A 69,460-nucleotide genomic window follows, 5' to 3' on the forward strand; every position below is an offset into this window, starting at 1 on the left:
CATATATATTGAATAGTGCGTATATATGTGTATATATCTTCTATAGAAGTATATCTTTAACGTATACAAGTGTATATGTTCTATAAATCAGTATGTAACTATATATATATATACATATTGTTGTATATATATATGTATATTGTAGTAGATATTTTATTTAAAGTAGTACATATATATTGAATGGTGCATATATATGTGTATATATCTTCTAAAGTAGTATTTATTTAACGCATACAAGTGTATATGTTTTATAAATTAGTATGTAAGTATATATATATATATATATATATATTGTAGTATATACTTTATTTAAAGTAGTATATATATATTGAATGGTGAGTATATATGTGTATATATCTTCTATCGACGTATATCTTTAACGTATACAAGTGTATATGTTCTATAAATTAGTATGTAACTATATATATATATACATATTGTTGTATATATATATATATATGTATATTGTAGTATATATTTTATTTAAAGTAGTACATATATATTGAAAGGATGCATATATATGTGTATATATCTTCTAAAGTAGTATATATTTAACGTATACATGTGTATGTATTTTATAAATTAGTATATAACTATGTATATATATACATATTGTTGTATATATATATATATATATATGTATGTATGTATGTATATTGTAGTATATATTTAACGTATACATGTGTATGTGTTTTATAAATTAGTATATAACTATATATATATATATATATATATATACATACATATTGTTGTATATATATATATGTATATTGTAGTATATATTTTATTTAAAGTAGTACATATATATTGAATCGTGCATAAATATGTGTATATATCTTCTAAAGTAGTATATATTTAATGTATACATGTGTATGTGTTTTATAAATCAGTATATAACTATGTATGTATATATATATATATATTGTAGTATATGTTTTATTTAAAGTAGACAAGTAGTACATAAATATTGAATGGTGCGTATATATGTGTATGTATCTTCTATAAGCGTATACATTTAACGTATAAATATGTATATGTTTTAGAAATTAGTATATAAATATAAATATATATATATATATATATTGTAGTGTATATATTTATTATACTATTATAGTATATGTTTTATTTAAAGTAGCACTTATAGTCATATATAATTATATATTGCATGATACGTATATATGTGTGATTGTTTATATATTTTTTTAAAAATATATATTGTATATTGGAGTGTATATAGTGTATATAATTATAGTGTATATAGTGTATATAATTGTAGTGTATATAGTCTATATTGGATTTTTTATTTTTTTTTTAAACGGGTTTGATCGATTTTTGACTGGATTTTGATGGGTTTGACTGGGTTGGGTTAAGTGGGCCGGTTTAGGGTAGGTTTTAATTTTTTCACTGTTGGGCCCGGCCCGTCTAGTGCCAAAATCGACCCTCAATTCGGTTAAAATAGAAGGGCCGGATCAAGAGTGGCCCGGCCCGGCCCGGCCCGTTTGACACTCCTAGTTTGAACGATAAAGAGAAAAAGGGGTAGATCTTTTAATAGATGATAGCGCAGATTGATGATCTCAATTTGGTGTTGCTCCCCAAAGTAAAAAAGGAAAATAAAAATTCAAGTTTTAGTAGTGCTACAGAATCAATGAATGAGGGATTTTGCCAAGTTACATCTATTTGTTCTTTTGTCGAAACCATTTTCTTTCCCTTTGTAAGGGAGTCCCACTTAGATTCTTCACGTACTCTTCTGCAGACGGGATATTGAAGAGAATTCAGGTTTTGGTTCGTAATATTTTCTTGTTCTAATTCGTAACACAGATCAGTAAGTTACTGGGGTAGGTAGCTATAAGCTTATTCCCGTTTGAGAAACGAAGATGGTTTGAAATTATGAGTTAAATAGCTTGAGCTATTGTCTTACTTTTGGGATTATGTAACGAGACATTCAAACATGAGCGTACTCTTCAATGATTCTTTCAAGCCATTTCATATTTCCAGTTGAGATCAAGATATATATATTATGGATAATCCGATACATAGTCCGGTTATAAGAGCTGCTTTCCTAAAATCATTCAGAAATTCAGAGTTGCTTTCTTCATCAAGCGCAGATCCGGCCTAAGTTTTTTCTGATGTTGAATTATCACAACCTCTTGAAAGTGAGAATCCACGTAATCCATCATTACTTTCATATGAATTGTTCTCAAAGGTATGAAATTGATTTCCTTGAGGAATGCACCCTTCGAGATGATTGTAGGAGAGATTTAAGATTTCAAGAGATGTAAGAGAAGCAAATTGTGGTGGTATCTCTCCTACAAGATGGTTACCTGACAGGTCCAGTGAAGATAAACATCCAAGTGATTGCGGAATAGGACCTTGCAATCCATTATGAGATAAATTTAGAACACGAAGTGCAATGAGTTCACCTATCATACTTGGAATATGTCCTTCAAATTTATTGTTTGAAAGATCAATAGTGGTGTACAAAAACAAGATTCTCACAACTTCAAGCTCCAATCCCTTTGTTACGACAGCTATGGAGTTCTCAAAATACCCATATCTTTCATCACTCGGTGCCTTCTTTGATGGATCAATTTTCTTCATGGCTTTGAAATGTTGAAACAAACTCATCGGTAAGTTTCCCGTGAAGGCATTGAAAGAGAGATCTAAAAATCGAAGCTCAGGATAAATGTTTTCATTTCCTAAAGTTCTAATGGGTCCATGCAACTTGTTCGACTTCAAGCTTAAAACTCGCAACTCAGGAAGAGTTCCCAACCACATTGGGAATGTATCATTGAGGAGATTGTCTCCTAAATCAAGAACTTCCAGTTGTTGGCAATTTTCCAAGGATCGTGGAATTTTTCCCTCTAGCTTATTTCCATGCAAATTGAAGCTTTGGAGTGCACTTCCAATGCTAAAAGTTGTTGGAAGAGTACCGGTAAGATCGTTGTGCTGAATATCAAGAACCTCAAGATGACGACTCATGTTGCCAAAACATTGCGGAATTGCTCTTTTAGATTGTTTCTAGCCAAATCTAGAATTTCTAGTGATGTTAAATTGCAAATAGCTGACGGGAGTTCTCCACAGAGATTATTATGTGACTTCGTCACATAATAGAGGCCACTGATATTCCCCAAATATTGCAGAATTTTTCCCTTCAAGTTGTTTCTCGACAAATGCAGGAATTTCAGTGATGTCAAATTACAAAAAGATGAAGGAATTTCCTCTGCCATATTGTTGTCACCGAGAAACAGGTATTGGAAGTTTCTCAAATTGCCAAAGGAAGACGGAATTGAACCAGAGAGTTGATTATAGGATAATTCCAGAAAATTGAGGCTTTTCAGATTTCCCAACACACTAGGAATTGGGCTAGAGAGTTGATTAGCATACAGGTTTAGAAGTTTGAGCTCAGTTAAGTCACCTATTGTTTTTGGAATTGGGCCAGAAAGATTGTTTGAATATAAGCTTAAATTCTGAAGTGACCGCATCTTCCCTAATTCTGCTGGAATGGGACCAAACAATTCGTTCGAGAAAGCATAGAACACTTTTGCATTGGTCAAGTTGCCCATTTCTGGTGGGATGTGACCTGTTAATTGGTTTGTTTCAAGATAAGCTTCAACAAGATTGACAAGTTTTCCTCTTTCTTTGGGAATAGAGCCAGAAGGGTGATTCTCATAAAGATACAAATGGGACAAGTTGTTCAAATTCCCCAATGAAGCAGGAATCGAACCACTAAGGAAGTTCATGCCCAAAGATAGCTCAGTAAGAGATCTTAGCTGACCTATTTCTCCTGGAATGGGACCATTTAAATGGTTGTCAAATATGCGGGGGATCTGAAGCTTGGCTAGTGAGCTGATTTGTGATGGGATTATGCCCGAAATTTGATTGGTATGCAAGTCAAGATAGATAAGATTAGTGAGATTACCGATCTCAGGTGGGATGGTGCCAGAGAGACTGTTCATGCTAAGATCAACATTTTCAAGAAAAGGGAGGGATGAAAACGGAAAATCATAGAGGGTACTAAAGACGCTAGCATTCGTGATATTCAACGTGTTTACCCTGCCATTAATGCATGCAACTCCGTACCGGTCGTTGCATGCATCTGAACTTGGTTTCCATGAAGCCAATAAGAAATTATTCTGGTTCTTGAGGTTAGAACAATAATGATAATTGTACAAGAAATTCAAAATAGAACTTGCTTGGCTTAGAGGCACGATAATACGCTTCTTGAAGATAGTTGGAGTCTCTCCCACGAGCAAACGGAAGAACTAGTGACAACTCTATCTTCAGGATTCAACTAAGCCACAAAACAAGTAGCATTCAAGAATGTTGTTCTTCTATTCTTGAATTGGTGATTTCACCATTTGATCAATGTCTCTCAAGTGTTTTTCAAGGAAAAAGTAGTTTTGAGTGCTTGTCTTTTCCAAACAAAAGAAACACTATTTATAGGGTAAAATTTTCATGCAAGTAAAAAGTATTAATTAAGAAATAGTTAATAGGTTCATGAACAAAAATTGTCTTTCTTTCAAGTTTCAAGAACCTAAGACGTAAATGAATTGATAATTGTTAATGCATTTGTAACTCAAGATGCATTTGTTTCAATTGTAATTTCCATTCATTTTCTTTGTAACTCAAAATGCATTTGTTTCAATATTAATTGAAACATAAAAAACTTTTAACCGATGCACTTGTTCCAAAAAATTGATTGAAACATAAACTTCAGTAATAACAATCCCCCACTTGTTTCAAGAAATTTTATCTTTAAGAAATAAAATTCTTTTGAGACATTAATCTAGCAACATGCATCAATAATGGTGTCTTTTGGACTTGAACCATTAGCTAGTGAAGACTTTCTAAATCATTGCCTACTTAGTGAATAAATCTTGAACTAAGTGGTTCATTGAATGAAGTAGAAAAATACTCCACACATATTGCTATGTTCCAGTGAAAATCAAAATCCTTTGACACCTTATGGTCATGTGTCCCTAATCCTTTTAGTTAAGTGCTTTAAGATTTTCCTGTTAAAATCTTATTGAAGTGGCGTCCACTTCGCACTTAGTGCGGTGAATTCATCAAGAGTAACTTTGCATACTCCGACTAAGTAGTCTATGAATTTCATTAAGAGAAATTAATCTCATCCTCCTTTACAACAAAGTATCAGTAAATCTATCAAGAGTGTTCCTACACACTCCAACCGAAATCAGTGTATAGACTTAATAAGAGAATATAATCTCATCCTTTTTTTTTGTAGGAATATTGTCAAATCTATCAAGAGTGTTATTATTTACTCCAACCGATATCAGTCTTATAGATTTATCAAGAGAAAAAATCTCAAATTATACACATCTACTCACTTTCTAGGGAATTTTTTTTTTTATTGATGTGCTTCACAATTGTAACTTTACTTGTTTTTCCCTTTGAACCTAAGATTACATCATTAGGTAGGGTTACCATAAAGTACAATCAACCTACAATAGGCTTTATTCCCATCCCATTACATGTTTGTACCACCAATTCCTTACCTAATCCATTAGACAAAGGATCTGCTAAATTGAGTTTGGACTTCACATATTGAAGCGATATTATGCCATCCTCCAATAATATTCTCACATGATTATGTTTGAGACGAACTTGTATTGACTTGCCATTGTAACAATCACTTGAAGCCCGAAATATAGCAGCTTTATTATCACAATATATAGTCAAAAGTGGTATTGGCTTACCCCATAATGGAATATCTATCAGCATACTCCGCAACCAATTAGTTTCTTCTCCAGCAGAAGACATAGAGATAAATTCTAACTCAATGGTTAAGTGAGTAATACGTGTCTGCTTCTTTGATCTCCAAGATATTGTTTCTCCAGCCAAAGTGAAAATCCAAGCAGTAATAGATTTAGAGTCATTCGGATCAGAATTCCAAGTAACATCACTATATCTTTCAAGAACTGCTGGAAAGGTAGAATAATGCAGGACAACATTAATTATACCCTTCAGATACCTTGAAACACAAATTAAGGCATTCCAATGCTCAACTCCGGGGTTATCAGTAAACTTGCTCAAAGTTCCTACTGTATAACCAATATCTGGCCTGGTACAATGCATGGCATACATAAGACTCCTAACAATCTGAGAATATGTCAATTGATCAAGAATATCACCAGAGTTTCGTACTAGTTTGATGCTACGATCAAATGGTGTAGGAGCAGGCTTGTCGTCAAAATGACCAAACCTCTTTAGAACCTTCTCAATATAGCTTGATTGAGTAAGAGTCAAACCATTTGCCGATCTTACAATTTTGATGCCTAAAACTACATCAGCTTCTCCAAGATCTTTCCTTTCAAACTGAGAAGCAAGAAAATATTTTGTTTCTTTGACTCTTTCGATATCAGTTCCACAAATCAACATGTCATCTACATAAAGACATATTATAACACCAGAATTTTCTTGAAATTTACTAAATATGCAGATATCTCCATCATTGATTAAGTAGCCATTAGAAATCATAACTTTTCTAAATTTATCATGCCATTATCTTGGAGCTTGTTTTAATTCATAAAGAGATTTAAGAAGTTTATAAACTTTACGTTCTTGACCAGGATTGACAAATCCTTCTGGTTGTTTCATGTAGACTTCTTCGTCTAGATCTCCATTCAGGAATGCAGTATCCATCTGATGAATCACAAGACCATGAATTGCTGCTAAAGCAATCAAGAGACAAATAGAAGTCATCCGAGCTACAGGTGCAAAAGTATCAAAATAATCAATATCTTTCAATTGAGTAAAGCCTTTATCTACCAAACGGGCTTTGTACTTATCTGAAGTATCATTGGATTTTATTTTCTTCCTAAAAATCCATCGGCAACTAATTGGTTTACATCCAGTAGAAAGATCTGACAATATCCATGTATTATTAGATAATATAGAATGTATTGCATCATTAGTGGCTTCACGCCAAAATGGAGTATCATGTGAAGACATAGCTTCAGCATAACTTTCAAGATCCTTTGCAACCAAATAAGCTTAAAAATCAGGTCCAAAGTCTTTTGATTTGGCTGATCTTGAACTACGTCTTGGTTGACTTTCTCCCAATGGCTCAACTATTTTCCTTTTAAGAGGAGAAATAGAAGAACTTGAATCTTGTTCAAAAGAATCTTTTTTCTTGGGATATATATGCTAAAAATAGTTAGCATGTAAAGATTCAATAATTGTGTGAGGACTTGGGGTCTCAAGATTTAAAAATCTATAAGCCTTACTGGTTTGTGAATAACCAATAACCACACAATCTACTCCTCTATAGCCAATCTTGGTTAAATGTTGATTTGATAATCGAACATGAGCCAAACAACCCCATACTTTAAAATAATTTATATTTGGTCTTCAATTATTCCAAAGTTCATATGGAGATGCATAATGATTTCTGGAAGTAATTCTATTCAAAATATGACATGCTGAAAGCAAGGCTTCAGTCCACAAATTTTCAGATATACCAGATCCATAAAGCATAGAATTAACCATTTCTATGAAAGTCCTATTTTTTCTTTCTGCTACACCATTTTGTTTTGGTGTATAGGACATGGTCAATTATTTTCCAATGCCTTATCTCTCACCAAAATCAATCAAATCTAACTTTAAGTACTCTTCACCTCTATCAGACCTAATCGACTTAATTTTCACACTCAATTTATTTTAAACTTCTGCTTTATATGTTTTGAAAGTCTCAAATGTTTCATCTTTTGTTTTCAATGGAAAGACATAAGTATATCTTGAGTAGTCATCAATAAAAGTGATAAAATACCTCTTTCCATGACATGACAAATAATCCATCTCACAAATATCAGTGTGGATTAATTACAAAAGTGTGGAAGTCCTTTCAACTTCTTAAAGGGCTTCTTCCTAATCTTGCATTTACTACAAGTAAGACACTTAGTAGTATGATTATTTCCACAATCTTTGATTAATCCATTATTCACCATAAGTTGAATGAATCTAAAATTCACATGTCCCAGACGTTTATGTCATAAGTCCAGAGACTCCACAAGATAAGCAGAAATATTTTCATTTTTGATATTGAATTTAAACATTTCATTTGCAACATAACATTTTCCAACAAACATGTCATTTTTAGATAAAATAAACTTACCTGCCTCAAAAGCTATTTTAAAACTATGCTTCGAAAGAAGTGTACCTGACACCAAGTTCTTTCGAATATCAGGAACATGCAATACGTCCATCCATGTAACTATCTTTCCAGAAGTAAACTCAGTTCAACAATTCCTTTTCCCACAACTTTAGTAGAGGAGGAGTTTCCCATATATACAATTTTACCGTCCCGCACTGATTCATAAGTCTTGAAAGAATTTTGATTACCTGATATGTGATGAGTTGCGCCGGTATCTATCCACCATTTCACTTGATCTTCTGCTACAAATGCTTCTGTGAGCTTTGCCACAAGATCGTTTTTTTTATTTTTATTTGTTTTTTCTTTCTTCTTTTCGACTTTGAGAATTCTACAATCACGCGCATAGTGACCAACTTTATGACAATGATAGCATTCACCAGATTTAAAATTAGCACCATTACGCTTGAAATTTGTAGTCTTCTTTGCCTTTGAAAAATTCTTATTTTCTGGTTCCTTCTTGTTTGATTTTTCTTCAATCATATGAGCTTTCATGACAGGTTCCTTCAAACTATTATTATCGCGCCATCGTGTCTCTTGTTCAATTTGCAAGTGTTGCAATAATTATTCAAGAGTCAAATCTTCCTTTTTGTGTAAGAGTTTGCTTCAGTACTCTTTCCAAGATGGAGGAAGTTTTGATACAATAGCACCAACATGAAAGTTTTTATCAAGAGCAATTTCAGATATAACAATTTTATTAGCTATAAGTTGGAATTCTTGTACTTGTTCAGTGATTGATTTGTCATCAACCATTTTGAACTCCATATAATTTGAAACGAGAAATTTCTTAGAACTCCCCTCTTCTGCTAAATAAATAGCTTGAAGAGTGTCCCAGATCTCTTTAGCATATTTGCATTTAACATAATATTGATCAGAATATTTGTTGAACATTCCTCCAAGAATATAATTCTTGCACAAATAATCATCATATTGCCATTTGACAATTTGTTCTTTAATCAAAGTAGCCTCGTCAGATGCTACCTCAGAACCAGGAGCATTAGGACAAGGTTCTTCAAGAACATATGCCAACTTTAATCATCTTAAAAAGAATTCCATCTTTCCACGTCATCTAGGAAAGTATTTGCCATCAAATATTTCAAAATTAGGATTAAGCAAAGATGGAATACTATTTGATATTGATGTAGAAGCCATAGAGACAACTATCTTCATATTGTTAGAACAATAATGATAATTGTACAAGAAATTCAAAATAAAACTTGCTTGACTTAGAGGCACGATAATACACTTCTTGAAGATAGTTGGAGTCTCTCCCACGAGCAAACGGAAGAACTAGTGACAACTCTATCTTCAGGATTCAACTAAGCCACAAAACAAGTAGTTTTCAAGAATGTTGTTCTTCTATTCTTGAATTGGTGATTTCACCATTTGATCAATGTCTCTCAAGTATTTTTCAAGGGGAAAGTAGTTTTGAGTGCTTGTCTTTTCCAAACAAAAGAAACACTGTTTATAGGGTAAAATTTTCATGCAAGTGAAAAGTATTAATTAAGCAATAGTTAATAGGTTCATGAACAAAAATTGTCTTTCTTTCAAGTTTCAAGAACCTTAAACGTAAATGAATTTACAATTGTTAATGCATTTGTAACTCAAAGATGCATTTGTTTCAATTGCAATTTCACATTCATTTTCTTTGTAACTCAAAATACATTTGTTTCAATATTAATTGAAACATAAAAAACTTTTAACCGATGCCCTTGTTCCAAAAAATTGATTGAAACATAAACTTCAGTAATAATAATTGAAAGATGATTTCCATTTTAGGAGAGTAGTTGCTTCCTTAGTGGAAGAAAAAAGTAATTGTAAAGAGAGTGAAAAACTGAAGTAAAGAGAAAATTTTTGAAACCTTCATGTTAAACGATTTTGAGTTGATAATTTTTGTTGTTGATGAAATTGGTGTTGGGTACACTATTTATATTGTAATAAACCAATACAAGCCTTGCGTGTAAACTAAGGCGTAGAATCAGAATGACTTTCAAGTCAATGAGTCTTTATTGTGGTGCTAATGATGTCATTATGTTTATTCATATAAGCAAATCTATCTCAAGTACTAATAAAAATATCCTGAACATGGATAATTAAACATTGAATAACTTAGTTTGAAAGTTCTGTTAACCCATTTTAAATTATTTAATCAAATTAAACTCCGAATAATTAAACACATTTCATCGGTCCTAAAAGAAAAGGAAAAAAGAGCAGAGAAAAATAAAGTCAAGAAAGATTTTGTAAGTATTGCGGTGGAAATTTCATATGAAAACTACAACACACAAATCCATGTCTCTTTGAATTTTGGTTTGATGTTACTACTCATTAACAGAACGTATTCTTTAGTCTAATCATCAACTATCATGTGTAGTTAGTATGAACTATAAAAAATACCCTTTTTTCTTATTCTCCTTAAAGAGAAAAAGGGGTAAATCTTTTAATAGATGATAGCACAGATGATGATCTCAATTTATTTTATTGAAATAAAAACTATTCACAGGCTAATTATGAGTCTTGTGGGTGCCAAACCCATGGTGGTGACTGAGTTATTTGATATACATTTGCTGGTGAAAGGTAACACGTATTCAATACACAAGTTAGCCAGAAAACACCACTGTTACTTAAAAAAGTGATCAAAGTGGAGAGATTAGGGAAGGAATTATCTCCATATGCTTGTTTGTATGTGTTTGAACTTTCTTCATATTAATCAATTCCACTGTTACTGAAATAATGCGATGTTAATGGGTTGTACCTCCCTTAAATTTTTATTTTTTTAAAAAGAGCGGAGGAAATTAAGTCAAGAAAGATAATGAATTGTAAGTGCTAGATGTGTTGTATTTTTTAAGTCTTGCTGTTGAAATTTCAAAGTAGCTGCATCACACAAATTCATTCATGTGATGTAAAATTTCAAAGCTTGCATAAGAAAGTCCTTATACTTGATTAGACATCTATTTATGTGGACCTATTTTATTGAAAAAAATACTTTGTTGGACCAATAATTGATCTAGTCAAGTACATTTAAGTAGCCAAAAGAGTAGTAGAATATCATTCTCAAACATTAGATACGACTAATTCATATAATCTGCATCTTTTACTCTCGACAGAAATAAAGAGTCCACTGCAAATACTTAAATTTTATCATTCTCAAGTCAATGTACAAGTCTCTTCCATGAAAATTTCATATGATGGGTTTCATTTGCTTTGAGAAAATAATTTCTTTACTATATTTTCAATGACAGACATCCTTTTAATTTGAATTGTCAATTCAAGTGAAAGTATTTTTCACTCTAATAGCTATGAATCATTCAATTTCTATTCTCTTCACTTTAGTTTTGATTTTCATTTTGATGTGACAACTTATATATACTCGAGACTTAGTTTACATTTAAATCTTCCTCTACCTATTTAACATTTTAAAAAAACTTTGTAAAGAGGTACAAGAGAGTGAAAACCTGAAGTAATGAGAATATTTTTGAAACCATCATCATATACTACTAATATTGGTGTAGGGTACAAGCCTTGCGTGTCGTATAAGGTGTATGTAACGCCCCAAATTTGGTACCCAAAAAGCTACACGGTGCTAGCAATCTCGAAGGACCACCAGATAACCCATGACTGATATTTGTAACTAAGCAATGCAATATATATATATATATATATATATATATATATATATATATATATTACATACACTGTAAAAAAATACGGAATATAAATTGTAAGGCCGTAAGGTTCAAAACTGAATAACTTCTGAATAAAATAATATCTGAACGGAGTATAGAAATACCCAAAACTAAAAGAAACTGTTTGAAAACATCTAGTCTGAAAACCTTTAACTAACTGAACTGTCTGAATAAGGAGTTGATGGGATATGTTCCCAACTAACTCCATCTACTGAAATGTCTAAGCACTGAATGAATGAAATAATAAAATAATAACATCCTCGAATGATGAGGACTCACTGCTAAATTTGACTGCCGAAATCTGAAATGTCACAGACGCTCTAGATCTCGTGCTTCTGAACCTATGGTATAAAACACCATAGCGCAAATGCGTCAGCACGATTGAATCTACTGGTATGCAAGTGAGGTAGGCTGAATGCAAAGGGCTCATATGCATGAACAATACTAACTGACTGAATAACATGAATGTGAGAATACATGCATAAATACGTAACTGTAACTAAAGTCATGATAGGAATGGATACTGAGTTTTGATTTCTGAGTCTACTGATAACATGGATTTACTGATATCTGAGTTTACTAATACGGGGATACTGAATAACTGAGTCTACTATTATTGATGTTTGAGTTTACTGATAATTGATAACTGAAAGACTGTTTCTGACAGTTCTGATTATGAATAACTGATCTAAATTCTATGCTGATTTAGATAACTGTATCTGATAGTCCTAAAATTTGTAGAACTATCAAAGTTCTTTATTGAGGTGTATGACTATATCTGACAGTCCTAATCATGATGGAACTAGATGAGTTTTGAATTGAGCTGAGTGATTGTATCTGACAGTCCTGAATTCTGTAAAACTATATGATTTCTATTACTGAGACTGAGTGACTGTATCTGACTATCCTGATTCTGTAACTGAAACTGTGGGAGAATTCATCTAACTGGCATGCCCCTTTTCTGAATAAATTTAGGGTCCAACCTGTAGCCCCAATTAGAAAGGTGTTAATACCGCCCCACTGGTAAGGACAAGCTGTGAGTGACCCTCCTCTAGCAGTGTCCCCAAAAGGGAATGGTGGGACCCTTATCTGACAGTGTTAATCCACCTCATCAACCCTCATTTGTCAGTGTTGATGTATCAACCTATGATGACTACATAGTTTTGGAATGTAAGGATTGCTTCTAAGGATCACACCCTCAACTATCAGTGTGTGCCCTCATCCTTGGGTTCACTCAGTGCTGAATCCTACTCCTATCTGAATAGACATTGAACATAATTAACTAAACTGAACTGGACTAAGTTCATTGACTTCTGTTGACTGACGAAATACTACTGAGATCTGATGATTGACTGAGAGTACTAAGATTACTGAAATTACTGAGAATACTGAGATTACCGAGTACTGAGATTACTGAGTTTACTAAGTTTACTGATTACTAAGATTACTGAGTTTTCCTGAGTCATGTGACTGACTGAATTCTACTAATCATGGCTTGACTGAGAGTATCGTGAAAACTGACACTGGCTCTAGGCACACAGCTAGATTGTCGGGTACAAGTACCTCCAGGACTCGATAGAATGAAACTGACAGGACATGACACTTCTTGAACTCATGATCAACATCAACAATTCATAATACAATAATTCGGGGATTTTATAAAGCACATGGTTATCATAGTCTTGTACATGAATGGCAATGCATATAAACATGTCATACTTTCATAAACCTAATCTCATGGACATTCCATCAAACATTCATAATGCACACAATATCATGGAAGTCATTCTTGGTCATAAGTGTAAAGCATGCATTTATCACTTGGGTCATAATTGAGCTATAATGCATAATTTCTATTCTCTTAGGTATTTTATCAAACACCTATGATGCATGACTTAGGGCTTAGGCGTGACCATCAAATTAATACAACAAAACTTCATATTTCAACTCAATATCACATGTTTCAAACCACATACTAGCATAGATTCATGAACAATACATAAAGATTCCAACTTGGAAATCATACAACCAAAATCACATGGACATAATCAACCCACAACATAAACATCACAATTTATAATTTAAAATTGAATTCTTGAGCTTCATGGATGAAAGGAATCCATGAATGAACACTTGGCATACCTTAATTCTTGATTTCACGAAGATTGACGGTGGAATTTTCTTGAATTTGGGTCCCCAATTGAAAATCCTAACTTGTTCTTGAGAGGATTTTGAGAGAAGTGACTATATTTTGATTGAATTGGGGCTAAATCCCGTGTTTTAGAGCTGTAGGGTGAAGGGAATTGACCCTTTTGCCCTTTAAAATACGGAGCTGGAATGTTGAAAAATTCAGGAGCGCGCTATGGAGCGAGTGTCGCATGCTCCAATGCCCCAGAATGGAGTGTGTGTCGCATGCTCTACTGCACTCCATCAGGGGTGGACTGGAGCGTGCGTCGCACGCTAATCGCACGATGCGACTATTTTGAAATTCAAACATGCCCTAAACGAATTTCGAAAATTTTAAAACTCACCCGAGATGTACTATTAACTTGCTCCATCATGAATCAACTTAAAAATTGATAAACGAAGGTCAGGAAGGTCACCAAATAAATTCTCAAAGTTCAGAGGCTTAAAAATGAGACTAAGTCCCTAAACACTTAGCTAATTTCGAAGTGTTGAATCCTTTATGAAGCTTTAAGGGGCCGAATTTGACATAGGATTTTGCTGGGTCGTACAGTGTAGCATCAGAAAGACTTCCAAGTCAAGAGTCTTTGTCTTAAATTAATACTCCCTCCGTTTAAAAAAGAATGACCCACTTTCCTTTTTAGTCCGTTTAAAAAGGAATGATTCCTTTCCTTTTTTAACAACTTTTTAATTTTAACTTTCCACATGACATGTTTAAGACCACAAGATTGAATGATATTTTGCTACATTTGACATCTCTTTTATTTAAGACCACAAAATTCAAAAGTCTTTTTTCTTTTCTTAAACTTCGTGTCAAATCAAACTAGGTCATTCTTTTTAAACGGAGGGAGTAAGTAGAATAACCTAATAAATCATGAAAAGGGCTTTGTTGCAAACCATCCTAGTTTGGCTAATCATGTCATTATGTTTATTCATACGAGCAAATCTATCTCAAAAGCTAAATAATAATGCCCTGAACATGGATAATTAAACATCAAATAACTTATTTTGAATCCAATAGACCATTTTAAATTATAGAATCAAATTAAACTTCAAATAATTAAACACATTTCTTTGGTCCCAAAATAAAAGGAAAAAAGAGCAGAGAAAAATGAAGTCAAGAAAGATTTTGTAAGTCTTGTTGTAGAAATATCATATTTAAGTGGCCAAAAGAGTAGGAGAACGTCATTTTCAAACATTAGATATGACTAAGTCATATAATCTGCATCTTTTACTCTCGAAAGAAAGAATTCAACAACAAATACTTAAACTTTGTCATTCTCAAGTTAATGTACAAGTTTCTTCCACAGAAATTTCATAAGACAATATTTTTTATGTCTTGATGAGAAATTTCAAACAAATCCTTTTCACTTTCAAATAAATAAAAAAATATAGTTCATTACCAATATAGTCTTGACACTTTAACATTATCACAAAATAAAGTTCACTGGTATTTAAATTTAATAAAAAAATGAAAAAGGACATGGAATAATTGAATTTAATTCAGACAAAAATGATATGGTATATATGTGATGCAAATATGTTTGGTTATCATTTCACATCTTTAAACTAGTGGAGCATATCCAGTCTCAGACTAACATTATCTCTAATATATTTTGAACTAGACTTACTTTTCATAACATTAAAGTCACAAAATTCTTGTTATAGAAATTTGAAAGAAAGCTACATCACAAAAATTCATTCAATTTGATGTTAAATTTCAAAGCTTGCAAAAAAAAAAAAAAAGACAAATGACAAATTCTTATACTTGATTAGATATTAATTTATGTGGACCGATTTTATTAAAAGAGAATACTTTACTGTGATCTAATCAAGCATATTTAAGTAGCTAAAAGAATAGAAAAATAAAGTCAAGAAAGACTTTGTAAGTCTTGCTGTGAAAATTTCATTTGAAAACTACAACATACAAAAATAAAGTCAAGAAAGACTTTGTAATTCTTACTGTGGAAATTTCATATAAAAACTACAACAAACAAAATCCATATCTCTTTGAATTTTCGTTTGATGTTATCGCTCATTAACAGAACGTATTTTTTTACTCTAATCATCAAGCATCATGTGTAGTTAGTTTGAACTATAAAAAATATCCTTTTCTCTTATTCGTTCATAGATAGTAGCACAAATGTTGATCTCAATTTATTTTATTGAAACAGAAATTATTCATAGACCAATAATAAGTATTATGAGTGTTGAGAAGTGTGTGTGGTTTAATTATCAATAAGTGGCCTAATTGTCAAAGAAATGGGCGAAAAACACAGGAGTATAAGGCTTAAAATTGCTCCTTGGACCAAAAAACATCAGGTGATTTTTCAATCTGCCAAAGTCATGGTGGTGACTGAGCTATCCAATATGCATTTGCTAGTGAAAGGTAGCACGTATTCAAAACACAAGTTAGCCCGATCAATACTGTTATTGTTATTGAATCAAACAGGAATAAGCAATAGAAGCAACAAGATGAACACACACAGATTTACGTGAAAATTCTTGATGAAAAAAAATACGGGTAGAGGAGGAGGAATTAACTATAATGGAGAGGAGTACAATGGAGGAGACAAAAGTCTCAATAACGTAATTTTTCACAACCAAAAACAACTCACTAAATACACTTATATAATATATGCATACAAATAAATCCTAAGCCAAAAATATACAGCTCCATATTGCGAGGCGAACATGGGTTGCACCGCAAATTTTTCAGAGTCGGATCAACAAAATTCGGGTCACAAACTCTAACAGTTAATGAAAAAAAAGGCGATCAAAGCGGAGAAATTAGGTCAGGAATTATCTCCATATGCTTGTTTGTATGTGTTTGAACTTTCTTCATATTAATCAATTCCAGGTCATTCTCTAAGTCAATGCTTTAGTCCTTAGTCTTGTCAAGGAAAATGCCAGTTGGGTCTATTTTGTCTAAGAAAGTAAATTATTTTAATTTTTCTTTATTTTTTCTTGTCCAAGTACATCTACATTTATTTTTTAAATAAAATAAAATTTTCAAAATAAAAGTAAATTTCATGTATCAAAACTAGATTCGGGTATTTGGCGAAAAAAGAACAGGCAAAACAATAACAAATAAAAAACAATACATTTGTGCCTCAGTCCCATAAAAGATGGAGTCACCTATATGAAAAAACATAAAATAATTTTTTTTTCATGTTTTACCTTTCACATTAATTACTTTTTTTTAAAATTAAAATGTAAACATAATTTAATAGGGGTATTATGATAAACTAACCATGTTATTAATTATTTTTCTTAATCAATATACCAAGTAAATTGAGACAAGTAAAATAGGACGGAAGGAGTATTAATTACTCCTTAATTACACACATTCACACAAAAAACATTGTAAATCACTTCGTTGTTTACTTTTACTTATCACTATTTTTTACTTATTTTTTTATTTTTACTTGTCACTTTTCACTTCAATAAAAAAAAATATTTTTTTCTTTTTAGTTCTTAATATTAATTGTTTATTCTTCAAATAATTTTCAATTAATCAAAGCATCAATTAATAGAAATAACATAATAAAATAGTCATATCAATAATTATTTTTTCAATACGTGTGTCATATAAAAAAATAACTAAGTAAAATTGAATGAAGGAATTACTGTTTTTCCCCTTAAATTAAGCCTATCATTCGCCGTTAATCCACTCTTCCGGTTGCATACGAAATCGTTTTTTATGTTTGATTGTTTGGATTAAGGGGGAAGGAAATAAAATAAGATAAGACGAATAACACATTTTCTACAACTAAGTATAGTTGACAAATAATAAGTCGACGTTATATATTTTCCTAAATTCATTTTAAAAAAAATAATTTAACATTTTCGTGTCTCCTAATAACAAGCACGACAGTTCTACATCAATTTTTTTCGTAAATTATATTATTAAAAAAAGAGATATTTTTTCATATTTGGAAGAGAATATGTAACAATATCTCTTTTTTATTATTAATTACATATCGCATACTACGCGTAGTAATTAATTAATGATGTAACCTAAATAGACATTAATTTAAGCTAAGTTAGTGCTCCTTGGTTTCGTTTTAGTTTGCCCTCTTATTAAAATTATTCGTTTCAATTTAGTTATCACATTTATAAAGTCAAAATAATATTATTATGTTCGGCCAATATTATTCTTATCATTTAAAGATTAAATAAAGCGTAATTTTAGATTTTCAAAGCATAATTAATAAAACTAATTTAGTAAAATCAATTTCTAATAAATATTTTCTTAGGGCGAGTGTCAAGTCAAAAAATGTCAACCATTTTAAAACAAAAGAGAGTACATTGATGGTGGACGAGGGACTATTATTGTATAAATATGAATAGCTAATTACTCCCTCCGTTTTAAAACAAGTAATATTCATTTTGTTCCTAAGTATGAATGCATATTATATTTTTTTTAAAAATCTCGCTCATGCGATTACACTGAGCATGTTGTCGTGTTTAGAGTTCCACATAAAATAAAGGACGAATAATTTTTTTTTATATGAATTTGTGTAATTCTCTCCTCATGAGATAATTTTTGAATTGAGTTGAGCTCGAGATCAATTATTTACGTGTTATTGTTGGATTTTTAGACTATGACCTAAAAGTCTTTATCAAGAAAATTAATTTTTTTTTATGAAAAAACGTTCGTTCATTATCTTTTTTATGAAAAAACGTTCGTTCAAAATTAGTCTTATATCATGTTTTTTTGTTTGGAGTCCACTAGTCATATTAGAGTTCGACTAATTTAAATCCGCACTACGTAAATCATTCAGGGGAAACACTTCTTACCAAGAATTTTTCATGCGCAAAACTCAAATTCGAGACCTTTGATTAAGGAAGGATCAACCCCATTCATTACAACACATTTTTTTATGGTACTCTTGTATCATTTCAGTTGTGTGAGTTGACGAACATAATAGACAATTTCTAATAGACTTGATGGATTGTGGGCCTGTAGTACTTGCTAGTGCGGCTTCTTTTATGCTCGGTTATTAGCCGCAACCTCGTAGTCATTCAATAGTTTTACCTTTCTTCATTCTTAATATAAATAGGGCTCACGAACAAAACACGATAAACCAGGATTACTTATAAAAACAAAAAATGGACAATCTTATAATACGGTTTCTAATTAAAGTTTAGTGATAATTCCGTGGTCGTGTGTTTCTAATTTCTATATCGAATTTAATATCCATTTTATGAGGTTTGACTTTTTAACTATAATTATTTTTCACATGTTTTTATATATTTATTAATTCCATGATCCCAATTCCCAACAACATAGATTCCACCATCCTCATTTTCTTTCTTCTTTTTTTTTCAGAATATAAAATGCCAAGGTTGATAATTGGAATTTGGACAGGTATTGAGATACCAAAATGAATTACTAAAAAATCACTGCATATAGTTGTCTGAAATTTACAGGCTGAATAATTTGAATTCACGTTGAAATATAAAATAGGGTTACAATCATCACATTGTAAATGTGTTGCATATATATACATCATAGGTTGAATTTCATCTTGAGTAGTCGATGGTAACATATGAATATAACATTTAGAGTTAGATTTGAAGATGATCAATTTATATATGTTCTTAATTATAAGATTTACCTAAATTTGACATCATTTTAATGAAGAAAGCAAGTGGAAGTTAGTTTGGAGGCGAAATTAATGGTATGAAATTATGCTAAGAGCTTAATTAAAATAAATTACCTTTCAAACTAATAAAATGCTATTTAAAAAACAATTGAATAAAAAAACTTATAAAAGAAGAAAGTAATTACAAACTTCTGAAATATGCTAAACATAAATTAGAAGAAATATTGCTATCTTAATTTGAAAATTTCAAGTCTTATGCACATTCATCAACTTCCTCTTCGCCAAGAATTCAATAAGGCACACTTTATGCAATTGTATATAAAGTTATTACTAATTATGACAAAACAAGTAATTAAGATCGGTTTTGTTTCTTTTTGTTTACTATTTCTTAGCGGAGTAGTTAAGATTCTTGTGAGTATTTTCATGTAAATGTTTTTTTAGGAAAATAAGTGATTTTTTTTAAAATTTAATTTATGTGTTTGATATATAAGAAAAAATATCTTCTTCAAAATATTTGTATATAATCTAGACAAATACTATAAGATGTGGGATGGGGTAGGGGTGTGAGATAGGGGTAAAGGATGGACGACGATGAGGTATGTTGAAAGGTGGGAAGTTACAATCAATCTGAAATCACTTCTTATTTTTCCAACATCTACTTGTCGCACCCCTTTTTTGCTCGAAGGGATCGGAGTCGAAGGTTTTTCAATTAAAGTGACAATATTAAATAGGAATTAATTGATTTACAGAGTCGCCACTTGAAATCGAGTTATGGTGTTCCAAGTCACCTTTTTGAATTCCTAATCAAAAGGAAATGACTCTTATTTGGTCTGCGAAAATAAAAAATTGGGTAAGTAATTCTGTTGACCGAGGGAAAGGTGTAAGGCACCCCTCGAGTCCTGTGGTTCTAGCACGATCGCTTTATCAACTTATACTAACTTAACTATTTTGATTTATATGTTAAGGCCTAATTTCGCTCATATTTTAATGTCTAATAGTTGTTTATAACTCGTGTATTAAATCGATGAAAATTAATTTTTGAAAAATATTTGCCAAGGTGCACTATTGCATCCTTGGAATTTTAAATATCTCAGAAAGATGTGTACGCCGCATTATTAATTGAAACGAATATATTTAAACGTGCCTAAAATTTTCCTAGCGTTAAAAGGCATTGATTTGTTTCTTATAAATTCGGAATACTTAACCTTAACAACAAATTAAAGCAAAAAATCATTTAAAGTAATTAATTAATTTTAATTAATAATTATTAAATCCTATTAATAATTATAAAATAAAAATAAAAATAATAAATAACAAAAATAGCAAAAATATACAGAAAAGAAAAAAAAAACTACTATTATGTTAAAATTTATTATGAATCCAATTCATTCTCTTTAAATTATTAAAAATCCAAAAAATCATTGTTATATCATCTTTATTTTTTTCATTTAATGGAAGATGATAATAATAAATTAAAAAAAATTAAATAAATAATATAATATAATAATAATAATAATAAATATAATAATAACTAATTAATTTATATATTTAATAAAAATACAATAAAACCTACAAATAGCCAAAATAAATATAATAAAATAGTATTAAACTACTGATTTATTTATTAAATTTTATAATAAGGGAAAATATTTTTAATTTTTTGTATTATTTATTTTTTATTATTATACTTTTTTTAAAATTAGAATAAAAATAAAATAAAATATCTCAAAATTAAATTTATTTACTTATTTATCTTGTAACGGAAAATTTATTAAAATTAAATAAGAATTTAAATAATATTTAATTAAATATAAATATTTAATATCGAAAAATATATATATTAAACTCGGGAGGATCAAAATCACCTGTCTAGACTACTAAGGAAGTTATTTTTCTCAATTTTGTAAAAAACTTATTTTCCTAGAGGACATTTTCTTCAAAAAATTTAAGCAACCAAATTAAACATGAGGAAATCGCAAAACTCCATTCCAAACATACACCCTAGTATCTTTATATATTGATTCAAGATTTTCTTTTTTCTTGCTTGTGAGCAGGGAAGGGTGTGTGTAACTGTAACAAGCCAGCCCAACTATTGATGTTGTCCACTTTGGACCTAACCCTACACGACTTTAAAATATGTCACTATTAGGTGTAAGACTTGCTTCTTTAAATACCTAATATTTTTCTTGTGTTTTGTCAATATGAGATTTGCCTAAGTTGTTACATATATACCCCGTTCCCCACACTAGATACTTAGAGTGAGGACTATGGTTTGTCCCACCATCATTCAAGGACATTGCACGTGAAGTGCCTCGATCTGATATCATATGTTACAGCTCAACTCACTAATGATATTATCTGCTTTGGACCTAGACATGCACGATTTAAAATGTGTCGCTAGGTATACGACTTGTTTCCCTATATATATACCCAACATCTCTTTTTTGTTTTATCTATACGAGATTCGCCTAAGATGTTATAGGGCTGGCGCGCGGGGGAGGTCCAGTGGAGAACTAGAAAATATATGAGATGGCCAAAAAAAATTTGCACATATGTACTCATGAACATAGTAGCATAAACAAGTACTCTATTATGGTTTACTAGAAGATTAATTAGAGATTACAAGATTAAACTAAATGGAAAATTTTGCATTTGATTAAGTTTGGTATTTTATTATGATTACATAAAATAGTATAACTAATTTGATCTATCTTATTGTAGTTTTAGCTGAAGTAGTATACGTAATTTGGTGTAAATGCCAAATCTCCTATACTAAAGAATTACCTTTAATGTGAAACCTAACTACAACTTTAGTTGCCAATCATGGTTGTCATTATTAGTCACAAGTATCCCATAATGAATTAAATTTCTTTGTCATTCTTTTGTAACAATAAAAATTTCATATATGAAGGGTATGTATAATTATTACTTAAATAAAGAATTCAACTGCTCCAAAAAAGATGTTGAAAGGGTCAAAAGGTGACCAAAGCAAAAAAAATTAATCTGCACGTAGTATTCGATTTGGTTGTTCCATATTAGGTATATAGGCACAAGTTTTCACTAATTATTAGTGATTGTTTAAGTAAGAAACTCATTCCTTAAATAGTTCAAAAATTAAAAACTCCAAAAAAGATAGTGATTCAACTGCTCTACAAGATGTTGAAAAATTCAAAAACTATATGTAGCACTACTAATTGATTTGATAGCTATATGGAGTAAAAAGCACCATAAAATACGAATTGTCAAAAGTTTATAAGACGGAAAAATTAAGAAAATCCCATATTCTGTCACATTGAACATCACATCCATAAAATAGTGTGTAAAATGAAAATATTCCCTAGCCAATTTTTTGAAACATGAACCAAAACAAACAAATATTCTTTTCCATAGGACCATAGCCCATTTTGTCAACTAAACAAATCCTTAATTTTTCTTGCAAATTCGATAAAACGGTCGGAATCCCACTAATTGAGTTGAAGGAGAAAAAGAAAATCGACAAGAAAGACTATCAAATTTGGTTTAATATGGTTTTATAAATGTGTATATTATAGTTTAATAGCGAGAAAAAATGCACCATGTTTTTTACGTATAGGAAACCATTATAGATATAGGTATTGCAAAATGAAAGCAAAGAGTAGTGCCATATATAGTCGAAATTAGGATTCAACTATTGAAACGACTTTTTTAGCTAGGGGACAAACCTATGAGGTCTAAAAGTATTGCAATATAGTTTAGAAGCATCGAATCAAAACGAATAATATCTTAAATAGTTAGGGATGGACCGTGATAAATAAATGCATGCAAGTACAACTAGCTAGGGGAAAATTGGAAAGAAAGACTAGGAACAAATGCATTTAACTTTAGTTCAAAATATATAATGAAATAAATGGAGAAAGGGATTGGACATTATTGTGACAAGCAAGATATGGAACCAGTGGTGTCTAAAAGTCAAGGATTTCAATAGTGCTATGTGGACACAAGACTAGTAGCTATATATAGAAGGCAACTCAAGGTATACCAAGACACATACAATCATGTTTTTTTTTTAAAAAATTGTCCCTCGTATTCAAACACACTAAAAATAACAATGGCGGTTTTATAAGTTGGATATTTTTACTTATATGTTTATCATTTGGACCTCTGAACCCACTAAAAAGCAACATTATAAATCCTTTTTTGGAGAGTGTAACACACTCTCCTTCACGTCAGTTGTCACGCCTGACACGTTTGTCACGTCACCTGCCATGTCATTTTAAAAAAATAAAAAAAATATTACATTAAATTTCAAGTCATTTTTAAAATGCTACATAACAAATTAAATATTAAAATTAATTTAATTAAATAATAAAAAATTATAAATTGTAGAAAAATTTGAATAATCATGTTTTTATTTTTGCTCACAAATTAAACATCAAATCCATTCCAAATAATTAAAATTCTTCTCCAACTAATTTAAATTTTTAACTATAAATTCATATATACAAACATAATAAATTTTTGATTTTTATATTTGAATATTTTTAACAAATTCACAAAAAGTTTAATTTTTTTCAAACAAAATTCACTTCTCCAAACATATCCTTAACAATTTCTTAGTTTTACCTTATAATAGAAAGAAGTACATAGTTCAGTGACAATATTGTCCTAGAAGGAATAAAAGTTATTTTAGTGGGATGTTTACATAAGTTCAATGAAAAGAAGTACATAGTTCAGTGACAATATTGTCCTAGAAGGAATAAAAGTTACTTTAGTTGGATGTTTACATAAGTTCAATTACATTTTGAGGAATTAACTCTTAATTCTTACGTCCCTTTAAACAAGATAAATTAAATAATTTTTTTGTTAAAAAGTTACAGAACTATATTTAGTGTATAATTAATGTATCGATGTTACTTGTAAACATCATACATGGATATATAGTATATAATTAATGAATAATTACTACATAATATATGTATAATTTATATTTTTGTCTTGTAAATTAATTATATACTTTTTATACTCTAAATATAGACCTATAACCATTTAATTATCTATTTTATAATTAAAAATATAAATATAAATAAGATTTATACCTATTCTTATCCCTTTAAATACGTGAATAAAGTCAAAATACTATAATTACCAAAACCATATAGACTGCCTAATAAAAGCAAACAACATGAAAAAGTTATTTATAATGGAATTGTCAAAATAAAATCAAATATTTTAAATTTATAACTTAAATAAACGATTATTTAAGTTCTGCCGATTTAATTGGGTGAATATACAGAGTAGTCTTCTCCAACAAAAGAAAAAAGACTTTTGTCTAAGTCTTCAGTAGCTGTCCCTTCACTTTAATATTCTTGACTTATTATTCACATAGTTGATCAATCAATAAATAGATGGTAGTAAAATAGTTAATCAATCAATATATAGATGGTACATTTTACTTATGACGCTACATTGATGTCAAAAATTACGGCAAATTTAGGTGGGCTAGCTATTTTTTGGACATATAAGTGGTAACTATCTCCTGATTTTTAAACAGAATTAAAATTAGATAATTAATTTTACTATCCTGAATAAATAAAAAAAGATGAAGAGAGAACTTTTTATATCAAGATATTTTGTTGAAGACAAGAAAATTAAATGCATAAATTCTAAAAAGTCAGAAGTCAGCTGAATTTAGGCATAGTTATTTAATTTTTTCGACTGGTCCATACCTAAATCAAACGGAATTTGACCCAAAACGTGATAACTATAAATTGTGTGCATAAGGTAACATATATTAAAAGGAAAGTTTGATACATTAAAGTGCTCGTTCTATTTCTACACGGGATTCAGGAAAAAATCGGATCACAAGAATATATTATACACAATTTCTTCTTACACTTCTGTCAAAGTCTTTTCATGGCTTAAACTCATAACTTCCTGGACACACGACACCAACTTTAATTACAGTTATTTCAAAACTCCCTCTCAATCGATTAATTTTCCAAAATCACTTTCAATTTTCGCAAACCATTAACTTGATGTGCCTAGCCATAAGCAGTAAAGGATGGTCAACTGAGAACTATTTATTGAAATTGCATATACATCATATTAAGTGTGTAAGTAAAAAAATGCTTAGGATAATATATACATAGGCCCTCAATTATTTGATTTTTTTCACCTCAATTAAGTTGTGTATCTATTGAATTCTTTGTTTCTTCATAAATGATTTCAATTAAGCACGATTGCTGACATAACGTGTCATGTGTAATACACTCTCTATTGGGATAGTGAGAAGTCATAATTAATCAAAAAATTTAAATATAAAAAAACACAACCAATAAAAAAAAACACATAAAATTTTTTTAAAAAAAACACATAAAGATAATTAAAAAAAACTATCTTCTTCCCCATTATCCTTACCAAGCTTCCATATCTTTCTTTTTCCATAAACCTTAAACATAGCAATAGTAAACGTTATCTGTTAGTACTTGGATACTGCGAACAATTAGCTCATCATTGGCCTATTGAACAATTGGGTGCACACTTCACACTTTTCTAACTATGTGAACTTTGATCATTACCGGCAACTTGCTTTGACAATGATGAAGAACATGACCTCATTTCTGCAGCTCAAAATTTCAATGAAAAAATCAGTCAGTGCAATCCAATTATCAAACTAATCATACACAATGAAAAAGAAAATCATTGTAAAATCTAAAAAAAAAAATTATCTCTTTTTGTCAAAAATACAACATTTTCTTTCCTGCAAATCATAATCTTAAAGAAGAGTAACTACATAGAAAAAGAAAAAGAGTGAAAGAATATGTTTTTGTGAACTCATCGAAGAAGTTGTGGGCATGACTTTTGCATAAAACTGGTGTAATATAATTATGTATAATGTCGTATGTCGTTTAAAAAATCGTATATCATTTAAAAATGAACTCCAACGGAATCTAGCTTCCCCCCCCCCCCCCCCCCCCCCCCCCGCCTTCCCTTCTTCTGATTGCAAACAATTCATCTTCAATTATCCAAATTCAAATATTCAAAATACACTAATTCATTTAAAATTGTTGTTGGATATTGTTTTGGTGGAGAAATAAAGGAGTGAAGTGAGGATTTTTTTATTTTTTTTTCTCACTAAAATTATGTTTAACAAATGAGGAAAAAATTTAAAAAAAGAAAAAAAAAAAAAAAAGGCTGAAAGAAATGCTTCAATGGTTGAAAAAAAAAAATTTCTTTTAGAGATAAATGAAGAAAAAAAAGATGCCATTTTTTTCCTTTACTTTTCTGTGGTCAATGATGGGGAAAGGGGTATTGGGAAGAGAGTGAGGAGGATTGGGTAGGCTGCAGTGGGGTGGGATGTGTTAATGTTTTTTTTTAACATTTAGATTTAATTATATTAAAAAATTATTTTTAGATTATTATAAATTAAAATATCACGTGTCATTATTTAATTTGTCATTATGCCATATCATTAGTGTGTGTATTACACGTATTTTATATTTTTTTGTCACATCAGCATATTGTGTTTAATTGAGTAAAGGATTCAATAGATACATAGCCTAATTGAGGTATCTATACAAAAAAAAAATAGCCTAATTGAGGTATCTATACAAAAAAAATCGAATTGTTCTTTCTATTACGTGCATAAAAAGGTAAGAGTTTAAGTGTACTTTTAATTATAAAATTTTGTTCAGATACTTCAGTGCAAGGAATCATTAATTAATTAATCCAGGTAATGTCTGCAAAATTTACCCAGTCATGATATTTATTTTTTAGTTTTCTTATACAAAAGATAGCATGAGAATTAAGATCTAAAGATCGTGGTGGAGTATAAGTACTTTTCCATTATTAATAAAAAGTCTTGAGCTCAAACTCTGAATATAAATACTTTACTCCATATTAAAATTTTCTAACATGAATCTGAATTAATCGAACAGTTGAAGAGCAGGAGAGTCTCATCACTGTATTTACTTATTTACACAGAAGCAACTATAATTCATCATTCAGATAAATTATCAAAGGATATTTGTTTTTTCTTTTCAATGTATTGAGTGTTTGAATAAACGACATTTTTAAATTTAAAAAAAAAACATATTTTAATCTGAAAGTACTCCTTTTAAATGATTCTGACACGTATGAAGGGTAGATATGCATGCCATAATTGCATAGTTGACCTGAATTAAATATATTGCCTTAGGTCGAAAACTAGCAATAACCTAGAGTTATTTAACAAAGAGATAGGAGTATCTTCTTTCAAGAACCAATACTAGGAAACAAAATGCAGTATTAGTACTACTAGTACATTTTTTTAATACAACGATGATGTATGATCAATTTCTAATAGTAGACAAAATTAAGAACAAAACAATATGTTTTGTTAATAATAAAGAGAAACTTCACCACAAAAGGAATGTGACGTAGCGAATGAGGCTGTTTCTCCCTTAACAAAAATAAACAAAGAGAAAAACCTCGCTTCCCCCCAATGGGCCCTACACGATGCAAATCCGAATTAGTTGAGCTCCAATTCGGGTACCGAACACCGGATGGAAAACTCAAAAAAAACAAAGAGAAAAACCTCAAACAAATTCAGGATTATCCAAAATCATTTAGCTAACAATTCATTCTCATAATCAATGTGAGACAGTCAACATCTACTATAGAGAATATATTAGAATCCTTCTTGTATAAGGAAAATAAATATATAGGAAATCTTATTGTATAAGGAAAAAGGCTATGGATACGATACATATTTCTGAAATGCACTAAAAAACAAGCCAAGTTTCGTTGAGCTCAGCTCGACAACTATATATTCAAGCTAAAAGCCGAACACAAGCTCAGCTCAGCTCGTTTCATAAAACAAGCTTGAGCTGAACTTTTGTTCACAAACAGCTGGACTCATTTACAACACTCCTAAACACAAAGGTTAGTGAATCTTTTTGCTGGTGAATCATATAAGAGGTCATATATTCACCAGATTTTGGTTTATATTATACAAAAACAATCAGAATTGTAACAGATTTCTCGATTCCCATCATACATACGTAGGTATCTTCATCTTCAGAGTACTCTTCTACGATGCTTCCAACCCGAGTCAAACATCTAACAAGGCTGCATGCCGCGGAGCTAACTGAGGTGATAACGAACAAGTGTTCGGTTTCTTTCATCCTACTTTGCCCAGAAATGACTGCAAGAAAGTTAGATGTTAATGTTAAACTAGCACTAAAAGAACCAAAAGCAGAATGCACTTGATGTAGCCTCTATATTACTAATGCAATACATAAAAAGATTATAACTTAAATCGGATCCAAAGACGACTTGTGAAATTCCAGAAGTAGCCTGCATGGCGATGGTTCACATAATGTCATCAACCCAACGCCGCGAGGATTGCAAAGTATTTCCTACCATGACAATGGCTTGGGGGGAAATGTGATTTTGGTACGAACAACACAAGCTAAACTGATCGGCATGATTTAGAAAGTTGAAACAATGAGTTCAAGAACACCGGGAAGCGCCACAGAAGACCAAAGAACTTAAAAGGGTTATTATGCAAAGACTATATAGTGATGCAAACAGATCCCATCATCAGAACTAATAAAACTATCATCATGGATCAAGATCCAAACAGATAATCTCGTTGAAATCAAGACACACATGGATCAAGATCCAAACAGATCATCTCGTTGAAATTAAGACACACTCCCTCATGGGGTACGCCAAAGGTGTAACCTAAACAGTGAAAAAGGGGCCTAATCTTTTGAAGTACTTATACTATGTTGTTGTTGTTGTATACTACTAACGTTGTACTTAGATCTTTTGAACTTCGTGTGGATGCCAAAAGGTTTTTACACCCACTTTTTTGCATAACAAAAAGTTTTCAGTATAAGAAGGTTTACCTTTGTTTTTGTTAGAGAAGTTCCATTTTTATTAGTGGTGTTTCCAAATCCAAACTTAGGCTTCTTCTCAGCAGGCTTCAATATCTGGAAAGAGCACATCAGTGTCTCATCCACACTCATCACGGCCCCGGCATTGTTAAACTCCCCACAATAATTAGGAGCAGAGAATATAGTCACCAGCTGTCGGTCAGCGAAAAACTCATACCCATCTTCCACAACCTATATTAAGTATAAATAACTCATAGAACTTGAAAAAATGAAACCCTGGGAAAAAAAGAAACAAAAGGAAGGAAAAAACATCGGCTGGTGGAAGTCATATTCAGTTTAAAACCTGGTGGGCACGGCAAATGAGATCAAGATCTTGCTTCTGAAGAAATTGTGTCACCTTATCCGGGCTAAATGTGTAAGAAACACCTCTATCGTTCATTCCCCAGCCTTTTACATCCCTACTAGGATCTGACCATAAAAGATCACAAAGCAGTCCAGCTTCAGGAACATCAGTTGGTCGTGGGAGGTTCCGTATCTGATCCAGATGATGAAGGTCCGGGGAGAGTCCACCATGCATGCACAATATCTTTTCATCAACCAGAGCTGCCACAGGCAGGCAGTTAAAACAATCTGTGAATATCTTCCACAATCGAACATTGAACCTTCTTTTGCATTCATCATAGAATCCATATATACGATTAATGGAAGCACATTCATGATTTCCCCTCAAAAGGAAAAAGTTTTCGGGATACTTTATTTTATATGCAAACATAAGGCATATTGTTTCCAGACTCTGCTTCCCACGATCCACATAATCGCCTAAGAATAGGTAATTGGATCTTGGAGGTAATCCACCGTATTCGAATAGCCTCAGTAGATCAGAATACTGACCATGGATATCCCCTAGCCAAGTATGGCGCCATGAAAAGAATTAGACAGGAAGTCATGTTTTCTACACCAGAAAAAAAGGGGCGAGAGTATGAAATGGCAAGAATGTTTCAGCATATATTTTAACATTTTAAGGGGTTGCAATACAACCATATATTGGTGCCTCAAGAAAGAAAATGAGAAGCAACGATATGAGCGCAAGTTGGAAAATAGAACTACACAAAAATTAACAATACAAAGGGAACAAATTGGCAATCAGCATACTTGCATAACTCAAAGCAAAGAATACAATGAGCTAAGATCTTCCAAGAAAGTGCCCTCAGGCAGACGAAATGTACAAAAAAGCTATGTCGCTCGGACTCTTCACAAATGTCAACGGGTGCATCTCGGATTCTCCAAAAGTAGTGTATTTTTGGAGAATTCGAAACAGGTGCGACATCAAAAGTGAAGAGTTCGCACAACTTAGCAAAAAAGCATAGTTGCAGTGACTTGTGAATGCTGAACCGATGCTTTTACAGACAAAATCATATAGATATGGAATGCGGACATGAATGATTCAACTTCAAAGAAAACTCTTGATGTTAGACTGCTAATACATTTTTCTTGGCGAGGAAGGATTTGCAAGGTTTTCTACTAGAAAAAGATAATAAGAAGAGAAGAATGGAAAATAGTATTCTTAGTATCTCTTCAAGCCATTGAAATCCCACTTCCACCTCGATTTGCATATTTACAAGCCTTTTCGGTATTAGGCAGGGCTGCACTTTCTGAGTACTTGATTTTGGTTTTCACACGTGAAAGCTGATATGTTTGGCATTCATTTTGTAAATTAATAACCACAAAGTAGATACTCTTAACATATAATATGTTCTTAATGACTTCAATTGCTAAGTTTATTTTTCTCTTTTTTATTTTCTAAGTCTTTTTTGTTTAATGTCCACTTTAAAACAAAATGTGATGTTAAGAGGAGAAAAGGAGTTTGTAAATACTGGTAAACAAAAAGAAATTGTGCAGAAACTACATACATATACAATACACTGCCTGGCCTAGGGAGAAAGATTACATCCTCTCCCCTCAAGAGGTGCTTTTGAGAAAACAGCAACACTCTGAGCAAGCTTTTACTTATCGTCTTAAGTACTGGGTTGTAACAAACGAACACCACGTAACCTTGGGGACATGATGTTTCTCACCCTCAAGAAGTGAACTTCGAAAATGCTACAACACTCCGATCAAGTCTTTTCTTATGGTTTAAGGCACAAGCAGTGCCAAATTGACACCACCAGCGCATATAATGCTCAGGTGATTAAGGACGTCGAACCAAACTGATTGCTGTCCAAAAATCGGTCAGTGTATTTTGTAGCTATTGTTTAAAAGCCAGTTCTTTTACTTCCATTCCAGACCAGCAAGATACCAGTTGAATAAAATGCACTGCGAATTTAGTTACTCGCTTTTCAGCCAACCATTACTTTCAAAAGGAATGCACGCTAATTATGGCAGATCTGTTCCCCAAAAAACAGTAACAATTATGAAAATCAGCGTAAGCACTTCATTTATTGATGAACTGATGATTGGAAAATTGGAAATCTCGAGATGACTGATCGCATTTTGAACTCAACAAAAGGTTAACCTAACAATTACTTTAATTGAAGAAGAGGGGAAACGTAGTAATTGCTTTGCTCAATTGGTGAAAAAACGAGGATAATTTAAAGTACAAAAGTAATGCAGCAGCCCCAAAGTAGCATTTGAAAAAACTGTGGGATTAGACTTGAGGTAGAGGATGCTTTATTTATGGAAATGAAGTAAGCAGTCTCTTGGTGAGCCTTATGTTGCACTGGATCAAGTAAGATAAAGGACTATTCAAGATGCAAACTTAGGGAAAAGCTGATAAAATGAATTGGAAGGTGACACATTTAAAAGACAACCACGACAAAGGCTAATTTTAGAGCTTTTAAAACTGGAATGGTACGTTAATCTGAATGAAACTATTAGCCAGGTACAATTGAATGTCTGATTTTTAAACCGTATCCTGACTAAGCATAAGCTGTGACACGCAGAGATCATGAACGAAAACTATATCCAAATTGAGGAGATTGAAGAACACATCTCAACTTCAAGCATCAAAACTCATGCTCCCTATCACTAGTATATCAATAGAATGAACCTAATACTACCAAAGCAGGTCTTCAGAACCTGATCAGAACCGAATCCCTCTCCACAACCAACAAAACAAATAACAACTGCGCGTCGGTCCCAAAAAAAGTCAGGGTCGGCTATATGAATCCCCAATTCCTTTTTTTTTTTTTGATAACTATGGTATCTGGACCATCTTGAGCACACCTCCACTAATTCCATGGGATACTTGCCACCTCCCACCGATAACAGGTTTCAGGTAACTCCGCACCAAGACCAGAACAGGTGGAAATAAATCACCTAGTGTTTTTGTCTCTATTGGGAATTGAAACCGAGACCTCATGCTACTCAACCTAGTCCATACCAGGCCACGCCCACACCCTTAGGTACTTATGAATCCCCAATTCTTCATTTAAGCTCAGTTCAGTCATATCAACAACCATATTACTTTTTAGAAAGTCAAAAGAAAAAAAAAATCAAAGACTGCATATTTATACAAAATCAAAGCATCCCACTTCAAGAAATGCATGAATAAATTCAATACCACTTCAAAGATTGCATTTTTATACAAAATCAAAGCACCCCCACTTCAAGAATTGCATCAATAAACTCAACCCCACTTCAAAGAACTCAAAACTCCATTGAAACAAGAAAGTGCAAAATCAAATTACTCCCTCTATTTCATTTTATTAAAAATTGTTATTTCAAGTTACTTGTCCGATTTATAAAATCATGAGAATTTTATCATATTTTTCTAATATTAAATAATTACATAAAGTAGTAATAGTCAAATTTAAAATTTCAAAACATTATCAATAAGGTTAATTTAGAAAAATACATTTTTAATAAAAACCTTCTTAATATGCGTGTCAAGTCAAGAAGGGTAGAAATGCATGAACAAATTCAACCCCAATTCAAAGATTGCATTTTTTTTATATAAAATCAAAGCACCCCACTTCAAGAAATGCATCAATAAATTCAATCCCACATCAAAGAACTCAAAATTCCACTAAAAGCAGTTCATTCAAGATAACTTTTCCATTTTATTTTACTTGACGTTGTTGACTTGACACGTTAAGAAAACTTAAATTAGCAGTGTATTTTACCAAATTAACCTTATTAATAATATAAACAAAATCCTCTTAGATATCGATTTGCTAAATTGTACAAGTAAATTCAACCAACTAATTTTAGTATAGATGCCAAGAAAACAAAATAGAGCTAAGTAGTACAAAGTCAAATTAAATCTAAAAAAGGGGGCTGAAGTAAAGTACCGCAGATCTTTATTGGTGCATCCAGCTCAAGAAGATTAGGCTGCTTCAAGAAAATCTCTCTAGACTTCACACAAAGATGCTTTATCTCAAACTCAGATAGTTGCACTTGTTTCCCTGGCCTATGTCTAACATCAAGTAAACGGTTGATTATATCATCTAAAGCTAAAGAATCCATAACCTTCTTCATATACATAGAGGAATAAACAGAAAAAATAATACAGTAGTACTCAACAAAAGTTATACTACCATATGGTTTCAAGATTGATGAAGTAGAAGGGAAAAAAAAACAAGAATGTTACTACATGCTTTTATGAATGTTACTGCATGCTTTTATGTAGAGACACGTGTAGTTGATGAAGTGGTTTTTCTTCAAGTGTGCACAAAGTGATTCGAGCATAATGGAAAGGACGAAGGAAATTTGAGGAGAATAAAGTGGAGTGGAATAGTGGATTGGCATCTTATTATTAGAGAAAAAAGAAAGAGGGAATTGCAATCCATGACGTGGGTTGAGAGTCGGCGGTGGAGTTAGAAATTTAACGAAGAGTGTGTAAGCTTTATTTTTAGTTAGAGTGTGTAAAATTGAATATACACTTATTATGATTAATATTTAATGTCTATTCACCAAAAAAAATTTCAATAAAGGATGTACATCTGATCATCCTTCACTAAAGGTGGTTCTGTCCATATTGAGCGTAATGACGTCTAAGATTTAATTTTAAAGAAAGATAAATATTAGATGACTTCTTTTCATTTGTTGTAATTTTAATGAATAGAATTATTTAATATCCTCTGTTAATAAAAAGTAATACTAGATATTTTGTAAAATTAATTAAAGTGTGTATAAATTGGTTCGAATGACAATTATTTCTATAAAAATTGGGGAATTGAAGTCAAAACTTCAACTTTTGGAGAGAATTAATGGTTGTGGATGAAGGGTGTTAGTTGTTTGGAAGAATTGGCCTTTTCATTTGAGTGAATAAATGCTTTACTTGGGAGAGTGATCCACCTATATAATATTAAGATGACTTCTTTTCATTTGTTTTGATCTTGATGGATCTATTGTAAGTGAAAAGTGATAAATATTATTTTTAATATGAATATAATTTAAAATGTATACATCTTCATAATTATTAAAAAGATGAATTAAAGTCAAAGACTTGGTAGTCATTTGGTCATGAAAATTAAAAATTTTTGAAATTAGAGTTAAAATTGGAGTTGGATTTATGTTTGATCATGTCTTTTTTGATTTTTTTTTTTTGATTTTTGAAAAAAAAATTAAATATAATTTTATGCCCCAACTTTTACAAATTATCAAAATCACCCAATTAAAATTTACCTACTAACATACAAGTGATTCTTATATATAGAGACACTTTCATTTCTCGAACCAAGTTTGCATTAACGAAGAAAATAGCACTCGAGAACAAATGTAAAAATGATTGTCAAAAATGTCATCAAAGATTTTACGGTGTGTGAATAAATTATTTATATGTAAAACATACCTTGCATATTTATGGTATATTATATCATATACCATAAATATATAAATATGCTTAATATGTTTCTTTATACTTGGTATATTTATTTATGTGTGTATATGGTATATGCATGGTATAAACTTCATATATAACATACTCTGTATATTTATGTTATAAATATGCTTAGTATGTTTCTTAATACGTTGTATATTTATATATGTGTATATGATATATACATGGTATAAACTTTACATGTAACATACTTTGTATATTTCTGTTATAAATATAATACTTTATATATTTATGGATATAAATATAATACTTTGTGTATAAAGATGTCAAGTATTATGGATTTAGGATATATAAAGGTAACAGTTGCAATTTAAGGTATAAATTTGTTAAATTGAACATATTTTTTTATGAGAAATATGTATTACCGATTTATATTTTTAGCATATATATGGTATAAACTATTTATATTTGAATAGTATAATAAAGATGTAAACAATGTAATATATATAATCAAATTAAAAATGAGAATAATTTGTGGCAGTGGTAAACTAATCTGCTACAGCTTTATTAATTGCATAAATATAGAAAACGACTATCCATTATTAATTACAGGATTATAATTTCTTAAACGTCCGTATCACAACAAAAAAATTATTATTATTATTATATTATAGTAATTAGGATCATTACCAGTAAAATAATGTCATAAATAAGGGAGAAAAATAATGATGAGAGTGAAAAAGAGATACATATTAATTAGGATAGCATTAAGTTTAAAATTATAATTATCTTATTCTTTAAAACTGCAATATACGTAATATTGAAAAGTAATATTATTCATGTAATAAGTGTTAAGGAGTGTTTTATGTAAAAATTTAAAAGATTGAGGTTATATCTAATAATAATAAAAGTTGAAATTGGAGTTGAAAAATTGTGAAAACACCAAAAATCTAATTATTTTTTTTCAGAAAAAAATTTTGAAATTATTTTTCGAATTTTCATGACCAAACACCACAAAAACCCTGAAAAAAATTTTCAAAAAACAAGAAAAAAAAATTCATGGCCAAACCGGCTCTTAAACTTTTGGGAGAATTAGAGGGTGTGGATGAAGGGTGTTAGTTGTTTGGTAAAAATTAAAAAAAGAAGGAAAAGAATTGGCCTTTTCATTTTGAGTGAATAGATGCCTCACTTGAGAAAGTGAACTACCTATATAATATTATCTATCAATGTCTTCTTCTCTTTATAAAAGAAAGAAATATGTCAGGATGATGTTAGAGAAAGAAGACTTTCATAGAGTAGTCAATGAATGACCTTTTCTTATTTTTGTTTTTTTAAATATTGTTGGGCGGTTAAAAATTCACGTATTCAAAAGTTGTAAATAATAAATAAGTAAGTTGAGATTGATGTGTGAATATATTGAGAAAGATAGGCTTCGAAATGAAGATATAGGAGACAAGGTGCGAATAACTTCAATGATGAAAAAGATTATGGAGGCAAAGGTTGAATAACTGGGGCAACGTGAAAGAGGAGATGCACAAATGTTCTAGCAAGGATATGTGAGAGATTAGCTATGGTAGATTTTAGGAGAGGAAGAAATAGACAAAAGAAGTATTAGGGAGAGATAATCAGACATATAACATATTTACAGCTTATCGAAGACATAATTCAGATATGAGGATACGTAGGTAATAGAGTATTGTTTAGTTTTCCTTATCGTATCATTACTACTTTATTAGTAACTCTTCTACTATTATATTGTCTAATTTTGTTATTCCATTTTATTTCTTTGTTGCTTCATTTATCGTATTACTATTGATTGCTACTGTTATTTTCACCCTTATTTTTATGATTTCTTGACTGCTATGTTGTCTTATTGATTTTGATATATATATGTTTTACTTAAGATGAGGGTCTATTTCTCTATCTTCATAAAGTAGCGATATAAATGCATATACACCACCTTCTTCATATCCTACTATTAAAATTACATTAAATACGTCGTAATACAATAAGATTAACAACCATCAAGCCGCAAAAAAGATTAATTAATTCTAGCTAAAGATCAAACTCAAAAATTCTAATTAAAAATGAAAGAATATTTATTATTTCGTCATAATATTATATTTATTATTTCGTCATAATATTTGATGATAATATGCCTTTCATTTATTTTTTTATTCTATCTTTATTCTTTAATAAAAAAAAAAGGAAAACACATTGTTTTCATCCCAAACTATACCCGAAAAATCGAAGTCACACCTAAACTATACTAGTGATCTATTACACACCTAAACTATAAAAAAGTGAAACTATTTACACTCTGTCGGGCTACCACCACTTGCATGTGGTGTAGTGTTTTACACGCGCTGCTACATCAGCCCCACGTCAGTAAAAAGTATCACATTTTTATAGTTAAGGTGTGTAATAGATCACTTATATAATTTAGGTGTGGATTCGACTTTTCGACTATAGTTTCGGGTGGAAACGATGTCTTTTCCCTTAATGTTTTTAGCCGTTTACTTTTGTTATTTAATAGGCTGGACGCGCCTAAAATAAGTGTAACACACGCTCCTTAGAATGGGGGTCGCGGAGAGGTAATAATATCACTTTTATATAGTTAAGGTGTGTAATAAGTCACTTATATAATTTAGATGTGGCTTAGACTTTTCTTATATAGTATAGGGTGAAAATGATGTATTTTCTCAAAAAAAAATAAAAAAAATAAATCCCTCCTATTTATTTGTTGAGTAACTTCATCATCGACAATAAATAATCTTAATGAAGTGTCAGGCTTATGTGGAGTCATTTTCAACCCTTGTAAACCCAAAAATTGAAGGAAAAATCAGGCCCGTTTGGCCATGAAAAACTTTTTTTTTTTTGAATTTTTTTCTGGAGTTGGAAACTATGGTATTTGGCCATGAAAATTCAAAAAATAATTTCGAAATTTTTTTCTGAAAAGGGAAAACAAGTTTTTGTTGTTTTCACAATTTTCCAACTCCAATTTCAACTTTTATTATTATTACATATAACCTCAATCTTTTAAATTTTTATATAAAACTCTCCTTATAACATTACTTTTTCAATATTACGTATATAGCAGTTTAAAAAATAAGATAATTATAATTTCAAACTTAATGCTATCCTAATTAATATATATCTCTTTTTATCTCTCGTCGTTATTTTTATCCCTTATTTAAGACATTATTTTACTGCTAATTTATATTTATACCCATAAATATATAAAATATTATATTTATATCCATAAATATATAAAGTATTATATTTATAATAGAAATATATAAAGTATGTTATATATAAAGTTTATACCATGTATATATCATACACATACATATATAAATATACAAAGTATTAAGAAACATACTTATAAGCATATTTATAATATAACTATACAAAGTATGTTATATATGAAGTTTATATCATGTATATACCATATACACACATATATAAAAATACAACGTATAAAGAAACATACTAAGCATATTCACACAAAGTAAAATCTTTCATGTATAAAAAAATTAAAGAAATAAATTAGCGGCACCCTAAAATTTAATAACAGCTCATCATTTCATATTTTTTAGGAACGGAAAATAATGAAAATAAATTAAATAAATTTATAAAAAAATAAATTTGTTTGAAAGATAATATTTGTTATCTAAAAAAGAAGAAACAATGATCTATTAATATAACATCCATATTTAAAATTTTCAAATATGAGAAAATGGTTATTAATGTAAATATTATATATGTCATAATTGAAATTCATTAAATATGGTAATCTATATGTAATTATTTTTATAATAGTGGCTAATTGTGTTCTTTTTTCATTAGTAGGTAAATTTTAGTTGGTTGATTTTGATGGTTTGTAAAAGTTAGGACATAAAATCATATTTAAAGAAATTTTTTCAAAAATCAAAAAGAAAATTCAAAAACGACATGGCCAACTCTAACTCCAACTCCAAAAAATTTTAATTTTCATGATCAAATGGCTACTAAGTAGCCCTTAGAGACAAGTTGACGGTAGATAAAATTTTAGATGTTCACAAGTCATATCTTAATAAATACTTAGCAATAAAGTATGATTGTTTGGTGGTATAATGGTGTAGTTATGTCGGTTTCCAAGGTATTTCCACAGCCGACAGTTGGAAGACTAATTTTTCGTTTCTTCCACAGCCGGCAGTTGGAAGACTAATTTTTAGTTTCTTCGGTCACCGCACTAAGCGGGAGGTGGGAATGGAACCCCCAACCTCTTACTTAAGGGGTGAGGTGCTGAACCACCACACCAATCCTTATGGTTATTATGCCACTATTATTATAATACAAGCTAATATGATAATTACCATATTCTATGTACAATACGATAAGGGATAACACCAGTAATAGTGGTTGAGTCTATGTAATTTTTTAATCAGGACCTTTTCAGTCGATCTCGTACACAACATCATGTTTATCTATTATAATTTATATCTCTTACGTGATTTGTGATCTATTACACAAAAAAACTTTTATTCAATATACATTAAAAAAATAGCGACTCCAAATTTTCTCAAAAATTTCAGAAAATTGATTATAGAAACATAATAAAAGGAATTGACAACAAATTATGAAATACACATACAATAATATATGAATAATGATGGATCTTTAACAAGATTGACAAGTAAAACGAAAATAAAAAGCATATAATTTTTGGGTGGATTAGACTATCATTTTATTTTATGGTAGAAACTTATTCATACTCAATATTTATATCAATCTAATGAATCCCCAACATGTATCTAAACTCACATTCATATTGCTAAACTATAATTAGTTAATCTCCATTTCAATCTTATTTTAAAGTTTAACTATAATAAAATAATATAATTTAATATAAGTATCAAATGCGCATAAATTTTTACCATTGCATCACCCCTCTCCCATATTAGATCCCCCATTCATATCTTATGAAAATTTTATGTTTTATGTATCACACGACTAACAATATAGATGTGTTTCTATGAAGCCAATCAATTTTCCATATTTGGTTGGCTTAATATTTTGAAACATGTTTTCTTAATGGAGTTATTTCCCTCTAATTTAAGAAAAATAATTTTTCCACAAAAAATAGAAAAATATTCTTCAAAACTCTCTCTTAACCCTCACCATCTCCATCTTGACCTCAATATGGAACTCAAACTCGACCGACCTCAACTTGGGTCTCGGGGTTGATTTTGTTCTTGGATCGAGGATTGAGTCATGAGTCGAGTTCGAAGGTCGATATTCGAGTCCGTCGGTTGAGGTTTGAGTCCTAGTCGGGGTTAGGGTTGGGCCGAGGTTCGATTTCAAGTCGGGGTGTGTGTTCGAGTCCGTCCCAGGGGTTGAGGTCGAGGTTTGAGTCCTAGTCGTAGTATTTTTCTTTATGAAAAAAGGACATATATACCCTCGAACTATGATAAATGGTATGTATATACCCTCCGTCATACTTTGGGTACACATATGCCCATACCGTTAATGAAATAGTATGTATATGCCCCTCATACTAATGGTAGGAGTATATACGTACCATTTATCATAGTTCGAGGGTATATTTGTATCCTTTCTCAGTTTATTTTTTTATTTCAAATAATTAACCGAACCAACTACCCGACCCAATAAACCTACTACTCAACCCGTTCCCAATTAAAATTCAAGAGACATCTATCTTACAGACACATTTTTTTCCATTCCTATAACGATATATACGCACAATACAATAATACACACTACTATCAATTTCCAAAAAAAAAAATAAAAATTAACCCATAACACCCCCAAAACAATACCAAATAAATTAAACCCCTCACATTTTAATTTTTCAGTGAAGTTTTATTGGAAAAACACTACCCAACATCGGGCAACACCACATAATCACCTTATCCGTCGAACCAAAAACACCCCACCGACGAACCATCACCGCACCCCTTTACTACGGCCACCTCTAGCCTAATCTCCACTCCCTTCAATCAGTAAACATCAACTAATAATAACGACCAATCACGACAATTTGTTTGAGGTTCACGTTTAAGAGAAAAACAAAGGGAGTATCGGGTTTGGAACAAAAAATAGAAGTTGAGTCGAGTTGGTTTGAAATTGGGTTCAATGAGTTTATTGGGTTAGACAGTGCGTTTGAGTCAATTATTTTGGATACAAAAATTAAAACGAGAAAGAGACAAATATACCTCTGAATTATGATAAATAACACATGTATATCCTCCGTCATACTTTGGGTATATATATGCCCCTACCGTTAGTGTGAGGGGCATATACGTACCATTTCATTAACGGTAAGGATATATGTGTAATCAAAGTATGACGGAGGATATATTCGTACTAGTTAACATAGTTAAGAGTATATTTGTCCCTTTTTCAATTTTTTTATTATTAACCACTCCAAAAATAAATTAAAAAATCATTTATATCATTTATTTTTTGTGAAAAAATTATAAATCACTTCCCAAATTTATATACTCGTATTTTTTAAAAAAGATTACCAATACTAGTTGTCAGATTCTGTGCATATAATACTTGTTTCAAAATCACTTCACGTGTATTTTCACATAGGGCAAGATCAGCATAAAATTCCCCCTATTCTCTGAAAAAAGAACTTTCCTCTTTAATGGGAAGCAGGAACAGAAGTGATGTAAATTACAGGAATCCATGTCTGACAATGCATCAGCCATGGGCATCTTTGCTTGTTTATGGTATCAAACGCATTGAAGGAAGATCTTGGCCTTCACCTATTAGAGGTAACTTCTTTTTACTTGTACTTTTGATTATGTTAATTCTTGATTTTTCACTTTTATGGCTAAAAAGACCAAAAAAAAAAAAAAAACTTACTAGGTGATTTTTTTTAATCATTTTAACTTTGGTGGATGGAGTTATTTGATATTTGTTGCTGGTTGGAGGTGGTAGTTATTCTGTAAATTTAGTTGAGGTTCGTGAAAGGTGGCCTGAATATCACATGTTTAAAGAAAAAAGGTGTTGGTAGGAAAAAATCCGAGCAGAGATTGAAAAAGCACTAGGTGATTCTTGCGGTCTGTTCTTGATGGATAAAGTTACCTAATATTTTTTGCTGGAGGCAGGTGATGGGTATCCCGTGGATTTAGTCGATGTGTGCAAAAGCTGGTCCAAACACTAAGGTTATAAAAGAAGGGGTGTTAGGGGCATGGGCTTGTAAAGTTGTGAACTTTATCCTATTGTCTAATTAATTGGTAATTCTTGAGTTCCCTTTACTTTTTGCCATTTATTGCTTGTTAACGAGGGAGTAGAAATAAAGGGTGGAGTTATCTAGTTAATTTGTAATTCTTGAGTTCCCTTTACTTTTTTAGTTGATTTTAGTTATGATGAATTGGTGATGTATAGGAACAACTTATTTGTTTGCTTCTTTGTTAGCCTAAATTGGGAAAGTTGCCCTTTTTAATTTGGTTCATAACTGATATCAGTAAAAGCAACTCTTTACACCTACATTTGGTAAAATCTCTCTTTGGGAAGTAACTTTTTGATTGTGATGATGAGTTGGCATGGTGAGTACTTGGGGAAGTTTGAAGATGGGGTCAGTGGTGGAGTTAGGATTTTCACTAAAGAGGTTCAAAATATAGAGAAAAGTTAATATATACATAAACAATAATTTCAATCATGTATAGATAGTGCAATGTTCCACTGAACGGCTGAAGGGGTTTCATTAACTAGCTCCACCCTAGGGGTAGTGGTTTACGTCTAATTTTTGAATAGGTATGCTTATGGTGGTGTGTAAGTTTTTATTTGTTTCTTTACTGCTTGATATCAGAAAAACCTACAGTACAATTTTTTCCTAAATTTGGTAAATTAACTCCTTGGGAAGTAACTCTTGATTGCATATTATGTGTAAAAATCTTTGCTTTGCTTTGCCAGAAATCTGTATCAGTGTTCAGAGTAATAACAGATTTCCCTTTCTAGCATAATCATTGTCTAATGTATATTGTGCTTCGGACTCGAGTACTTTTGTCTTGAGTGCCACGTTGATTTATGTGGCTATACCTAACCTGAAACTCAAGTTTAGTTGAGTGGTGTGGCATTTATTTATTCAGGTTGTCTTTCAGCTTATTAATTTTACAAAGGACTAGTTTGTTCACAAGACCGGTAGGTGTTTGCTTTGCATAATTTTGTGTGATTTGGAAATAGAGGAACACCAGGTGTGTGTTTTTGTGCTGATGAGGAAAATTTTTAGCGCTTCCTCAGCGAGCCAATGAAACTCTGCTGTCATTCTTTAGCTTCAAAGCACCTATTGAGAAACATATATTCTTTTTGCTTTCACTCTCTAAGGCACCATCAACATGACGGCAGAATTTACCATGTCTTAGCCATCCATCTGGATGCCATAGTCTCAGCCTTCCTTGAAACTCTTTGGTAACTTTTGGAAGGTGAATCATATTGAAACTATTCGTTGGAACTTTTTCTAATTAGAGAATGACTAAACCTAGTTCTCCATTGTTCTTTTGCCCTTCAGTGGTTTTGATGTCAGTTCTATGCATGCATCATCTCATCTTTAGGGCAGGTGATGAACTCCTAGCCTGCTTTGGTGCAGCTCCTCTGAAATCGTACGACAAAAACTTAATATTTTTGATATGTCAAATATCATTTCATCAAGATGATGCCAAAAATAGTCGTGCAATGGGGGAGTGTAGGACCCAAGTTATATCTTTTAAATCTCTGTGCATCACAGCTGAAACAGGAAGTGTCTATTGATAGAAAGTTTCCCCATTCCCCAACTTCTTCAAATGCTTTCCTAATTTCGGTTTTCATTGTCCTCCCATTACTTGAGGTCTGATGATCGAAGTACAAGTATTTTACTATGACGTGGACATATATTAGGATTTAGTCAATAAGCAATTTTAGAGAAAGTCATCAGGAGTCTTACCAGAGAATAGAAGGGAGAGAGAATAAGTTGTTTAGGCATTACAACCACCTGCACCCAATGTGACGGATGAGGAACTTTTGTGACGAATAAAGGCTCTTGCTTCAGAGGGTCAAGAGTCGATCAACTTTTAGCTTGCAATGCATGGCTAAAAGTTGGTAAGATGAGAGATGAAAACCAAAAATAATCTTCTCAATCACCTCTAGAAGCTGGTGGTAGCGTATAGGTTGCAAAGCCACGTATAGCGCTATTTGTTTCACATTTTCATATCTAAATGGATGTATTGCTAATGGTTGGGTATTCTTGGAAGACATGACTTATATTCTTGGTCAATTTGAATTAAAGTTGCAGTAAGGTGTTGGTGCTAAGCAAAATCTGTAGATTATTTGTGAGATTTCACACTAAAATACGTCCGCTGAAAAACTTATTTTCTTCGAAAAGCCACCCATAGTTCTATCTCATTTTCATCTTCGACAAGAAAAGGGAAGAAACGTCGAGGAAAATCAAAAGGTTTTGAATGAGAGCTAGTCGGTAACAAGTCTATTTTGTGATCCAAGTATTCCATTTACGTAAAACAATTGGCGATGTTCTAACTTCTATAATATTGAAAATAGTAGGTAACTGATCCAAAATATATTTAGTAATGGGCAACAATTATTCAGATTCTTGTGAATCCTATTTATGACCTAACATTAAAGTTATTGTTCACCAACAATTTTGCTCTAATTCGAGAATTTATTAAAGGTAACCTTGATTTTTTGATAATCCTATTTCATGACCTACATTCAAGTAATCGTCTGCCAGCGATTTGGCTCTCTGATCCAAGAATATACGAAAAGTTTCCTGTTTCTTTTAGATTCAGAAAATCTTTTGCATCTTGCCAAATATGTAGAACAAAATAAAGGGACTAGGATTCTGTTTTCCTTAATTTTCTTCGGTACTCTCCCTTTGTATGATTGTGTATCCGTGTCCACTCTAATTTAGTTTCAGGCTGCAGTAGTACCAGAAGGTATCTCTGCTTATCGCTTTCTTAAATGTATGATTAATCTTACAATTTCCTGTTTCTTGTTGGAATTCAATTCCATACTATCTAATTATAATGTTTTTTCTTTCTTTCATGAAGGTCGACTTTGGATTCATGCTGCTAGTAAGATCCCAGAACCAGAAACTATCAAAGCAATGGAGGACTTCTACAGGGAAATCTATGCAGTGGATGGCATAACAGATCTCAAGTTTCCCGAGCATTATCCAGTCTCAAGACTTTTAGGTGACCAACTTCTTGCAACATAATCTGGCCTGCCAATTGATTCCTTTCCTCTGGTTTTGAACTAAAATTATAAAAAGTTAGATAAGATTCCTATACTTAAGATATCGGATTTGCTTGATAGAACATTGAATTGCTGGATCATATCTTATTTAGAACTCATGTTCGAGGGATACAAACTTAATGGAAACTTATTTTATGCACTCCATTCTGCCTTAGAAACTTCTCTTTCATGACACCCGGTGCTAATTTTCTTAGGAGATAATATGAGAATTTGCTTTTTCATTTCCACAATTGATATTTATGAATCTATGTGGTATCTAGTCACCATCATTAATTACATCTGCATGGTTCTTTCTTCTTATGTCATACTAAGTTCACCAATGATAGCCGAATAAACCTAAAATTGACAGAGATACGTTCCAGTCTAGGTTTTTGGTTTCATCTAAAAGATACCCAACTTTCTGCATCTGCATTTTGACTTAAGTTGTGATCACTTTTATGTTTTCTTCAACATAGAGATTACTTGTACTTAACTGTCATCCGAAAATCTTTTGAAACTTTTGAGTTGTACAGGTTGTGTTGAAGTGACTGGATGTGTCACATGTGAGGAGCTCGTCAACTGGGATCAAATCCCAGAAGGGGTGAGTTTATTTCTCAAGTATTTTGGTCTTGTTGTGTGATACGTGTCTTTTTTATTTGCTCCTTTTTGTTTACAGGTGAGGCTAGAGGGTCAAACAAAATTTTGCTGGCTTTGTGAGCAGCCACAGGTATTTTGGTTTATTTGGAAGTCAATTATTTGTTTCCTTCGTATTATCTCCAGCGTAAGAATCATTATTTTGCTTTTAACTCGTGCAGAAACTTATTGTACCATTTGAAATGCGAGGGTTCCAAGGTGTTTATAACTTGGAAAGGAAGGTATTCAAATTTGAGAAACTTTATCGTCTTTCCCCCTTATACATGATTTAAGACATTTCCACTTGTGGTTACATTGATCCACGTTCGAAGCTCATTTTGCTGTTGCATCTTTATTTTTATTTATTTTTCGTTTGAATTTGTGTTCTAGATATATGAAGCTGCAAGCCGAGGTATTTCTCCAGTTGTGCCCCCACTTCCAGTAAAATTTCCCCTTCCAAATCCACGGGATCCTTTTTCATTGAAGCCAAGATCCCTTGCTTCCTCCCCAAGTAGCTCCAGTACATCGGAGGTGAACAACCGATCTGAAAATCTTGTTGCTGCAATAGCTGGTGCTCGAGCGGCTGCCACACAGTTTTCTAAGAACGGTAATTCTCAGTCGAATACAGTTGAGGAAGGAGATGATTCAAGGACAAGAAATATGTATAGGAGGGCTCATAATTGATCAACAACTGTGTACTTTTTGGAGGTCTAGTTATTCAGTTGGGGCTGCGTTGCTGTTATGGTTTTTAGTTTTTTTCGAAATGATGATGTGTAAACTGCTGGTCAAAATGCTCATGTCATGTGTACATATTGTTTTCTGCTAGTTATCTCCTTTGATGAATCTCTTATATTTGAATGCACTTTCATAAAATTTGCAAGAGTAATCACTGATAATGATGATGAGTAAATAAAGGCATAATATATAGATAGACACTTAAACTTGGCCTCAACTAGTAAGTAAAAACTCCAACTTTGAAAATGCACATCTAGATCTCAATTCGTCTCCACTGTGTCCGTCGTACACTCTTAACCAGCAAAATGATTGATGCCTTCGAGGTTTATGTGTCATGTCAGCATTAGATATTCACGATATATAGCAGGGACGAGTTGAGGTGTATAAATGTGCACTAGTAACATGATGTCCAGTTCATGACTGTTCAACACACACATTAGCATTGCAAATATGTCATCCTCCAAATGCTTGCTAGTCATGTTCCTTGGACTAGTTGTCCTTACAACCTTCACATTTGCTGATCAACACTACCAACATACCAATCATGAGTTTGGTTCTGCCATTAATCAGCCAAACAGGAAAGATTACATAGCCATGGAACCAGATCCTGAACATAAGTATGAGTCGCACTGGTATTCATTCCTAGAACATAGGAGGATGGTGGATCAATGATCATAGACTTTTGACTCACCTTAATCATGTAACAGTACTGTGCTTAGATGGGACTCTTTGGTGTAAGTTTAATTTCTTGGTTTGAACACGACATTTAGTCCATGTTGCTATTTCTGCATCCAGAGGGGAGTGCTTGCTATTTTTCGTCAAGAACATTTCCTTCCTACCAAATACACATTAATTGCTATTTTTCGTCAAGAACATTTCCTTCCTACCAAATACACATTAATTGTGTGAGTCAACTATTTTGTTTCCAAACTTCTTTTTTTTTTTTTTTTGAAAAAAAGATTACCAATATCTATTTGATAGATTTTGTGCATCTCACAGCTTCACATGTTTTTAAACATAGGGCAAGATCAGCATTCATCACTACCTCTAAAATTCCCTTTTTCTCTGAAAACAATAACAGAAATCCATCAGCAATGGGCTTCTTTGCATTGAAAAAGAAATAACCTTGATACTTGCTTTCGATGTTAGTCTTAGGTCAAAGTTTTCAAGAAGTGCATTGGTTGAAAGCATCATCAGATGCGATTGATTGATCAAGATCGGAGTTTATTCTTTTCTATCGAACCTATAATAACTAGTGTTTTTCTATCAATAGAACTTTGTTAGATGGTTCGATAGGATAGAAAAGACTTGGATCTTGGTCAATCAATTGTATCTCATGATGCTTTCAATGAAATCCACTTCTTGAAAACTTTGCCCATGGACTTTCATCAGAATAAGTATCGAGGTTATTTCTTTTGCTATGCAATTGAATTATGTACCCTTTTATTAATTCTTGAGTTTCCATTTTTGTTTCTTGTTTGTTCATATACAGAAGAAAGTTTGGGGTTGAGTTTTTGGGGGGGGGGGGGGTTAAAGTCAATTCAATTGAATTATGTACCCTTTGTTAGGCTAAATTGGGAAAGTTGCCCTTTTTTATTTGGTTCGTCACTGATATCAGTAAAATCAACAGTACTCCGCCGCCCCCCCCCCCAAATTTGGTAAAATCACTCTTTGGGAAGTAATGTTTTGATTGTGATGGCGAGGTGGCATGGTGAGTACTAGGTGGGTAGTTGAAGAGGGGTGGGGGTGGGGGTGGGGGGTTACATCTAATTTTTCAATAATAAAGAATGTGTAAAGATCTTGCTTTATGGTCACATCAAGATCTTTGTTTTGTGGCTACGGATCTAATTATAAAAGGTTTTCTTTTTTCTGAATCCAGTACATGGTACAACAGATTTTGTTTTTCACCTTGGGTAATGTATAACAGATTTTTTTTTTTCTCTACCTTAGGCTGCGTACCCACCACACCAGGTATGTCGTTGTTGTGTGATGCTCATGTTCTTGTAAAAGATGGTGTTTGACAATCAAAAAAAGAAGGAAGAGAAAGTGTTGTAGGATGGGCATGGAGTTTCCTTCAATCTAGAGCTTGTTCATTGATCTTCAACATTATCTAATAAGTATCATGCTTTACCTTTTTACTAGGTGAAGATAACTTTATTTAGCTAGTATTAAAAAGAGGATCATACTAACTCAGTTACATCTCTGGCATCTAACATGCATCATTCTTGGGATTTAGAAGTACTTTTGTGTTGGGTGTTGGTTGATTTCTATGGCTACATCTACTTATGATAGTCGAGTTAGGGGAGAGGTGAGACCTTTGTTGGTTCAGATTGTCGTGCAGCTTATAGATGTTTGAAAGGACTAGTTGTTCTGAAGACGAGTAGGTCTTTAGGCTGTAAATTCTCTTAGCATAATCTGTGTGATCGGAAAGAAAGAAACAACAGATGATTTAAAGATAAAAGAACGACAGTTCAACAACTTAAGGCCTTATGTCTCCACCTTCTGTACTATAAATGTTCTGCACAAAATGGACGAATGTTAGTAGTCTTCTCCTTGCATATCTAGACAGATGCTGTGCTTTCTGTATACAACTGCTTAATGTGCGATGTGTAGGATTTGTAATCCATGCTCCCATCCTTCTATCCTACACCCCCGAAAGACCTTATCATAATTGTCCTTGTTATCCATATACGCCCCAGAAAATGAGATCATAATTCTCTCTGTGTCACGTTCCTCCTCCTTTCACACGCTTAAGGCACCATTAACATGGCGGCAAAATATCCAGTCTCTAAGCCCTCCATTTGGACCGCCACAGTCGCAGCCTTTTCTTAAAACTCCTTGGTAATTTTTGGACATGGATCTTATTGAAACTATTCGTTGTGGACTATGCTTAGGTATAGAATGGACAAACATCCAGCTAGTTCTCCAGAGTTATTTTGCTGACACATTAATCTTCAATGGTCATGCATCAGCTCATCAGATCAGTTGGGCGACAAATGACCTCTAACCTGCTTTACTGCAACTCTTGACAAATCATGCATCAAAAGACTAACAATTTTTTCCTGATATGCTGAGTATTGTTGATTAATTCATCAAGATGATGCCAAAAGTATATGGATCATAAAGCGCAAAGTTCAGTCAGAAATGCCCATTGATAGAAAGTTTTGCCATTCTTCCCTTCTTCAAATGAACTCCTAACTTTTGTTGTCATCATCCTCCTATTACGGTGTCTCCGATGATAATAGTATAAATATTTGATTAAACTTGATGTGGTCGTATGGTAGACTTAAGTTAATTGGCAATTTTAGAACAAATCAGTGGAGGTTGGAGCCTATTGGAGGAGCCTAGAATTGCTTGGTCTCTAAGTAGCTCCAGTAAATCTGAGGTAAACAACCGATCTGAAAATCTTGTTGCTGCAATAGCTGGTGCTCGAGCAGCTGCTACACAGTTTTCTGAGAACGGTAGTTCTCAGTCCTGTACAGTTGCGGGAGGAGATGATTCAAGGAAAAGAAATATGTACAGGAGGGCTCAATGAAAAGCTGAGTTGCTAGAAAAGTTTGGTCAAGTTAGTGGGTAGAAAATATGCAGACTAATTGATCAACAATTGTTGCAGTGTTTGGGGGTTTAGTTTCAGTTAGGGATTTGCTGTTATGGTTCGAATTTCTTTTTGGAATTATGATGTGTAAACTGCATTTTTTAGTTGGGTAGACCTGCAAGCTAAATTCTCATTTCACATGTTGTATCATATTGTATTCTGCTTCTGATATACTTGGTAGTTATGAGAAAGGAAAATGCAGGTAGCTTCCAGTTTCTTTAAGGTTTGCTCCGTATAGAGTTTCTCGACTTTCTCCTGTTCAGTTGGTCAAATTTATTTTTCAGTTTCTTTAAGGTGTGTTCAGTATAAAGTTTTTCGACTTTCTCATATTCAGTTGGTCAAATTTTCTAAAAAACATCTTTTTAGAAAAATAGGTCCTTAAAAATCAGAAAAATGACTTCTCTAGTTAGTAGGGAAGGGAAGTTTCATTGCACATTGATTATGTCCTCCACACCCTCCAAAAGAGCTCATCTTCACTCCCACCATCTCCACCTTCACCTCCCATAGTATCTGTTTGGATTCTATACAAATGCTTTTAGGTTGGTATCTTTTATGTTCGTACCAAAAATAAGAAAATAGAATTCACTTATATTTTAGGAAAATATTTTCCTTCATGATGCTTTCATAACCATAGTGTTGGATTTTATGGAGTGTTGATGATTGACAAAATGCATGAAAACGAATCTGTTAAGTTGTTTCAATGCCAAACTGTCTAAAGGAGCTTACTTGGTAAATAGATCACTTTCAACGCCACAGTGTCTAAAGGAGCTTACTTGGTAAATAGATCACTGATAAACAGAGACAAGCGTGCAAGAATAAAGAAGTAGATAATGATTACTTCTGATAAACTCAAAATAATTATAATGTGTTGAATTGAATAGTTGGAGTTTGAATTGAAGTAAGAGTCCACTTAGTGTAGAACTCTACGAAATAAGAGTTATGACGGGAAGACGTTTGATTTGAAGAACAACTGTTGGGAGAGTTGTGTTTAAATAAATGAAGTGTCATTCTTACACACAAAGCAAAAAGACTATTGACAAATGACAAATTGACTTGATAATGTGACCGAAATAACACATTGTTGAACCTGGTCCTAGTACTAAGTAAGATAAGAGGTCTTTGTGAATTGAGCTTAATTAGGATAAAAGGTCTTTGTAACTTGAGCTTAATAGGAGTTAGAGTTCCAGTACTAAGTAAGATAAGAGGTCTTTGTGAATTGAGCTTAATTAGGAGTCAGGGTTTATAATTCCTAGGTTACAAAAGTCTTGTAATTTGTAGGCTCAAGTTGTTTTAGTGAAGTTTGGGATTAAACCAGGCGTAGGTCGTGCTTTTTACACCTTTTTTAGTATAGTGTTTTTCTCATGAAAGCAATTGTCTCTTTTACTTATACTTTTACAACTTCATTGAAACACGTTAGACAACCTGTTTCATACATAAGCAACTCTTAATTAATACTAATAAGTAAACTTAGAGTTTTCTCTTTGTTTTGTTCTATTATATAATAAATATGTAAATTCAATATTGAGCTATCACTTCTCTCTAGAATTCACCACCCCATATCAATTCTTCTAACGGTGTCATGACCCTTTACCAACACTCAAGCAGTCTCCCGAACTCGATCCCACCTGAGCCACTTGATGGCCTGGGTAATCAAATGGCAGTAGACCCACCCCTAGAAAGAATCACATTGCAAAATCCTTACGGGCAAGTCTACCATCTCGGCAAATTTCCAACTCGATGGATCACTCGAGGAATACTCCGTTGCCCGAAGATGGCAAAATTACGCTCTCCCACGATGACAAATTAAGATTATATGCCCTTTTGGTACAAGATCGACAAGGAAGACACTAACACACACCAAAACAATTCATGATTTGAAGAACCGAGGACCTCTTTTGGTGACCCCTCTCGAATTCACTACACAATAACAATACAAGCACGATAACAACAAGATTCTAAGGTGTTCAACACCTATAATCAGCGAGCCACAAACTAAGATTACAACACAATAACAAGAACAAAAATGACACAACAAGGTCTCGGGTTTGGACACCCAAAACCGAGAATCAACACAACAACAATAATAAGATAGAATGATAGATAACTTGACACATAATGCACAGACACTATCAACCAAAGTGTATATTTAACACTAAGACCCAAGAATTCATACAAATAACATCAAGTTCTTACGGTGACCTCAAGGGAACGGAATCCCCAAGCAACCAACGTTTCAAAACAAGCAACCAACACAAGTGATTCTACACTTGTATGAACACTCTCAAAGAGCTCTCAAAATATCATCTAAGTTATGAGAAAATGACCTAATATGTTCTATTTATACCGTAGGTTACAACTTATCACAAAATGACTAAAATGTCCTTAATGAGCCAACACTCCAAAGCTTGTTCTATTAGTTGGCCAGTCACCCGAGCATGAGTTCTTTACGTATTGATCCACAATCACGATCGTACTCGTATCATCCTCCTCTTCTTGAAAAAGGATTCGATCTCGAATCCAAACCTCCAAAACAATAGAGGAGACAAAAGAACACATATTCCTCATGACATGAGGGTTAAAGTTAGCATAATCAACAAAAAAATATCAAACCACGAGTGTACATTCTACACATGCTGTGGGAACTTAGGGAATAAGATACCCTTCTAAGAACCAAAAGAAATACTTATCTATCCACCTAAGCGTGACAGGAAACAAAACAAAAATAAAAGTGTACTTCCTTAGAGCAAGGACCATAGTGTACTCTCGGATTCTTCATCATCAAGAGGCCAAAGTGGAATCAAGACCTTACCTTCTTCGGGCCAAGCATCATCATGAGGTGTTCTCCTCATCAATCCGCAAGGCACATTAACTTCCCCTTTTTCCACCACCCTCTCGAGTTCACCATCATCTCCATCATCCTCTTGAGGGGTTCCTTCACTAACATCATTTTTGGTCACTTTATCCCCAACAAAATAAGGATCACCCTCCACTAGTATAATGTTCCCTCGATTGGGGCACTCGCTAGCTTTGTGACCCTAACCTTGACATTTAAAACAAATGATACCCTTAGGATTATGAGTGGAAGAATTAGTACCTTTAAGTCGTGGATACCTTTGGATTGTTTTATCAAATGGCTTTTTCTCTAAGGGCTTGTAGGACTTGTCCCACCCGAAGGTCTTCTTAGCATGATTGTTCCTTTCAACTTCAATGACCGCTTTTACAAGGTCCTCAATTCGATCAAACTTGTGGACAACTAATTGAGAAACAACTTCATAACACAAGCCACCCTTGAACCGAGATAGGTAATGATTTGGAGGTTCGACTATGTCAAGACGTAGGATCAAGTTTTAAAAGTCATCATAATACTCCTCCATACTTCTATCTCCTTGCCTCAAGTTGTAGAGCTTTGTTAGTTGCTTTTGTTTGTACCTTTTCGTGACATATCTCTCCCTCATAAGAGCTTTCAATTCATCCCAATCTGGAAGGTCAAGATTGTTATTCCTTGCCTGTTGCAACCACTTTGTCTCCCACTAAGTAGATGCATAACCTTCACATTGAGCAATGGCATTTGCGACTTTCTTTTGGGAAGTTAACTCATTGAGTTGGAAAATCCGATTACATTGTAACTCCCAATCAGGATAGAGAGATGGATCACTAGTCCCTTTGAAAGAAGGAAGAGTGATCTTAATGGAATTTAGGCTCGTGTCTCTACCCACATTGCATTCTTGGTCCACTAGACCTTCTTGAACATGAGGTTGGTGTCCCAAGTTGCCCCTACCATGAGGAGCCGGTCCAACTCTTCCCCTTTGGCCTCTATGTCCCCCGCCATGAGCTCTTACAAATTCCGCAAAGAGAGTTGCTTCATCTAACCTCTCACCTCCATAAAGACCCTCACCTTTCGCATCATCAATTTGGATTGGTTGGTTTTGGTTTAGTGGTTCTTCGGCATTTCAAGGGGGTCTCGAATTGGGAAGATTCTTGATGGACTTGACTTCGTTTTTTTTGGATAAGTAGGGACTTGGTGGATGGGTTCATGGGTTGGTCTAGGTGGATTGAGCAATTGGGGAAGTGTATCCGAGGTGGTAGCACGTCCACTAGTCGAGGTGGGTAGTGTTTCGGACTTGAATGGTTGGAATTTAAACAAACTTCCAATGTATCCATTCTCCTTGAAAAGAAACCCTCCATCCTTCCCTCCATCCTCTCTATTTGACCACTAAGATCATGTTTTACGTTCATTATGGCCGCTAACAAAGCATCCATGGTTACCTCTCTCGAGGCTCTTGGACTACCTTCACTTGAAGCCATCGTACCTAATAAGAAATACTAAACAAAACACAAACAATAACAAGTTAAGGTTAGCAAAAATCACCCTCACTAACTCTCAAGCTCACACTTTTTCAAGTATCACTCAATTGGTCTCGCAAGTGTTGGTACACCGTTTTTACTCCAATGAAGTTACTTGGTCCCACTTGCGGCTTAAGGTCGGAATGGATTTTTGTTTGTAACGACTTAAAATAAATTTGTACGTACTTGAATCAAAAGGCTACAACGAGTTTTCGAAAAGATAAAAGCACACAAAGAAACATAAACACGAATAAACGAACCCAAAACTAATTTACAACCTAGTAGACAATTACTAGTTTGTTAATTAGCAATAGAATCAACAAAATACAACTAAGAAACAATGATTAGAAACTAAGAAATCAAAAAATTCAAGCTTACTTATGTTGCGTGAACAGTAAAATGTGATGACGTGGCAGCCACATAATTGGTCGCGGTCCCACACAATTTTTTTTAATCACCAATTTGAAGCTTTTGTCTTGATACAATTTGGAATGGATGAGTTTGTCTTTTGGTGGAAAAATTCAAGTATTAGAAACTTTTTCAAATTCCAACTCAAAAAGTGAGACTTGACTTTACTATTCTCACAAAACAAGGTCCTTGAAATATGAAAAAGTGGTTGACAAGTCTTTGAAGTGATGTGTTCAAGTCTCTTCACCACCAACTTTTCAACTTTATCTTACACCTTTTTGGATCTATGTTTTACTTTATATTGATTAAGAGATGTCAAGATGTGAAGAACAACAAGATCTGAATGATAATTCCTCAAAAACACCACCAACATTCACCTCTAAGTCCACAACAATTGCAACACACGGCCAAGATCAACAATATCAACACACGACCAACTTCCAATTCACATCAACAAGGTCAACAACATAAGCTCAAACCTTTAGATCTAGACAATTTAGTGTTGGTGAGAAAGAAAAAACACTAGAAACAATCTAAACAAACAAAAGACTACGAGATCTAGCCACAAAGAAATATGTCTCGGCCAAGAACAAGAACGACTTCTACACTTTTCTTTTCTTTTTTGTATTTTTAAGCTAGCTAGCCCAAGATTGATCTTATGAAAACAAAATCAAGCCATGCTCTGATACAAAATGAAACAAGATCGATAAGGAAGACACTAACACACACCAAAACAGTCCATGATTTGAAGAATCGAGGACCCTTTTTGGTGACCCCTCTCGGATTCACTACACAATAACAATACAGGCACGATAACAACGAGATTCTAAGGTGTTATAATCAGCGAGCCACAAACTAAGATTACAACACAATAACAAGAACAAAAATGACACAACAAGGTCTCGGGTTTGGACACCCAAAACCGAGAATGAACACAACAACAATAATAAGATAGAATAATAGATAACTTGACACACAATGCACAAACACTATCAACCAAAGTGTGTATTGAACACTAAGACCCAAGAATTCATACAAATAACATCAAGTTCTTACGGTGACCTCAAGGGAACGCAATCCCCAAGAAACCAACGTTTTAAAACAAGCAACCTACACAAGTGATTCCACATTTGTCACAAGTGATATCAACACTTGTATGAACACTCTGAAAGAGCTCTCAAAATATCATCTAAGTTATGAGAAAATGACCTAATATGTTCTATTTATACCCTAGGTTATAACTTATTACAAAATGACTAAAATGTCCTTAATGAGCCAACGCTCCAAAGCTTGTTCCATTAGTTGGCCAGTCACTCGAGCACGAATTTTTTACGTATTGATCCACAATCATGATCGTACTAGTATCACCCTTGGCAATACTCTATCATCGTCAAAGATGTAGGAAAGAAATTCAATCATCAATACCTACGCACTAAACTCACAGATCAATAAAAACTCAAAGAGAGCTTTGCTCTAATCGATCTGGGGTTGGATTACTATACAGTAAAATTCAATAATGCCATATACTAAAAAAAAAGTGACACAAGATGGTCCATGGTTCGTCACCAGTCCTTTTTCTCAGTGAGACTTTGGGAACCAAACTTTGTTCCCAAAGAATCACAAATCCAAGCTACGACGATCTGAAATCAGACTACCCCAGCTTCCAACAGAGTTGTACGATAGAGAACTATTAGAAAAAAGTAGGGGGAAGATTGGGAAACTACTTAAGATCGATGCGTGCACAAGTGCCACTCTTCGAGGCAGATACGCTCATAGCTGCGTTTAAGTTCCCCTAGACACCCTTTTACAAAATTCTATCAGTATTGGCAATACCAACATCCTATCCTCTACGAAGGGGAAGGCTTTCTATGCAAAAGCTGCGGATGGCTAGGGCACACAATGGTAAATTGCCCCCATTCAAAACCAAAACTAACTACCCAACCCTTTACCTCCTCCAAGGAATCCAAAGCTCTGATAGAAGAATAGAGGACTGTCCTCTTTGCCAGGAAAAGAAAACCAACGTCAATTCCCCTGAACAAGGTAATACAGGTACAACGGGTGCTGCTCAGAACATCAAGGTAAATCTATTTGATGTGAATTCAGGTAAGTTTCTCGAAACTAGAAACTTTCATTACTCCACATTGGCATCAGCCAAATTGGCGACCCGCAGCGACCAGGGTTACAAACTAACCCAAGATCCTGTGAAATGCCCCCAAGGTGGGCCTGGTAGGACTAACTCATCTACCCCATCCCCGCTGGGCCTGACCTAACTTCTGAGACTACCAACTCAAAGAGGCCCAATAATTACCCTAGAAAAAAGCCCTCAGGAACCATCTTGGTACAATCTGGGCCTTTAAGACCCCACGGGTATTCAAGATCCCAAAGTGAAAGGGTTAACTAATAGCCCAACCCAAAATACCTAAACAAATCCCCCAGTTAAGATCCTTAACACTATTACTAAATGCCCTCCCACACTTGATACCGAGGCATTCTTAAAAAGTAATGCCAATACCACATCCATTGTTGATATGGAAAGTAAACAATGCCAAGTCACTCAGCTTTCCACCTCTAAAACCCAAATGTCTCCCCATTTTCCCTTACCTCTACCGGCACACATCAACAACAGTGACATAACTGTCAATTCCAAAATCTCCGCATTAATTACCAAACTCAATGGTAATAATGAGGGAAACTTAAAAGACCCTCCTCCCTCCTTTTTCCCTACTATTAATAACCCTCCCTTTAAAGTCAAAACTGTTTTCCCTCCAAGTCTCTCTCTAGATAACTCTAACTTAAGCTGTGATAATGATAAACCCTCCTCAATACAACCTGGTCTTAAACTCAATACCACTCATCTCGGATCACTAGCTAACCTCATGGCTAGAGATGTGCCTATCTCAAGCAGAAATTCCACTAAGACCCATAGTGGAAGGCAAGTAAACCTTGATCACAATACAGAACCCCTTCTACCTTGCCCAACTAGTAATAGAGGGTCTGAACCAAGGACTTGCAACAAATGGCCAAATTTCCATAATGTTAAAGATCATAACACAGGAAAGCCAGGGAATCTGACCTCTGAACTGATCAATATGGAGTTATACTCCATAAGTCAATGTCTTCCATTTTTCCCTCTAAAGATTCCTGGAATGCTGGAGATAGGACCGATTTTTGCTCAAAGTTATGGGGTTCCCCCTTCCACCCCAAGATAACCCAATCTCTTCCTCCTTTGCCTCACCTCTTTCCCTCCATGAGGACTCTAAAGGGGCCACCTCTAGCCACTCTATTTCAGGAAATAGAGGAAACACAAAAGACCATTCAAGCCTTAAAGAAAAACAACAGGGGGATAGAAAAGATACATAGCCACTTTAGAATGGCCTCTAACACACTCCTTTGAGAACCTTATCAGCGAAATACTTCTGGTCCTCTTCCCAATAAAACTCAACAAGTTCAACTTGGAAATACTACCACTGGGGAAGGAAATATTCTACAAGTCAAAGGTAATATCAACTTCCAAGAAAAGGAAAGATCTTTATCCCCACCAAGACTCACCATCCCAATAAAAAAGAAAGGCAGTAATAACGGACCCACCCAACCAAGTCTCAATGATAATGAAAAATTGCATTATATGAAATGCTAAGGGAGAAAATAACCCTAAATTCATAAGACACTTCAAATCCATGATTCAGATACATAAACCTTCACTCTTTCTCTGTTGGAGACCAGAATGAGTGATCACAAAGCCCTTACTGATGAACTTGGGTTTAGCAGCCAACTTCAATTCTTTGTTGTGGGTAGCTCTGGGGGTATTGTGATCATGTGGGATAATAACATTCTTGGTATCAATGACATTATCATCCTTCCCTAAATGATTCACGTCTCTGTCAAGGTAAACAACTCTTCACCCTGTTTTGTAGAGAAATTTTGACTTTTTGAGAAGAGTCGCCACTTAATTTTGAAAAGGAATTAAGAAACCTTTATAAAACACTTTAAACGATGTAAAATAGAAAAATCATTTAAGTTAAGATATTCTGAGTAAGTGGTTCCTATTGACATTTTAGGAAGGTGTTAGGCACCTAAAACATCCGCTAACTTGCGGTTATTTGGACTGTTTGAAAATCGTCTTTGACTAACTTTGAAAAAAGTTTATTTTTTGAAAAGAAAGCAGTTTTATAAATATTTTGGTGTTTATACAAAATCAGTTTTTAGTGACTTGACTAGGGATTCAACTAGGTTCATAAAGCACGTAAAACAAATAAGCAAAAGGGAAAGAGGAAAGGGGAGAAGTAGTGATTTAGGCTTTTAAGCCCAAACCGTTGATCCTGTCCTAATCTAGTTGGGTTTATGGCCCATTTTTTCACCTGTCCTAATTCTATGTTTCCGAGCCCTTTTCGGCTCGAGTCTGCTCCACCTGTATTAAACACAGCTTTGGCCTTTTGGCCTGAATGAATGAATAAAAATAAATAACTAAATAAAATAGATACAGACAACAAATAAAATAAAAAGAAAATATAAACAAATAAATAAAAAGAGACTTTTTAGTCCCTTTGTCGCTTCAAAGATAGGATTTTAACCCATTCTTCTCTTCGATTCTTCGTATCTGCATACTATAAGATTGTTTCCTTAAGGCCTTCGAAATCGACTTATGGAGGATTGACCTCGATGGCCCATAATGCATATGCAAATAGAAAAGGGCCCACGTAGGACGCAAGTGTATCCACATGCAAAAAGAGAAGTCAAGTCATTAATATATATTCTCAAGTCAATATTTAAACAACTACTGAGTCATCATGTGTGACAAAGACATACACAATTAATTTGACAAAGGCCACTTCCAATTATGTAATGTACAGGAAACTTAATAACAGTACCAACAAAAACTGAAAATATACATGATTCACATCCCAAAAATATAATCCCAAATTATGCCCCGCCTTCACTTGCCCAAATTATACCCTTAACATGCAGGTAAAACTAGATACGTTCCATGCTTAGAATTGGCGACTTGTCCTCTAAATCATTCTTTTTTGATATCACACAATAGAAATAGGGAAAGAAAAAAAAAATTCCATAACAACTAGCAAGAACATCAAAAGAGAGAGATACGATAGGGATAAACAATACTTAAACTCAATAGAGTTAACGTCATAAAAATATAAGTCTAGCCTGACTTACTATAAATGTTCCCCTGAACTAACTACTAATAGCAAAGCAGGTGAACCACACGAGCCCAAGTAAACATAAAAACACTCTTGGCAATTTTACAGTGACTCTAATCCATTGTGTTTTGTCTACAAGCTAAACCCTCTATCACCGAGTAAATAAACTTTAAACGAGTTAGAATTAGCATCACAGAACACAATTCTAGCAACCTCTGAGCACATACATTTAATATTTTCTTTTTATATTGAATCTCCAAGTGAAACAAACTAGAACAAATACTACAACACATCTGAGAACATGAATTCAATTTTTCCTCACCAAATTTTATTTCAACACAACTATCCTATTCTTGACTCAGAAAGGACATAATGGTTCCTCATGAGAGCATTTAAAGAGACTGTAGTATGGTTTCCATCTCTCTTTGATTGGTGGTTCGAAACCACGAATCAGAGTTCCTTGAGATGTCATCAACCTCACAATTTACCTCCGTGAATCCAATGGATATTAAGTTAAGAGCCCTACTGAACCCTTGTCTTAACACATGATTATAAAGATAGCAACATGAGAGGAACGCCCCAAAAAGATAAAAGTTCAAAGTGTGAGCTATTAGGACCTCAATTTGTCGAATAAATGAAAGGAAGCTGACAAAGATAAGCATAGACATGAATAAATTTAAGCAGGAGCTTTTAATACTAAAAAAATGGTAATCAATAGTTACGAGGTTGACACGAGTACGAACAATAATCACCTTTAGAGGTAGATCCTAGACATAACCTCATAACAATATTAAACAAATTTGAACTATTTCGAAAGTGGGAGACTTTGACTGATTTCTCCCTCTTTTTAGCAAGCACCCGAATCAATCAACTTAAACTAAAAGCAAAATTTAAAGCAAAAACAACATCATCCTATTAAAGTTGATTCGAACACGTGAACGAAAAGAGTAGCAATTCTCTTATAACTAAGACCATAGATCCTTATGAGTGATAGTGTATGAGGATAGATATAACAATCCCCCTTGTAAATAAATCACAGACCCTTGAGTATTTGAACGAAATAGGAAAAAACCCAAACAAAACCATGACAATTATCGTAAACCAGGTTCTTCACACAACAGTCAAACAATCAAGAAAAATCCTAAGGTCTTCACTGGTTTTTACAGTGACAAATCCCACCTCATTCATGCTTACGACTAAACTACTAGTGCCATGAAGGAGAGAGACGAAGAAGGAATAATAGATTAAAGTCGAAAGGGCGGATTTACCTCTTTGAAAGCAGCAAACGAGACTCGAGCTATCAGCAAAATTGTTACCACTGGGAGTTGATGTTATCAATGCGAGAACTTTCGATTGATCGACCAAACTTCCAAAAGGAAACCGAAGAGGGAGTATATTCTACAGATAAAGGGAGCTTTTATCTTCTAAAAACCCTGAAACAAATCAATATCCTCGTCTCTCGCTCAAAACTTTAAATATCGGCTAGGATTCCCCAGAAATAGAAAAAGAAACCCTAAAAAAAAACTACTATATGTTTTCTTTCAAAACCTCGTCTCCGACCTAAACTTCAAACTAAGATCCTCAGAACTTTTCCTCATTCCCCCCCCCCCCCCCAAAAAAAAAAGAAAAGAAAATCCCCCTCTTTAGCAAGGCTTATCGAAAAAATCAGGGTTCAATAAGGAAAACCGTTTGATGAATTTCGCGTGTGACGCCTCCGTTTTGGAGTCTTCCCCCCAACGAATTGAAAATCGCGGACCAATAAAAAAGAAACAAATGAAATACACCCCTAAATCAATGAAAATCCTCCAAATATGTACGAAATCGTACCTATTATCCCGAGAATCACAGGATTGAGCCGTTAGGGAGGACAACTCATCGGATTCTGGAAACCCCGAGGGTTTTCTTGCATGAGACGCATGAGGAGGGCTACAAACTGGTTGATTTTGGGTGGATTTTGAGTTGGTAGGGTCGGGTTCGATTGGATTGTTGAGGGTTGTTGGTGATGTTGCTGTTATGCTTTAGGAATAAGACATATAGGACTGGGCCGGGTCAAAACATGGAATTGGGCTGGTTTGGTTAGGTGTTTGGGCCAATTTTGGTTGTTGTTTTGAGGCTATTAAAAGAGAAAGTGAGCTACTAATGGATTTAAGGGTATGAGTTTTAATGGGTTGGTTTTGTGAGACTATTGGGCCGAAATTGGGGTTGATTTTGAGATGGGCTGTTATAGTTTAAGGGAAAAGTGGGCTGGTTGGTCACACAGGCTGAATGGTCACACAGGTTGAAACTATGGCAGAAAATAGAGGGACCAGATTGATATGGTGTTGGAAAGTAGGAATCAATAAATGGAAAGAAAATAATTTCAATCCTAATTTGGTTTATTCTAAGTAAATTTGACTAAATTGAAAGTTAACTAACCAATTATATTGCGATTATGGCCAACTTAATTTCAATTATGGTCAAATCTAATAGATTAACTAAACTAATTCAAAATTCGAAATGAATAAATATCTTATTTAACTCCGCGCTTCTTGATTTGATAAAATCAAACACAGATTTATCCGAATGAAATATTTTTGGGAGTAAATTTTATTTAAATCAAGACTTTAATCATTATAAACTTATTTCAACATAGGCCTTGATTATAATTCGATATTTCGTAAAATCAATATTTAAGTATCAAAATTGTATAATTTCGTATAGTTGAATATGATGATATACAATCGGTACTTAAAAATGACAAAATCACATACAGGAAAAATTTTGAAAATCCTTTATTCGGATAAGATAAATGTTGTTATTTTATTTGAAAATCGAAGAAACTCCGAATTAAAACTGAGTTATGGAGGGTTAAAATTAAGTGTCAACACACCCCTTGATTTCTTAGCATCATTTATGCTAGCAATAACTTTGACAATATGAAAATTTTGTGGTCAACCTCTATGATTTTACCTATAATATAAAAGATGCGCCCATAACTCTTGGCTCATTGGAGGAGACTTCAATGAAATCCCCAAGGCCTTTGAAAAATTTGGAGAGAATTGTATAAATAACAACAGAGCCTCTTGTTTCTTGGAATGCATTAACTCCTGTGACTTAGTTGACCTTGGGTTCAAGGGTAGCAAATTCACTTGGACTAACAAGAGGTGTAGAAATAGACAATCACTCATCCTAGAAAGGCTCATGGATAAGTATGTTCCCTGATGCCTTTGTCAGTCACCTTCCAAGAACCCATTCTGACCATTGCCCTCTCCTTCTCAATTTTGATCATTACATTACACCCTCCTTTCTAAAACCCTTTAGTATGAAATCCATATGGTGATCTCACCCCACTTTCATTGATTTAGTGAAGGAATATTTCAGTTCCACCATGCCCCTTGTTGAAGCCCTCGATTACTTTGAAGATGTTGCAAAAACCTGGAACAAAGAAGTTTTTGGCAACATCTTCCAAAAGAAAAACAAAATCATTGCTAGATTGACTGGCATTCAAAAATTCCCCCACTGTTCGTACAGTTCCTTCCTCCACTATCTTGAATCCACTCTCCTCACTAACTTTAGTAACATCCTTAGAAATGAACAAGAATTTTGGAAAATCAAATCCAGGATAATAGAACCCATTCTGACCATTGCCCTCTCCTTCTCAATTTTGATCATTACATTACACTCTCCTTTCTAAAACCCTTTAGTATGAAATCCATATGGTGATCTCACCCCACTTTCATTGATTTAGTGAAGGAATATTTCAGTTCCACCATGCCCCTTGTTGAAGCCCTCGATTACTTTGAAGATGTTGCAAAAACCTGGAACAAAGAAGTTTTTGGCAACATCTTCCAAAAGAAAAACAAAATCATTGCTAGATTGACTGGCATTCAAAAATTCCCCCACTGTTCGTACAGTTCCTTCCTCCACTATCTTGAATCCACTCTCCTCACTAACTTTAGTAACATCCTTAGAAATGAACAAGAATTTTGGAAAATCAAATCCAGGATAATTGGCTCACTGAAGGAGATTCTAACACTAGGTTCTTTCATACTTCTACTCTCACTAAAATGAGAAGAAATAGAATTAGAAGTCTCGATGATGATAATGGTAACTGGTATCACTCTTCGAAAGACATTATGTCTACCATCCTTATCTTTTACTCTTAAGTTTTTCACCTTAGAACAGTCCTCCTCTCCCATTAGATGCCAAAACAACCCCTCCTCCTATGACTATATTAGATATGAGGATCATTCCCTCCTAGATAGCATCCCCACTCATGCTGAAATAAAAAAAATTGTCTTCTCCTTTCAGCCTTGCAAGGCCCCTGGACTTGATGGTATCCATTCCCTAATATATCAAAAGTATTGGCACATCATGGGACCTGCTACCACCAAATTTTGTATTGGCACTTTCAAATCCTCTATCATGGATCCTAGAGTCAATACCACTTACCTTTGCCTCATTCCTAAATGTAGCAATACTAGTAACTTGAGAAACTTTAAACTTATTGGACTATGCAATACTCAATATAAGATTGTGACCAAAATCATAGTCAACAGGCTAAAACCCCTCTTTACCAATCTCATCAGTCCTACTCAATCTAGCTTTCTCCCCAACAAGAGGACCTCAAACAATGCTATCATTATATTGTCCAAGAGGTTATTAATCACTTCAGAAAAATGAAGGGTAAATCTGCTAATATGATGATAGACTTGGAAAACGCCTTTGATAGGATAGAATGGTCCTTCTTAAAACAAACCTTCCACTTCTTCAACATCCCTTCCAAAGTTATCCACTTTCATCATGTCCTGTATCTCCACTTCTTTTATCTCTATTCTGATAAATGGTGAGAAAACCCCCTTCTTTACCCCCCCCAGGGGTATTAGACAAGGAGACCCTATCTCACTATACATCTTCATCATGTGCATAGAGCTATTTTCTAGGAGAATCAACTATGAAGTAGATATCCTTACTTAGACCCCCATAGCCATAAGCAAAAAAGGCCCCAAACTCTCCCACCTCTTTTTTGCTGATGATCTGACTCTCCTTGCTGCTGCTAATGAGAGTAATTGTGAGACCATAAGAAATACTCTCAAAAGTTTCATCTACCACCCTGGACAGAAAATCAACCCACAAAGTCCAAAGTCATCTTCTCCAATAACTGCTCCCAAGAGAACAAGAACAAACTAGCCATACTTCTTGATATTCAGACCAAGGAAAATTTTGGCAAGTACCTGGGCTTTCCTATTTTCCACAAAAAACCTTCCAATAGGGATTACCAATTCATTATTAAAAACTTAAAAAATAAACTTGATGGTTAGAAAATCAAGTTCCTCAATATGGCTGGCAGAACTACTCTCACTAAATCTTTCCTAGCCAACATCCCCACCCATGTCATGCAATACATTTTGCTCCCTTCTAAAATCCACAAGATGATTGACAAAGTTCCTTTGTCTGGGGATCCACCTCGGGAAAAAAGAAAATGCACCTCTTGAGCTAGCAAACCTTAATTTCCCTCAAGTGCAATGGGGATCTGGGTCTCTAACTAGCCTCCTTGAGGAACATCACTATGCTTACCAGCCTATCCTGAAGGCTTCATAAGCATCCTAATGCCATATGGGCTCAAATCCATAAAAATAAGTATAGCCCACAAGGTATGGCTTGAAAACCTAATAGTTCAAGAACTTGGAAGAATATCCGCATGGCCTGGGATATTTACCTATCAGCCTCCTCCCGGTCATCCATAAAGGGGGAAATATCAATTTTTGAGAGGATATATGGCTTCATCATTATGAACCTCTTGCCAATATCATCCATGCCCCTACCTTAACACTTCTTGAAAACTACTCTCTTTGAAGTCTGGAAGGATGGCACTTGGGACTTCACAAACCTCCCAATTATGAAGAGATTATCCAAACCATCACAAACACCTTCTTTATCAATCCCAAGGCCACCAAATATGAAAGTATCTAAATCATTACTGGGAATGGCCTGTTCTCCAGGAAGAACACCTACAACTTTCTTGCTAATAAAACTTTCATCATCCCCAACTCTCCCTTCAATTAGATCTGGAAGTCTAAAATCCCCCCAAGCTTAAAACTTTCCTATGGTTGGGATAACATGATAGACTCCCCACCAACCTTACCTCTCAAAGAGAGGAATTAAACCAAATGCTAATTGTGACATCTGTGACCATCACTTAGAAGACACCACTCATATTTTATTTGAATGTCCAATCCTTCTTTCCTTCTAGGGAAAGGCTCTAGCTGGTAAAACCTACTCCATGGATCCCAAATCCTTCACCAACAACCCTCCTCTCTAATTGACACTCAATATGGAACTTTTTTAGTTCTACTACCTACGATCACCTCCTTACTTGCACAACATCCTTCCTTTCTGCCTTTGGATCATATGGAATGCCAAAAATAACAATACTTACAACAATAAAAAGATCTCTCCTAACCTTCACCAGGCTTACTCCCAAGCTGTAGAATATAAACACCTCACTAGGAAAGACTCTTGCATCCTTAATCTGGAAATCATTAACATAAGATGGACCCTCCTCAATACAATGGTTTCAAGATCAACACGGATGGATTATACCTGGGTAACCCTGGTAAAGGAGGAATAGTGTTGGGGTTTTTGCCCTGATTTTCTTACCAAAATTAAGTTTTATTTTTTCTTGTAAAGAAAATAAAAGTAACCATAAATACTTTTACTTTTCCTTAAAGGAAAATATAAAACTTTTTCCATATTTGGCTAACCTCTTTCTTGGAGAAAAGGTTTTGGACATCTATAAATAGAAGACCCTCCCTTCTAATACCATAACACAGTAGCATCCACAATGTAGTATTTAAAGAGACTTTGTTTAAGTTGAGATTTCTCCCAATAGATTTAATATTTTTTGATATTAGATTTTCAATATGTAGGTCTCTTGACCAAAATATATCAATAATATTATGTTTTTAGTTTAGTTTTTTTTCTTCTGATTTATTGTCTTATAGTTTGCAACTAATAGCTTACGCATGACGCCCTCTCGATTTTGAACCCAACAAGTGGTATCAGAGCCTACGGTTCAAAGGTCCAGTGATTTGGCGAAACGAGGTTGAAGATAAGTTCATGACGGTTCAAACCAATTTGCAACCAATTTGATGATAATGAGGATTTTTTTCGAACTACATGTGGAGAACAAGTTTCAACCATATTTTCAACATTCCTGTTGCTGCATCTTTAAAAATAAAAATAAAATATTACTTTTAAACTAATTTTTAATCATGATATTTTAAACCTTATTTTTAATCATGGCAAGTAGCAGTGATGAAGATTTTGTGAAGAATGAAGTTCATGCATGTGATGTGAAGAAGGTGGATCAAGTGAAGAAAATCAAGTCAAAAAGCGGAGATTTGTTGGGGGGGGGGGGTTTACCCTGATTTTCTTACCAAAATTAAGTTTTACTTTTTCTTGTAAAGAAAATAAAAGTAACCATAAATACTTTTACTTTTCCTTAAAGAAAAATATAAAACCTTTTCATTTTTGGCTAACCTCTTTCTTGGAGGAAATGTTTTGGACATCTATAAATAGAAGACCCTCCCTTCTCATACCATAACACAATAGCATCCACAATGTACTCTTTAAAGAGACTTTATTTAGGGAGAGATTTCTTCCAATAGATTTAATATTTTTCGATATTAGATTTTCAATATGTAGGTCTCTTGACCAAAACATATCAGTAATATTATGTTTTTGGTTTAGTTTTTTCTTCTTCTGATTTATTGTCTTATAGTTTGCAACTAATAGCTTCCGCATGATGCCCTCTCAATTTCGAACCCAACAAATAGATGGGGTCATTTGAACTAGCAATGGGGAATAGGTTCTACGCTTCTGCAAAAGTTTTCATGAATCCTCTATTATTTTATGGTGTTTTCGGGTACAAGAATCTGTATTTAGGTACAACAACTTCAACACTAGTTCAAGTTTAAAACAAGAACACTATGAAGTGCAAAAATACCCTCAACATAAGATCAAAGTGATCTTTCTAAGAAGTGTGTTTTATTTTTTCAGAAATTAAGATGAAACAGAAATATAAAGCCAAGTCTCCTGACTTCACGGAGTGTCCTTAAGGAATAATTTCCTTCACTGTACCCGAGGTTTTGGAATCTTCCTCCCAGGATTAAATGGCTTTCAATCCAACTATAGTGGTACCTCAAATAATTGAATTCGTTGAGCTCACTCAACGATTTGATTGATCACAAAAAATATTTTGAAGATAAGAAGAATTTTTATTTCAGAAAATTTTTCATTCATATCAAACCTGTGGATGAAAGCAGGTTTATATAGCCATCAGATGCCTCTTCTGAAAGGTGAAAATGGTTCACTTAAAAGGTGTATCCTTTGGAAGAGTCATGTTTGTTCATTTGAAACATTGTGTCTTTTTCTAAACAAACACAACTATATGAACAGTCACACCTTTTCCAAAACAATATGTCTTTTGCTCAAAGGTTGTGTCCCTCCATTTTCTATTCACACCAATTAAACCCAACAACCCCCCACATGAATGGGGAATATCTATTATTTGTAAAACTTCACGGACAAGTATGTGATCATCAAACAAAAACTGATTGCATCTGGATAAGTGGGTTTCCCTTTGAACTTTTTGTAGTGAACATGCATCGGATGTACTCGGTCAATCGGTAGATTTGATATCTTTGAACCATCAAAATTTAATGTACACCTAGATAACACATGTCATATAGCCAACCTTTTAATGTTTATGGTTCTCACGGTTTTGTTCCTTTCAGCCATGAACACGTCACGGTTTCATGAGAGCTTAGAGAATAGGCCTTTACTAACATTCTTCTTGAAGCGGCTTCCACTTCGCCCTCACATAGGTGATTTCTACATGTTCAATCCTATAGATTAAATTATTTGGTCAAATCTGTCAAATTTAGATAATCATTAAAAGACTTTTCACTTTAAGTCTTATCCTTGTTTACTAAACATTGTTTATATCATGAGAATGAGTTGGGTAATTGACAATGTTGAACCTGTCAGACACAACTTTGTTTGATCTCCTTGAACCTAGC

The 69,460-nt window shown here is 33.3% G+C and overlaps 2 protein-coding genes and 1 pseudogene across 2 annotated transcripts; 1 reads left to right on the top strand and 2 right to left on the bottom strand.

Moving 5' to 3' along the window:
* Positions 1–1,577: 1,577 nt before the first annotated feature.
* Positions 1,578–11,658, bottom strand: LOC124896578 (annotated as a pseudogene).
* A 16,638-nt stretch (positions 11,659–28,296) lies between these two features.
* LOC107853425 (serine/threonine-protein phosphatase PP1 isozyme 3) lies at positions 28,297–34,297 on the bottom strand. The gene is made up of 4 exons (XM_047409096.1): positions 33,799–34,297; positions 29,853–30,412; positions 29,522–29,740; positions 28,297–28,812 (listed from the first exon to the last, which is right to left on the bottom strand). Exons 1-4 carry the CDS (start codon positions 33,989–33,991, stop codon positions 28,789–28,791), a joined length of 996 nt encoding a protein of 331 aa, XP_047265052.1. The 5' UTR covers positions 33,992–34,297; the 3' UTR covers positions 28,297–28,788.
* A 7,519-nt stretch (positions 34,298–41,816) lies between these two features.
* Positions 41,817–47,010, top strand: LOC107864595 (activating signal cointegrator 1). Its single transcript, XM_016711011.2, has 6 exons — positions 41,817–42,073; positions 45,344–45,487; positions 46,061–46,128; positions 46,204–46,254; positions 46,343–46,402; positions 46,551–47,010. Exons 1-6 carry the CDS (start codon positions 41,944–41,946, stop codon positions 46,842–46,844), a joined length of 747 nt encoding a protein of 248 aa, XP_016566497.1. The 5' UTR covers positions 41,817–41,943; the 3' UTR covers positions 46,845–47,010.
* The last annotated feature ends 22,450 nt before the right edge of the window (positions 47,011–69,460 follow it).

The sequence above is a fragment of the Capsicum annuum genome, chromosome 3 (genome assembly GCF_002878395.1).
Source record: "Capsicum annuum cultivar UCD-10X-F1 chromosome 3, UCD10Xv1.1, whole genome shotgun sequence".
In the NCBI taxonomy this organism is placed as follows: domain Eukaryota; kingdom Viridiplantae; phylum Streptophyta; class Magnoliopsida; order Solanales; family Solanaceae; genus Capsicum; species Capsicum annuum.

What these genes read in the sequence shown, in the direction of transcription:
- LOC107853425 (XM_047409096.1), bottom strand. Translation starts at nt 33,991, where the DNA reads ATGTATATGAAGAAGGTTATGGATTCTTTAGCTTTAGATGATATAATC. An exon ending in TCATTTGCCGTGCCCACCAG is followed by an intron (nt 29,741 to 29,852) that starts GTTTTAAACTGA and finishes TACTTAATATAG; the next exon opens with GTTGTGGAAGATGGGTATGA. An exon ending in CTTCTCTAACAAAAACAAAG is followed by an intron (nt 28,813 to 29,521) that starts GTAAACCTTCTT and finishes ACTTTCTTGCAG; the next exon opens with TCATTTCTGGGCAAAGTAGG.
- LOC107864595 (XM_016711011.2), top strand. Translation starts at nt 41,944, where the DNA reads ATGGGAAGCAGGAACAGAAGTGATGTAAATTACAGGAATCCATGTCTG. An exon ending in TTGGCCTTCACCTATTAGAG is followed by an intron (nt 42,074 to 45,343) that starts GTAACTTCTTTT and finishes TCTTTCATGAAG; the next exon opens with GTCGACTTTGGATTCATGCT. An exon ending in GGCTTTGTGAGCAGCCACAG is followed by an intron (nt 46,255 to 46,342) that starts GTATTTTGGTTT and finishes TAACTCGTGCAG; the next exon opens with AAACTTATTGTACCATTTGA.